The sequence below is a fragment of the Malania oleifera genome, chromosome 3 (genome assembly GCF_029873635.1).
Source record: "Malania oleifera isolate guangnan ecotype guangnan chromosome 3, ASM2987363v1, whole genome shotgun sequence".
NCBI lineage: Eukaryota > Viridiplantae > Streptophyta > Magnoliopsida > Santalales > Ximeniaceae > Malania > Malania oleifera.
Genome location: NC_080419.1, coordinates 114,129,195 through 114,201,283, shown reverse-complemented (window position 1 = coordinate 114,201,283; position 72,089 = coordinate 114,129,195). Strand labels below are relative to the sequence as shown.

General features: G+C 35.2%; 1 protein-coding gene and 1 long non-coding RNA gene across 2 annotated transcripts; one reads left to right on the top strand and one right to left on the bottom strand.

The window, feature by feature from the left end:
• Window positions 1-25,103: 25,103 nt before the first annotated feature.
• LOC131150435 (uncharacterized) lies at window positions 25,104-32,640 on the bottom strand. Its single transcript, XR_009135532.1, has 3 exons — window positions 31,780-32,640; window positions 30,790-30,837; window positions 25,104-25,842 (listed from the first exon to the last, which is right to left on the bottom strand). It is a non-coding gene; the product is annotated as an uncharacterized LOC131150435 (long non-coding RNA).
• Window positions 32,641-37,637: 4,997 nt separating this feature from the next.
• On the top strand, window positions 37,638-54,784 carry LOC131151504 (aspartyl protease family protein At5g10770-like). The gene is made up of 7 exons (XM_058102745.1): window positions 37,638-37,697; window positions 40,302-40,425; window positions 40,581-40,672; window positions 40,853-40,890; window positions 41,262-41,338; window positions 49,016-50,230; window positions 54,627-54,784. The coding sequence occupies exons 1-7, from the start codon at window positions 37,638-37,640 to the stop codon at window positions 54,782-54,784; spliced, it is 1,764 nt and encodes a 587-aa protein (XP_057958728.1).
• The last annotated feature ends 17,305 nt before the right edge of the window (window positions 54,785-72,089 follow it).

Below are 72,089 nucleotides of genomic sequence, written 5' to 3'. Positions count from 1 at the left end.
CAAAAAATCATAAATTTCAAAAAATATCTTTGCACCTAAAAAAAATCACAAAAATCCAGAAAAGTTTTTGAAAATCACAAAAAAAAAAAAAAAAAAATTTTGAGGTCCGTGTCGTCCCGAAAGAGTCTGAAAACCTCCCTAAATATTATTTTTATACTTAGAAAAATCCTACAGATTTCAAAACTCCAAGAGTGTATTTTCATATCCTATTTTCTCGATTTTCCTTCCTGATGATTGCAACAAATGGCAGGGACTCTTCAGAGTATTGGATTACCCTAATTTTGAGGGAATACCTATATAGTATCTGTTTTGTGTATTTCCTTTAATTTTTGGATGGGAATAATTTCGGAAGGCTTATTATATTTAGTTTGGGATAATTTTCGATTAATCTGGTACTATTCATAAGAACGGGCACGTATGGGGTGCTAATACCTTCTCCTTGCGTAATCGTACTCCCGAACCCGACTCTAGTGATGCAGACCGATTCTACCCCTAACGGGGTAGCAATCAAGTATTCTAACCGCACTTCAAAAAGTTAGTGGCGACTCCATCACACATTGTTTTTCCATAAAAAAGAAATATCTTTTTTTTTTTCAAAATTACATCTATTTTTCCTAGTTCACAGTTGTACCCACCTTTTTGCCAAAGAGTGGTTCTCTAGCCGGGTCAAGGACCTCCCATAGGTCGATCACGCTCACGATCTCTTGTTTCTTTCAATCGGCATCTCCCATCTCTCGGGCTTTTACATTCCTCATTGGCAACGCCATCAACCACAGCCACGAGACACTGCCCAGGAGACGTCCATGAGCAACTGGCCACTTCACAGCCACCCACAACTACAGCAACTCTCTGTTACCCTCATGGTTGCAGCTCTGGTTGTGAACACTCAACAGCCCCCACTCTCACGGCTGCAATCTCTCGCACACGGCCTCGTAGCCAAACCACGAACATAGTAAACACCCCAAACTTCAATCTCCTTCCCCATCATCGCCTCGATCCCTCTCTCGTCCTCATCCCTCCTAATCACTCCACGACCACCTCTACCCTAGCAACAGCAATCCGTCAACTCCGACAATCACCACACAACCTCTAGTCCTCCCTAGCAGAGTCGCCAAGCTGTCGCGACGTCCCTAATCGGGCTAGAGAACCACTCTCTGCGCACTTTTGAAATGTGATTAGAACACTTGATTGCTACCCTGTTAGGGATAGAATCGATCTACGTTACCAGAGTCGGGTTCGGGAGTACTGTTACGCGAGGGGAAGGTATTAGCACCCCCTACGCACCCATTCTTACGAACGATACCAGATTAATCAAAAATTATCTCAAAATAAATATAATAAGCCTTTCGAAATTACTCTTTTCCAAAATTCAAAGAAAATACACAAAATAGATACTATATAAGTATTCCCTCATAACCGGGGCAATCCAATACTCCGAAGAGTTCATGCCCTTTGTTGCAATCATCAGGAAGGAAAATCAAGAAAATAGGATATGAACATACACTCCTGGAGTTTTGAAATCTGTAGGACTTTTCTAAGTATGAAAATAATATTCCGAGAGGTTTTCGGATTCTTTTGGGACGACATGGACCTCAAAAATATTTTTTTGTGATGTTAAAAGACTTTTCTAGATTTTTGTGATTTTTTCAAGTGCAAAGACATTTTTTGGTGATTTTTCAATAGTTTTTTCGAAGTAATTAAATAACAAAAAAAAAAATTAAGGCAAAATCCGCAAAAATTGAAAAGAATATGAGAAATAAAATCAAAGACCAAACCAGTTTCATACCAGTTCAGAAGACCCAACTAATTCGGGAAAGAACCAATTCAAGAAGGGTCGACCCGTTTTAGACCCGATCAAGGCCAAGTCAACACGCGGTACCTATAGGACGCACAAGTTAACGCATGTTTTAGTGTGTGCGTGGAGTGTGTGAAAAACGCATGAAATGTGAAACATGTGTGAAAAATGTGTGCATGAAATATGAAAAATGTGTGCATGTGGGTGCATGGTACGTGTGAGTGGGAGTAAATTAGTGTTGTGTAGATGATTTTAAATCAGTGTTTTAGTGGTGTGTGTGTGTGTGTGTGTGTGTGTGTGTGTGTGTGTGTCAGTATGTGTGAGTGATTTTAAATTTGATGGGTGATTTTTAAATTAGTGTGTGAGTGGAGTTTGAGTGATTTTAAATTTGATGAGTGATTTTTAAATTAGTGCGTGAGTGGAGTATTGAGTGTTTTCTTTTTAGTGAGTTAGTGGTGTGTGTGTCAATGTGTGTGTAGCTAAGTGTAAGAGTGTGTGTGCAGGTAGGTGTAAGAGTAATGTGTATATTTTATTTGTGTATAATGTGTGTAAGAGAGTTAGTGGAGGAGTGAAAATATAAATAAAAGGTACACATGTATACAAATATATATACATGTGTGTGTGAGAGAGATAGTGTTAGTGGGGGATTGAAGACATAAATATAATATTATATATATATATATATATATATATATATATATATATATGCATGAAAATGTGAGTGTGTCAATGGGCTAGTGGGGTTTTGAAGACATAAATATAATATATATATATATATATATATATATATATATATATATATGCATGAAAATGTGAGCATGATTGACCTATGGAAGGTCGAAGTTGGCTATGCTGGCTGAAAGTAGTAGAGGATGTGAGGGTGAGTGTTGGGTTGTGGTGACGAGTTGCTAAAGTTGGAGTTGGCTGCAGCTAATGGGTGCGTGGATAGGGGAGACGCTGTGTTAACAGTGGAAAAATAAATGCGCCTCTCCCCCCCCCCCCCCCCCGCTTTAAAGCTGAGCGGAGACTCCCTATTTATTGGGAGTGTGGGTGGTGGAGTGGCGGGCATATGGCCATACCAGACTTTTATTCTCCCCTCTATCTGCTCCTTTATTCTCAGGAAGAATCATGACATTTCCGTTGGAGGTTCCGCGAGTATGCGAATGGATTTTTATTTCTTTGTGTTTTTTATTTACTTGGTATTTTTCTCTTTTTATATTTTTCCTATTTTCTTTTTTGCAATTGTTTCATAAGGACTTGATTTCCGAACACCGGGGGATGCGGACCCGAAAAGATGACTCGACAAAAATGTTCATAAAAGATTCATTTTAAAAATTAAACGACTTGACTCCGAAAACTTTGAAAATTTTGGAAAAACTTAATTTAAAAATTGAAAATGCTCATATTGAAAATTTTGTTTTTTTTTTTTTTTAAAAGACTTATTTTTGAAAATAACGAGACTCAATTAAACACACCGGGACTTAAATAAAAATACCGGGACTCTGTTAAAAACATCAAGACTCAACTAAAAATACTAGGACTCAAATAAAAATAACGAGACTCAATAGAAGATACCAAGACTCAATTTAAAATAACAGGCTTTTCAAAAAAAAGTCCTCCAATTTTCAAGATTCGGAGTCAAATTTTATTACACCGGGTCTTTCTAGGAAGGGCCAATAAAAATTTTAGTGTCAACAAGCTTAGTACCAGAGAATTAATTCTTTCTTCACCAATTATAAATTTTGTAGAAGTACCTCTTATGCAAATTTATATGTATTGAAGGAGAATGAGATGTATGTAATAATTGTACTATATATAGATGATCTTGTGCTTACAGGTGACCACGAGGAGAAGATCAACAACATCTGCAAAAGCTTGTGCTCAGAATTCGAGATGACAGACTTGGGGCTACTCCACTTCTTCTTAGGCATTGAAGTGTGGTAGCATCCAGGAGAAATTTTTAGTTTTCAGCAACGATATGCTCAAGACTTATTGAAAGAATTTGGGATGGCAGAATGCACTCCAGTGGTTATTCCAATGGAAGTAAACAGTAAGCTCTCCATTGAAGATCATTCTCCACTTGTTGATACTAAAAGGTACAAAAGCTTAATTGGGAGTTTGGTGTACCTGCGCAACACAAGATTTGATATCAATTTTGCAGTTGGTATTTTAAGTAGATTTGCAAATAAGTCACGAAAAATTCACTAGAAGGCTGGAATAAGGGTCTTCATGTGATACCCCATGGATAAAAGGCTTAAATGATTAGATGTTACTACCCATATCAACAAGATGCACCTTTCTTTTCAGGAACTTTCCCATAAAAACTCCATAGTTAAGCGTGCTTGACTTAGAGCAATCTTGGGATAAGTGACCACCTGAGAAGTTTTCTCAGGAAATGTGTGAATGAAGACAAAACACACTAAAAAAGACACGTATTAGTTTGTGGGGCCAGTCATTAGTCTGATAAGGCCCGCCCCCTGTTGTCTGGTCCAGGTGGAAGAGGAGAGATGCAGTGCTCCCTGACAAACTCAGATTGAGGCGTTACAGATAGTATCAGAGTCATTACCTAACCGGAAGTGTGATGAGATTCACATCGCCTAGGTTTGGAAAATGTGGGTTCACAACGAGGACGTTGCGTTCTATAAGTGGATAAGAATGTGATACCCTGTGGATAAAATACTTAAATGATTAGATGTTACTACTCATATCAACAAGGTGCACATTTCTTTTCAGTAACTTTCTTATAAGAACTTCATAGTTAAGCGTGCTTGGCTTGGAGCAATCTTGGGATGGATGACCACCTGGGAAGTTTTCTCAAAAAGTGTGTGAGTGAGGACAAAACACACTGAAAAGGACAGGTGTTGATTTGTGGGGCCAGTCATTAGTCTGATAAGGCCCGCCCCCTGTTGTCTGGTCCAGGTGGAGGAGGAGAGGTGCAGTGCTCCTTGGCAGACCCAGATTGGGGCGTTACACCTCAAGTATATAAAAAAGGACTCCTCATTTTGGCATCTCTTATAGATTAGGTAACTCCCTAATTAGATATTGTGACTCTGATTGAACAGGAGATATTGATTCCAGAAAGTCAGTTTCTGGGTATTGTTTTCTCTTTTGGAATGGAATTATCTTGTGGACAAGCAAAAAACAGCCAACAATATCGCTATCATCCATAGAAGTCAAGTACAAGTTAGCTTGTCTCATCTCAAGTGAAGCTGTCTGGATAAGAAGACTTTTTTCCTTATATTAAGATAACGATAAATGTCGCAACTCTTATTCACTATGACAATCAAAGTTGCATAGCTATTAGTAAGAACCCGATGTTCCATGCAAAAATCAAGTACATTGAGATTCAATAACACTACATACGATAACTCATTGAGGATGAGGTTGTTGGGATGGAGTATTGCCCAACAAAAGATAATCATGGAGATATCTTTACCAAAGCACTTGGTCGTTCCAACTTCCAAAAGCATCGAGATGCTATTAGTATTGGTCCAAGAGCGTACGGGTGGACATTGAAGAGAGGGGGCGTTGGTGTATGTGTGCAATGCCCACGTCCCATGAGTTAATTGACACACTTATCTGACGTATAGTTCAGATGAGGTCGATGCGATAGACCACAATGGTAACACGAAGACAGAAGACGTTACCCTCCGAGACACAGGGGTTTGGGGGCAGCGCTCGCGATGGGGAGAATGGGGGGCAATGCCCTTCGAGACGGTATGACCTATTCGGTGTGAACGATGAGCATGATATGTCAAAAACAACCACTAATATCAAAGACGGCCACTAATGTCAAAGTCGACCATGGTAGGTGAGGTACCACCACCTGCCATGGTAGGTGAGCCACCTATGTGCTTCTTCCACGAACCAAAGGTTATAAATAAGACCCCTCTACCGAAGCACCACACACATCTTGACTGCAAGATTGTGTCATCTTTTGTTTTTCTATTTGTTGTCATTTCGCCTTTGAAACTCATTTAGGGAGTGCATGGCTGTACAAATTGTTGTAATCCGATTATTGTAATAAAATTGTGTTATCTCCTCCATCGTTTCTTCAAAACAGATCTTGGTGTTGTTATTGTACATTATAGTCTTATGAGGGCTTGCAGAGATGATACCCACAAACATCATCCATATTTGTCAAAAGAAAACAAGGACTACAACAACAATCAAAAAAAACAAAAAACAAAAAACTACCATCTTAAAATAAAAATAAAACTCAAAACAATAGCTCCCTTATCCAACTTATGAATTTCAAACTAGTCTAACAACTAGAATGCTCAATTAATTAATTTACTCATGAGTAATATGAAGTTTTAGAGAAAAACTCAAATGCATCAATAGAGCTCTCAGTGTGTAAGTCAATTTAGTCATTCAAAACAATCCAAGTTATCCGAATGCAAATGAATTTAGATCATTCCATTTTTTAGCTTTGACTTCAAGACCTCACCATGGTGTCTCTCAGAAACAAAACCTCTCATTGAAAATAGGGCAAACATTCACCCAAGAAATCAATTGAACAAGAGTATTTAACTAGCAATTTCAAGTATAATTCACATGAACAGAAAAAATGACACAGATGGAAACAAATCTCGATAATTGAGTAATGGATTATAATATCAATAAGTAGCATGTTAGTGGCACATAATTAATTAAAATTATTCAAAATTGAAACACATGGCAATTTATAAGATCAAAAAAGACTTTCATTGGTTGTAATGTATTTGAGGTAAGAAGGAAAGGGAATCAAAATTGTCATGGCTTTTCAATGTGGCTTAGGACATTACCCATGACCATCACAAATTCTAACCTATCCAAACACAAAGTTAAAAACCCAAACATGAAATAGGATTAAAGAAAACACACCAAAACAAGGATTTAAACCACAATCTTCAAGAAGTTATTACTCAGGAGGGCCGTAAATGGGGCATTAAATAAGATATTAGTGTGCTTATAATAGAGGACATACCTAGAGCTTTTTTTTTTTTAGAAAGAAAAAAGAATTCTTACCCAATCCTATATTCCTCCAACATTTACAAGCCACTGCCAATGATATCCTTCAAACATTGTCAACCCTTGAACAATATTTGCCCACAAAAAATTTCCCTAAGCTAGCCAAGAATAAGGAAAACACTAATGGCTCAAAAAGGGTAAAAATGATATTGAAAGTTAAAAGAATTAAGGCTCGGATTTTCAAGAGGACCTAAGATCATGTTCTATAAATTGCCAAGATTCAATATTGAATAATAATGAAGCTTATATGTCACTAACAATGAAATATTTCTATATGAACAAATTGAATTAAGGTTACCCTCAAATGAAAGATAAGCTCAAATATAACAAGAAGGTTTAAGTTTCCACTTAATTTGTAAGGATTTCATTCAAAGCATTGTCAAACTCAAATATATTTCAAATGGCTCGTAGATGTGCTGGAGTGAGATGCCAATTTGATGATTAAGCATCTCTTAAAACAAAGTATTACACTAAGTCTATGAATCATATAAAAGCATATTAGAAATCAAACAAAGTTTAAATTCACTCATCAAACATAAAAATAAATAAATAAATAAATGTATTCTCTCTCTCTTTCATTTTTCAAAAAAAAAAAATCTTTTTTTTAATAACGGATGTCTCCACACACATCTCCCCCCCCCCCCCCCCCCAAAACTTAAATTATGCATTGCCTTCAATGTATACAAATGAAACACAGAGAAAAGATTAGGGAGAGTTAGAAGAAGGCATCACCTTAAATGAATCCAAGGCATATCTACAATAGGTTAGAAAACAAACAAAACACCAACATCAAAGTAAATGCCTAAGGATTAGAAATTACGACGACAGCAGAAATATTTGAAAACATGGCATTGCTTGGGCTGCGCATGCCTGCAATGTTATCCTGACAACAGACAAGGATATTTGGATATAATTTATAAGGCAGATAGGTGCCGCCAAGGATAAGGACCATTGGTAGAAGATTTGAGAAACTAGGAAAGAATGCCCCTATTTGATGGAGCTATTCTCTTTCCTGCCTAGACTTGAATGATGTACCTACAATGTAATCAAATATTAATCACCCAATATTTTTACAAAATATCAACATCATGGGTCAACAGTAATGATCACTAAATCAGTAAATTAGAAGAAGTGATGGCTTCAATTTTCAACTTTCAACAGATATAGACAGCGGGATAAGGAGACAGAATGTTTTTTAAGAAATTTCAAAAAACCTCTCAAAAGATCTGGAATATGAGAGATAATGGTACCTATAAATGGAAGCGAATTCACAAGGGTTAGGCATTCAAGACATCAGTTTGATCTTACACTCCAAAATTTTCTAACTTTTCTTAAAGACTCTCAATCATCCCCATGGCAGGATCTTCATCTTCCAACCAAGTTTCGGATTTGAATAAGGCACTAGATGTGCCAACCGGTCCTAATCCCTTATCGTCTCATAACCGTAATAAGGTACTAAGATATATCCTTGGTTTATCTTATTTTTCACCTCAGCTCCAAGGGGATGTGATGAGGAATGAAATGGCAATGACCACAATGTCCGATACACGTACAACTTCCTATGCAATTTCTCTTAATGCTCAGGTTGTCACTCCAATATCTCACCTAACCCAACGTCTGCAGAACTAGAACACTACTATGAACCGCCTCCAAAATGAGATTGTCTTCCTGCAGCATATATCCCAAAAAGACCAACAAAAAATGAAAGACTTGAGGCAAGAAAATAAAGTGCTGAAACAGGAGGTGAATGAGCTAAGGAAGCTGGTGGACAATTAACAATCTTGAGCCTAGGACACAAGGGCTGGAGAAAAGTCGAAAGCATATCCAGCAGGAATATAAGTGACTCAAAGCCATGTTGCGTGGAAAGGGCAAGACCTCTTGTTTCCAACTTAAGGGACGAGGTGAAGAGGCATGACAAAGGTTTAGCCTCTTTTTTTTTTTTTTTTTTTTTTTTTTTTACACAAATAGACCAAATACCAAATACCAAATACACCAATTGTAAACCTCTCCCCCACCCCCCCCCCCCAAACTTAAAATGTGTATTGTCCACAATGCATAAATAGATAAACATCAAAAACCCAGAAAGAGATGAGAGGGAACAAAAAAACACATGTATGAAACCGAACACAAAGTAATGGCATGACGCAAACCTGCAAAAGGGGTTAGAAAGAACAAGAACAATTAAAAGACAAAAAAATAAAATACAAGAACATAAAAAAGCAAGGAAAATGAAATATATACAAAACTACGAGACTAAAGGTGGTTTAAGTAGAGGGGAGGTCCTGGTAAACAGGATCCACCAATTCCTCCTCAGTGCTAACACGAGGAAAATTCTCCAAAAATGGTTTCAGACGTTCCCTATTTACCTTAAAAACATTACCATCTTTGGGATTTTCAATATCCACAATGTCATGAGGGTAAACTATCCTTACTATGTAAAGACTTGTCCAACAGGATCTCAACTTACATGGAAAAAGGTGAAGTCTAGAATTGTATAATAAGACTTTTTAGTTAAGTTCAAATTGTCTCCCCACAACGTGCTGATCATGAAAAACATTTACCTACTCTTTGTAAATTCTAGAATTATTATAAGCATCTCTTCTTAATTCCTTGAGTTTATTCAGTTCCAAAGAACGGTGGTCACCTGTCATTCCAAGATTTGAATTCAAAGTTTTAATGACCCAGAAGGCTTTATGCTTCATTTCCACAAGTAAATGTCAAGTTTTACCATATACTAGTCTATAAGGAGACATATCCAAAAAGGTTTTGAAAGCAGTGCAGTATGCCCAAAGCACATCAACTAATCTCAAGGATCAGTCTTTATAGTTTGGGTTTACCGTTTTTTCAAAGATAATTTTAATCTCCCTATTAGCCAATTCTGCTTGCCCATTAGTTAGCGGGTGATAGGCAATTAAAACTTTATGAATGATACCATATTTCTTCATTAAAGTTTCAAAAGATCTATTACAAAAATATAAGTCGTCATCACTAATGATTGTCTTAGACATCCCAAAACAAGATAAAACATTTTCTTTTAAAACATTGACCAGTACCTTGTGATCATTAGTTCTCGTTAGAATAGTTTCTACCCATTTGGATACATAGTCCACCACTAAAAGAATGTAAAGATAACCAAAGGAAGAGGGAAAAGCACCCATAAAATTGATAACCCAACAATCAAAAATTTCAATAATCAATATAGGATTTAAGGGCATCATATTTATATGTGTGATCCCTCCTAACATTTGGCATCTGTCACAACGTTTGTAGAATTCATGAACGTCTTTAAAAGGAGTGGGCCAGTAAAAATCATTTTGCAAAATTTTTGCAGTGATTTTTCTTGAAGAGAAATGTCCACCACAATCTCCACTATAACAGAATGAGATGACACTTTGAGTCTCTCCATTAGGCACACATCTTCTCAAAATATGATCTAGGCAATATTTAAACAAATATGTAACATCATAAAAGAACTGTTTGACCTCAGCTAGAAATTTATTCCTTTCTTGGGCATTCCAGTGTGATGGAAGTTGCTCAAACACAAAATAGTTGACAATGTCGGCGTACCAAGGTAGGTTCGCCACAAGGAACAGATGTTCATCTGAAAAACTATGTCTGATAGGGTGTGCTGTAGAGGGTTATCAAATACTCGGGACAAATGATCAGCTACAACGTTTTCAACTCCTTTCTTATCTTTAATAATTAAATCAAATTTATGAATGAGCAAGATCCACCGAATACGCCTTAGCTTAGCATCATGCTTAGAAAGCAGATACTTGAGCGCAACATGATTCATAAAAACAACAATAAATGAATCAATAAGATATGAAAATCATCCTAGGATTTTTTTTTTTTTTTTTTTTTAATTTTCTTGAATTTTGTTATTAGTGTATGTCGGGTTGGGTTCGTGACAAAACTAATAGACTTGTTAAAGATTAGTCTTCTAGATTAGTTCAACGTTACTTTGAATTCCCAGAAGAGTCCATCCAAGCACTCCATCCATAAATTCTCAAAGAAGACCTCCATCCTTTGGAGGACCAATGGCTTTGGAACTCCAAAATAACCAAGAACTTCCACATGAGAGGGATGAAAATGGAGACTCAATTCATCCTCCCGAGTATGCTCCACTTCAATATGAAGAAGCCAACCCTCTATTCACTCAAGTTAATCAAGAGGGTGACAACAACCAACCCTTTCACTAGGGTCAAGTGGGGCAAATGTCTTTCTTTGGAAATCATTACAATATGCAATACCAAGATGGACTGGGGGCACAACAATTTCAAAATTTTCAAAATGCCCCAAATTGTTAAAATGTCCCTAATGTTCCTATCATTCAACCGGCAAAAACATTAGGAGATTATTTCAATCCTCTAAGGTCTAGTGAGCCTTTTTGTATTCGTTTACCAATGTAAGCTCGCCACTTTGTGTTGAAACCTGAAATGATTACGATAATACCCACTTTTCATGGTATGGATTTAGAATCCCCTTATTTGCATATGAAAGAATTTGAAGTAATTTGTTCAACTCTTACTAACCCTGTTGTCCTTAAGATATGGTTAAACTTAAGTTTTTCCCTTTTTCTTTAAAGGATAAAACTAAGTCATGGTTATATTCCCTTAAACCCCGTTCTATTACATCTTAAGAAGAAATGCAAAGAGACTTTTTGAAGAAATTCTTTTCCACACAAAAAACCATTGATTTGACCAAACAAATTTGAAATTTTCCTAAAAAACCTAATGAAGATTTTCATCAAGTGTGGGAACACTTCAAGGAGCTTTTACAAACCATTCCATATCATGGTTTAGATACTTAGCAAATTGTAAACTTTTTCATGCAAGGGCTTTCACCCAAGAATCGCTAATATATAGACTTGATATGCAATGGCGAGTCTTTAAACAAATCACCCGAGGTTGCATTAGATTACTTTGAAGTTTTGGCGAAACGAGGCCAAACTTGGGGCACTTCTCAATCCGTTGGAACATCGAAGTAACCTGGTATTCAAAGTGGAGGAGGGATGTACCAACTCAAAGAAAAGGACGCTGTGTTAGTTAGGATTGCAAAACTCACAAGGCAAATGATGGCTTTGCAAATGAAAAGAGAAAATGAGGTTACAACTGGACCTAGATTGGAAGAGGTCTGTGCAATTTGTGAAACCCAGGGACACTCCACTACTGAGTGTTCCACCATTCCCTCTCTGAAGGAAATGATTAGTGGCTAGGCAAGTGTAAATTCTTTTAATCAATTCAAAAAGGCCCTTCAACAATTCATACTCTGAAACTTACAATAAATGGTAGTCAAATCACCCTAACTTTAATTGGAGGAATCAAGAGGTGGTTAATCCTTCATTTCCTACTCAAAGTTTTAATCACCATGCCCAACAGAATTTTCAAGGACAAGGAGCCCAATTCCATCAAAGTCGAGGTTCTCGGGGTATGTTCAAAATCATCCTCAAGCATATGCCCCTCTAGGGCAACAAAATGCTCCACCATACCAACCCCTTCATAAAAGAAGTCTAGAAGATCAAATGCAACAATTCATAGCCCAAACGAGTCAATCAATTTCTCAAATCACTCAAATCTATTAAGGACATGAACGCTCAAATTACTAAGTTGAACACCGCTATTGGGGTACTTCAATGAGAAAAAAGGTAAGTTTCCATCTCAACCCCAAGTTAATCCAGTGGGTCAACAAAGTATTGCGAGTACTAGTGGCTCCGAGGTGACTATGGAGCATGCTAAATCCATTACTCTTAGAAGTGGCAAAGAAGTTGAAAGAAAAATGCCACAAAAAGAGATTTTAAAAGGAAATGATGAAGGCTGTTCAAGCAATGTTTTCAAAGAGCCCATTGATGAATCTAAGAGTAATGAGGTGACACAAGAACCCCAAGAGATTGAGGGTGAGAAAATTGTTGTAAAAGATCTAATAGTCGTCCTTTGCCCATAAAGACTCAAGGCTCCTCAAAAGGGAAAGTGTAATGCTAAAATGCTTGAAATGTTCCAACAGGTGAAGGTAAACATACATTTGCTTGATGTCATAAAGCAAGTGTCCGCATATGCTAAATTTTTAAAAGATTTGTCCACTATGAAGCGTAAGCATAACGTGCATAGCAAAGTCCTTTTCGCTGAACAAGTGAGCTCAATACCGAATGCAACTACACCTCCCAAATACGAAGACTCGGGGAGCCCAACCATTTCATAGTAATAGGGAGTTCAAATTCAAGCATACCTCGCTTGATTTGGGGGCGAGTGTGAATCTGCTCCCCTACTTTGTATACGAACAACTTGGGTTGGGAGAGTTGAAGCCAACAAAGATGACTCTTGAACTGGATGATAGAAGTATTAAAATTCCTAAAAGAGGTATGGAGGATGTTTTACTTCAAGTGGACCAATGACAACTCTTGGGGATGATGGCGAAGTGTTTGAAGCTAATAGCATTGATGTTCTTTTGCAGGAACACTTGGATGTTTTCTCTTGTGAAGACCCTCTTGAAGCGTGCTTGGTGAACGTTGTAGAGGATGACTGTGTTGAAAACCCTGAAATGGAGCATTTCTTCTCTCTTCTTGATGTAGTTGAGGTCTTCGAAGTTCATAATTGGACTCCGAAATTTGAGGAGTTAACTCCTCTTGAGACTAAAATTTTACTATCTCATGTTCAACCACCCAAACTTGAGCTGAAACTATTGTCATCACATTTAAAATATTCCTTTCTGGATGATGGAGAGACTTAACCTATGGTGATCTCCTCTACTTTAGAGGAAGCCCAAGAGGCCAAATTGTTAGACTTATTGAGATCCCATACAAGTGCTATAGGGTGGAATATAGCTGATATTAAGGGTATTAGCCCCTTAGTCTGCACACATAGGATTTACCTTGAGGAGGATCCTAAACCTTCTTGCCAACCACAGTGTAGATTGAATCCCATAATGAAGGAGGTAGTTAGGAAGGAAATCCTGAAACTTTTGGATGTGGGTATCATTTACCCCATCACTGATAGCAAGTGGGTTAGTCCCACTCAAGTGGTACCTAAGAAGTGGGGAGTGAATGTGATTGTCGATGAGAATGATGAGTCAATTCCAACTCGTATTCAAACGGGTTAGCGTGTGTGCATTGATTACATAAAATTGAACTCTTACACTAGGAAGGATCATTTCCCACTTCCGTTTTTGAACCAAGTCCTAGAGAGAGTGGTTGGTCACTCTTTCTACTACTTTTTGGATGGATATTCTTGTTACAATCAGAACGAGATTGCTATAGAGGACCTGCTATAGAGGACCAAGATAAAACTACGTTCACTTGTCCTTTTGGCACATTTGCTAACAGAAGAATGTCCTTTGGGTTGTATAATACACAAGGAACTTTTAAACGATGCATGAATAGGTATCTTTAGTGACATGGTTGAGAAAATTGTGGAAGTCTTCATGGATGACTTCTCTGTTTTTGGTAACTCTTTTCAGGGATGCCTAAAAAATTTAGGTTGTGTCCTCACTAGATGTGAGAAGAAAAATTGTCTTAAATTGGGAGAAATGTCACTTTATAGTGACACAAGGTATTGTATTGGGCCACGTTGTTTCTGCTAAGGATATAAAGGTAGACAAGTCCAAAGTGAAAATTATTTCAAATTTATCTACACCAACTTGCATCAAGGATGTGTGGTCCTTCCTTGGACAAGCAGGCTTTTACAAAAGGTTTATAAAAGATTTTAGTACTATTACATGTTCTTTTGTACAGCCTTCTTGTTAAGAATGTTCCATTCAAGTGGACAAATTCATGTGAAGCGATTTTTTCAAAACTAAAAAAAAAAAAAAATGTTAATTTCTCCGCCTATAATACAACCACTCGATTGGAACATATCTTTTGAACTTATGTGCAATGCAAGTGATTATACCATTGGGGCAGTGTTAAGGCAAAGGAGAGATAATAAGTCTTGCGTTGTGTACTATGCTAGTAGAACTCTCAATGATGCACAAATGAATTACACCACCACGAAAAAAGAGTTACTAGCAACAGTTTTTGCACTCGACAAATGTCAATCATATCTCATTGGTTCATCTATTGTTGTTTTTACAGATCATGCTACACTCAAGTATCTACTCTCTAAGCAAGATGTTAAGTCAAGGCTCATCCAGTGGATCTTGCTCATTCGGGAATTTGATTTGATTATTAAAGATAAGAAAGGAATTGAATACATTATGGCTGATCACTTGTCCCAATTGGTATTTGATAACCCTTTACAACACATCCCTAACAGAGATAGTTTCCCAGATGAACATTTGTTCCTTGTGACGAACCTATCTTGGTACGCCGACATTGTCAACTATCTCGTGTCTGCCCAACTTTCATCACATTAGAATGTCAAATAGAGGAATAAATTTTTGTTTAGGTCAAACAGTTCTTTTATGATGACTCATGCTTGTTTAAATATTACCTAAACCAGATTTTGAGAAGATGTGTACCTAATAAAAAAAACTTAAGGTGTCATCTCATTCTGTCATAATGGAGCTTGTGATGAGCATTTCCTTTAAAGAAAAACCACCACAAAAATTTTGCAAAATGATTTTTTACTGGACCACTCTTTTTAAAGACGTTCACGAATTATGCAAACGGTGTGACAAATGTCAAAGGTTATAAGGTATCACGCATAGAAATATGATGTCCTTAAACTCTATATTGATTATTGAAATTTTTTATTGTTGGGGAATCGATTTTATGGATCTTTTCCCTTCCTCCTTTGGCTATCTTTACATTCTTTTAGCGGTGGACTATGTATCCAAATAGGCAGAGGCTATTCCAACAAGAACTAACGATCACAAGGTGTTGATCAAATTTTTAAAAGAAAATGTTTTATCTAGTTTTGAGATGTCTAAGGCAACATTAGTGATGGTAGTTTACATTTATGTAATAGATCTTTTGAAACTTTAATGAAGAAATATGGTATCACTCATAAAGTTTTACATGCTTATCATTCGCAAACTAATGGGCAAGCAGAATTAGTTAATAGGGAGATTAAAATTATCCTTAAAAAAATAGTAAACCCAAACCGTAAAGACTGGCCTTTGAGATTAGTTTATGCGCTTTGAGCATACCGCACTGCTTTCAAAATCATTTTGGGTATGTCTCTTTATAAGCTAGTTTATGATAAGGCTTATCATTTACCTATGAAAATGGAATATAAAGTCTTCTGGGTCATTAAAACTTTGAATTCCAATCTTGGAATGGTCGGTGACCAGTGTCGTTTAAAACTGAATGAACTTGAGAAATTAAGACGAAATGTTTATGAGAATTCTAGAATTTACAAAGAAAATGTAAAGGTTTTTCATAATCAATACATTATAAGGAGACAATTTGAACCCAACCAAAAAGTTTCATTGTACAATTCTAAACTTCACCTGTTTCCAAGTAACAGGTGAAGTTGAGATCTTGTTGGACAGGTCCTTACATAGTAAGTACGGTTTACCCTCATGGCACTGTGAATATTGAAAATCCCAAAAATGGTAATGTTTTCAAGGTAAATGGATAACGTCTGAAACCATTTTTGGAGGATTTCCCTCAATTAGCATTGAGAAGGAATTGGTAGATCCTGTTTACCAGGACTTCCCCTCTACTTAGATTACTTTCATTCTCGTGGTCTTGTATATATTTCATTTTCCTTACTTTTTTATGGTCTAATATTTTATTTTCTTGTCTTTTAATTATTTTTGTTCTCTTGTGTTCTTTCTAAACCCTTTTGCAGGTTTGTGTCATGTCATTACATTGGGTTAGGTTTCATGCAGGTGTTTTTTTTTTGTTCTCTATCGTCTCTTTCTGGGTTCTTGATATTTATCTATTCATGCAGTGAAGACGATGTACATTTTATGTTGTGGAGAGAGGTTTACACTTGATGTATTTGATACTTGGTCCATTTATGCAGTTAAAAAATATATAAATAAGGTTGAACCTCTGTCACGCCTCTTCACCTCCCTCCACAAGTTGAAAAGTAAGCGGTCTTGCCCTTTCCACGCAACATGGCTTTGAGCCATTTATGTTCCTATTGGATATGCTCCCAACTTTTCTCAAACCCTGCTATCCTAGGCCCAAGATCTTTGGAGTAATTATCCACCAGTTTCCTCAGCTCCTTCACCTACCGTTTCAGCACTTTATTTTCTTACCTTAAGTCTTTCATTTTTTTTTTTTTTTTTTGTTGGTCTTCTTGAGATATCTATTGCAAGAAGACAATCTCATTTTGGAGGCGATTCACAATAGTGCTACGACTTTGCAAACGTTAGGTCAAGTGAGATATCGAAGTAACCACTTAATCACTGAAAGAAATTGCATGAGAAGTTATACTTGTATCCAGCATTGTGGTCATTGTCATTTCATTCCTCATCACATCACCTTGGAGCTAAGGTGTAAAATAAGATGGATCAGAGATATATCTTAGTATCTCATTACGATTATAGGATCGCAAGTGATTAGGACCAGTTGGCACATCAGGTGTCGCATTCAGATTCGAAGCATAGGTGGAAAATGAAGATCCTACAATGGGGTTAATTGAAAGATTTTTAAGAGAAGTTAGAAAATTTTGGAGTGCAAGATCAAACTAATGTCTTGAATGTCTAACTCGTGTGCATTCGCTTCCATTTATAAGCATCATTATGAGAATATTCTAAATCTTTTGAGAGATTTTCTGAATCTCTTAAAAAATAAGTTGTCTCCTTATCCTGTTGTCTATGTCTGTTGAAGGTTAAAAATTGAAGTCAGCACTTCTTCCAATTTACTGATTCAGTGATCATTGTTGTTGACCTGTGATGTTGATATTTTGTAAAAAATACTGAGTGATTAACATTTGATTACATTGTAAGTACATCATTTAAGTCTGGGCAGGAAAGAGAAAAACTCCATCAAATAAAGGCATTATTTCTCAGTTTCTCAAATCTTCTACCGATGGTCATAATCCTTGGCGCCGCACTTATCTATCCTATAGATTATATCCAAATATCCTTGTCTGTCGCCAGGATAAGATTGCAGGCGTGCACAGCCCAAGCAATGTTATGTTTTCAAAAATTCATGGGTTTCAATTTTGAATAATTTTAATGAATTATATGTTCCTAATATGCTACTTATCGATATTATTATCCATTACTCAATTATTGATATTTGTTTCCATCTATGCCATTTTTTCAATTCATGTGATTTATACTTGTAATTGCTAGTCAAATACTCTTGTTCACATGAGTTCTTAGGTGTATGTTTACCCTATTTTCAATGAGGTTTTATTTCTGAGAGACACCGTGATGAGGTCTTAAGGTCAAAAGCTCAAAAAATTGAATGATTTAAATTCATCTGCATTCAGATAACTTGGATTGTTTTGAATGACTAAATTCACTTACACATCGAGAGTTGTATTGATGCATTTGAGTTTTTCTCTAAAATTTCGTATTACTAAATAAATTAATTAATTAAACATTCTAATTGTTAGACTAGATTAAAATTCATAAGTTATATAAAGGAGTTATTGTTTTAAGTTTTCTTTTTGTTTTAAGATAATAGTATTTTTTTTCTGTTCTTTCATTTTTATTTTTATTTTTATTTATTTTTTTTATAGTCCTTGCTGTTTTCTTTTAACAACATGTATGATATTTGTGGGTATCATCTCTACAAGCCCTCACGAGACTATAACTCGTCCATTAGAGGGAACCTAGGGTTTAAAGGCTTGTTGCATGCACTAAATGCAATCGTGTTTCCCTACTAAAGTGACTTATTTTCAAATTTTGTACTTTTTTTCTTTAAATTATTTTGATTATTAAAGACAAGCAATGTGCAAGTTGGGGTGGTGTGATTAATACATAATATTGCATATTTATGTACGTTTATACACCATCTTATCACACATAAATAAGTTAACTCATTTACATAACATGCGTCTAAAATTTATTGTATGATTTTTGTGTTTTGTAGGTCAATTGCAATAAATAATTGATTAGCCCTTGCATGAAGCATAGAATGGCGGCAAAGACTTTAGAGATTCAAATGACTAATTTGTGAAGTGATGACGGATGTTTAAAGAATTGAATAACATCTAAGAATGCTTTAATTCGGACCAATTGAAGTAATGTATAGTTTTGCGCAATTTTGGTCAATCAATCATAACTTTTGACTCCATCATCTAATTTATGCGAATTCAATCTCATTTTAAAGACGACCTCAAGCTCTACAAATTTGCATTTTACGAGGACGTTCCGATCACAATGCTTAGACCTCCAAATTTAAAATGGAAGAAACATGACAAGATTAAGAAATAAATTTCAACACAAGGGTGCAATTAGCATGTTGATTGGTGGAGTGTAATTAGTATTTGTGGTAGGTTTAGAGTGTAAATCACAATTGTGGTAGGTTTAGGATTGTCACTAATAATTTTGATTGGTCTAGAAGTGAAGGAAGTAATTTTTGAACCTATAAATAAAAGACTTGTGTTAGCCTTGGGGATATATAAAAAAAAAGTGGAAGAGTTCTCTCATTTTCTTGTATTCTCTCTCATTTATTTCCTTGTAAACATTCAACAGTGTTCAGTTTAAGTATTTCTTTTCATTCTAATGACCAACTAAGTTTCAAGCTAGGCTAAGGGTGGAGTCCGACGTTCCATTAATGGTAATTCTCATCTCATTCTTCAAGTACTTTATGTTTTAAGTAGATTAATGTTCAATGATCTTTTTCTAAAAACTTTCGGATTTTATAAACTTCTTAAAAACTTTTCATTCTAATGGCCAACTAAGTTTCGGATTTCTAAAAACTTTCGAATACCAAGATTTTTACATGAAAAAACCCTTCAATGTGAAGGGAAAAACTAATGGATTGAAGTCCACTTCCAATCTTCCACAATGTCAAAATAATAGGTTATAATAAGTCTTCCCTAATTGAAACTAGAGGTATCTATCAACTAAATTAATCAACAAAAAATTCATGGCATACAAGTCAACGAAGCATTACCAACAAAGGATGAATCAGACTTTAATTAGGAATGGAAATGTCTCACCTAAAAACAAAGATTGGTGTCCAAGCGACACAATCAAGGCAACTCCACTAAACAAAAAAAAATCACTCAAAAATAGAATGAAGACAAATGAGTCATTAGAAAACACCTTTAACTAATTTTCAATAAGCATGCTTCTCCCTCTCTTCTTGGCTGGCCCCAACAATACACAAAAATGCACTAACTTCCAGTAAAAACTTCCCTAATTTATTGCCTCTAAGTTCTCCAAAGACAATCATTCATCTTCCAAGAAAATTACAACTAACTAATAAATGAATCACTCCTTGCATGACACCTAAGTGGGATAATTCCAAACATAAGTCTTCTATTTCCACTTTTAGGTATGGATAACACTTGGGCATTGGCCAAGAAATCCAAATTGACCAATCTATACATACAGGCAATCTTTCACATAGGTGGAAAACCGAACAAATCACCCCCTCTTGACTATATGAAGGAATTCACCATACCACAATCATGCAACAAGTTTTATGTTTCCCTCTTGATTGGGATTTTGCCATCATGTTTAAACCACCATCATCAATATGAATCTTTTAAATTTCTAATAAATCAAAATCCAATGCATATCCAATCCAATTGTATTTCACATCAAAGTGTTTAGATTAAGAATGAAAAATATGGTTCTTTCTTACAAAGATGAATCACACAATGACTATCATAATGCAAGAAGAACCTCTCTTACTAAATCCAAGCTCTCCTATAGAAATTTTTCCATCCGAAGCACCTCTTGCAAGATTTAGCAGCTGCAATGAACTTCCCTTTAGAAATAGAAAGAGCAACACATCTTCACCACTTTGACTACCAAGTCATTGCTCCCCTTAGGAAAGTAATCAAGTACCCCTAATACGTTTTCCATTTCCAAAACCTGTGTAATTAACATCTCCAAGCATATCTACATATTTATTACAAACCAATATAGGTTTTCCATTTCCAAAACAAACACAACAAGTACATTGAATATATCTACGAAACCATTTCATAACATTCCAATGCTATTTACTATGATTGAAGAGAAATACGCTAACAAGTACAACATAAGCTATGTCTAGCCTTATACAAACCATTACATATATCAAACTTCTAACTACTGAAGCATATGAAACTTTTCTCATCTCTTCCTTCTCTTTCTCAGTGAAAAGGCCCTTTCTAAAACTCAATTTGATGTGATTACCAAGAGGAGAGTTAATTGCCTTAATTCTACCCATATTGATCCAAACACTTTCTCAATGTATTGTTCCTTCAATAACCATAACTTCTTGGTTTTTCTATCAAGTGTGGTTTCCATGACAAGGATTTCCTTTGCTAGCCCCAAGTCTTTCATAGAAAAACAACAATAAATCAAACTTCAAGGGACTCCTACCACAGATGAACCCAATTGGACCCCCCAGTGCAGTACCAAACCCCGCCTACGCCAACAGTGCCCTCCACTGGCTTAGGATATAAATCACGATTATGCACTCAATTGGCAGGGTTTGAACCCCAGACATACCTCTCTTTCAAGGCTATCTGGCTTCTGTCCTTACCACCTGAGCTTGTGACCGAGGGCCTTTCACAACCAATCTTGCCTTGTACTTAGGTCGTCAATTATTTTCTTCAGTCTTCAACTTATTTATTCTTCAAAAATCTCTTACCCTTAAGCAACTTTACCAACTCAAAATATGATTTTTATGTAAGGATTTCAACTCTTTCTACATAGCCTCAACCACCCTTCTTTGTGCCCATGTGCATAGGGTTCTTAGTAGCACTCCGGTTCTCCTTTATGAGCAAGTGATATGTATTCATTTGGTGAATACCTATTTAAGGGTTAGTATTCCCTTGGTAATCTCCTCAACGATATATTAGATGAAACCGGTGGCACTCTACTTTCTATAATTGGATGATTATCTAGCTCAATTACCTCAACACTGCTACAGGTGGATTTACATCATCTAGATCACCTCCAATCATCATCCGCATTATATCCAACCTAATTTGAACTTACAAAAAGAGGATAAGATCCAAATCGATCAAGTCATCACAATTTGTCTTTTCCTTTCCAACAAAATTTTCCATTTCTTTAATGGTCTAGGATTCAACAAAAACATCCCTACTTTGAATAATTTCTTATCATAGGGATCATATAACATGTACCCAAAATTCTCATGTCCATATCCTAGAAAGACACATGGCTTCGTTTTTGCATCAAGCTTTGATCTCTCATCCTTAGGAATGTATAACAAAAGCTTTGCAACTAAACACTTTCAAGTGGCAATAGGAAACATCTTTGCTCCAAACTCTTTCTAGTATGCCACACTACAAGGGAATGCATGAGAGATTTATCAAATGAACTTTTTAAGAGGAGAATTTTTTTTTTCTTTCTCCATATCCCTCTTTTGTGCTAAATGCTTCACCCCAGAAAGATCTTGGTAACTTAGCACGTGACAACATACATCTAACTCTCTTTACCAAAGTCCTATTCATCCTTTATACCAAACCATTCAAGTGACAAGTTTTTGAGAAATCATGTGATGTCTAATGTCCTAAGATTGAAAATACTCATCGAATGGCCCTAAATATTCACCAAAATTATTTGATCGGATGCACTTCAATTTTTTACATGTCTCTCTGTCAACACTAGCTTGGAATTGTTTAAATACATTCAACACTTGATCTTTGAATTTCAAAGTGTAGACCAGCACTACCTATAATAATCATCAATAAAAGTAACAAAATACAATGCACCACTAAGTGTTCTAGTTTTCATAGAACCACACACATCTAAATGCACCAAATCTAAAACATCAATCTTTCTAAATGTAAGAGCACTTTTAAAGGAAACACTATTTTTCTACCTAACTAAACAATGTTCGCAAGACTTCAAACACATACCTTTCATTTCTAGAAGAAGATTTTTCCTAACTAGAAATTCAAGCCCCTTCTAACTTAAGTGCCCAAGTCTCTTGTGGCACAACTATAAAACTAAATCATTCTCCATGTATTAACCATGCCCTTGGAGAGCTATGCCTACATCAAGTAAAATGTAGAACAATTTTTCCCTCTAAAAACTATAGAACCTTTAAGGAGCTTTCACTAACCATCACTAAAGGTGTTATAGTAGCACTCTTATCTAGCTTCCCTACAAAGATTAAATTTAACTTGATGTCTAGAATGACTCACATTTCTAAAAATTAATATGCTACCATTGTTAGTTTGCAAGCATACATCTCATATGCCAATAACTATAAAATAAACCATCATTTCTCATCTTTATTACACCAAAATTACCAGCTGCATATAATCCCTCCTAAAAGTTGCATGAATGGAGGCACCACGGTCTACTACTCAACTAGTCTTTTGGCTAACAAGATTAATTTTATCATTATCACTAATAATAAGAAAAGTCATCAAAAGTAGTAGCAATTGTGTCCTTTTTTTCATCTGTATGTCATTTTTTATTTTTCTTTTCGTTGCTTTTTCTTCCACATTTGACAATATTTCTATCCTTTCTTACAAGCAACGCGCTCAATGTCTTTCCTTAAACTAGACTTACTTTCTAGATTTATTACAATGTCTTTGTTTTCATTTGTATGTCATTTTTTATTTTTCTTTTCGTTGCTTTTTCTTCCACGTTCGACAATATTTCTATCCTTTCTTACCACAAGCAACGCGCTCAGTGTCTTTCCTTAAACTAGACTTGCTTTCTAGATTTATTACAATTTTTAGGACCTCTACTTTTACTTCTTCCCCAATTTTCTATGACAATGGCTTCTAACTAAGAGGCTAAAGAATCCGCAATTTTTTCACCTTGTATCTTCATTCAATATATTACTTTTTACTAAACACATAAACAAAACTCCTTCAGGAGTCGACTTTGTTATGGAAACTCTAAAAGTCTCCCAATCATCTGATGAAGAACCAGAAACCATAAAACTCACACTCACCATTGAAAAAAAAAAATCAGAGGCCAATGTATTCATAATTCCATCCTTGTATTTTAAATTCATAAGCTTCTTTATCATATACAATTTATTTCTCCTATTTTCAAGCATAAATCTTATATAATTTTTTCCAAAGTGAATGTGCATCAATTTTATCAGCCACGTGGTTATGGACATTATCATCAACCCATTGTCGAATATAACCATATTCTTATCTATTTAACAAGTTCCAATCATCATTAGTTTTGTCACTGGATTTGGCAGACTTATTAAGAATAGGAGCATGCTAATTTTTATAATAAAGGTCCTCCTTTTCCTTTTCAAATGCGATCATTACTCTCATTCAAATTAATCATTCTACTAGTGTTCATCTCCATGGTGACACACCAACCAAGTTGTGATACTATTACTAGGGGCGGGTAGGTATAAAGATAATGGTCTTAAGACGATATCTCAAGCTAAACCTTCCCTTAGTCCAATCAACACTAAGTAGAATAATTAATTACTACAAAAAATTAATAAACAACTACCAATACAAATCAGCCACACAATCAAAAGAGAATACCAAGGTTTACATGAAAAACCTTTCACTATGAAAGGAAAAACCATGGGACCGAAGTCTGTCCAATCTTCAACTATGTCAAAATACTATGTCAAAATAGTATGTTATAATAGGCCTCCCCTAATTGAAAATAAAGGCATACATTAACTAAATTCATCAAGTGAAATTTCTCAGCATACAAATTAAAATAAGTCATCAACAAATGTGTAATCAAACTTCAATGAGAAATGAAGAAATCTCACCCAAAAATAGAAATTTATATCCAAGCCACCAAAACAAGGCAATTAAGTTCCAAATGACAATCAAACCAATGTGAAAGAAGAAGGATAAGTGACGAACAAGTAGTCAAACTTTCAAATCAATTAAATGAAACACCACCATCCAATTACTGCAATAAAACTGATTGCGAGATACCCTTTAACCCTAATTTTCAGCAAGTTTTCTTCTCTCCCTCACTCTCTTCTTGCTACCCTCAAGGATACAGAAAAATACACTAACTTATAGCAATAACTTCCCTAATTTATTAAATTTAACTTAACTTCTCCAATGATTACCATTCATCTTCTAAGAAAATCACAACAAATTAATTATATGAACCACTCTTTACATGGCATCAAAGTGACTTACCCCCCAAACTAAAAGTTTTCTACTTCCACGAGCATAAATTTCATTTGGGCATTGGCCAAGACATCCAAATGGATCAATATACATATGCGGGCCATCCTCCACATAGGATGGAAGCCAATAAATCTCCCCTCCTGATTATGCAGAGGAATTTACCATACCGACAATTATGTAACAAGTTTTATATTTTTTTTCTTTATAGAAATTTTGTAATCAAGTCTAAACCATTGTCATCGATATGAATCTTCTCAATTTCTAAAAATCACAATCCAATGCATCTATAATTCAGTGGTATTTCAAATCAATGTATTTAAATCAAGAATAAAAAGTATGGTTCTCACAAAAATGAATCACACTAACTATACAATGCAACATGCAGCTCTTTCGCTTGAACTCAAGCTCTTGCAGAAAACTTTTCATCCACAACACCTTGCAAGCTTCAGTAGTTGCAATAAACTCTGCTTTAGTAGTAGAAAGGACAACACAATTTTACAATTTTAGCTGCCAAGCCACAACTTCCCTTATAAAAGTAATCGAGTATCTCAACATAGACCTAGTAGCCACATCTGCAGTCATATATACATCTGTATAACTAATATAAGTTTCCAATTCTCAAAACAAACACATAATGAAGAGAAATACCTAAGAACCCATTTAACAACATTCCAATGCTCACTATTAGGATTGAAGACAAAACTACTAACACCAACAACATAAGCTTATGCAAACCATTGCATACATCAATTTCTAATTTCTCAAACATATGGAATTCTTCTCATCTCTTCCTTCTCTTTCTCAGTGAAAAGACACTGCTTGGAATTCAATTTGATGTAATTAGCAAAAGCTAAGCTCTACCACCAATAAATCTCAAGCTAGTGAGAATTTTGTTCAATTTGGACATTTCACCTATAGACAAATCTTAAATTCATATCAAATGAATATAAAAGAAGTTTAAGAGGTGAAGGAAAACTAGAAAACAATCATTATCATAATAAAAAAGGACACAAAGTTGTGATTCGTGAATTATCAAAAGCTCAATTTCTTGTCAAATTACAGAAATTGCATTTGCAATAAAATTGATCCACAATTCTTTTGATAAAATCATTTGAAGACCAATAAACATTCATACAAGTTTAAAAAAACAAAAAAATCGCATGAATGCTCTTGGAGATATTAATAATTTAATGGAAATTTCTTCCTCTTTCAAGGTTTTTTTCCTTTCTAATATTTCTCTAGTTAACATATGAAATGCACGTGTATCCTAACTTTCTGCAAATCTTGTAGTTGATTTCATTTTAATGATTAAAAAAACAATAATGCATAAATTGGGATTATTATATCCAAGAACAACATAAATTGGGGTAATAAAAAATCTTGGAGGCAACTCACAAAGTAGATACTGGATTGAGACACTTGATGCTTGGATTAATCATACATTTCAAACTGTTGATCATTGCATTTAAAAAATCTAAGAGGCAAATCACAAAGTATATACTGGATTATGACACTTAATATTTGGATTAATCATGCATTTCAAATTGTTGATCATTGACCTCCTTTAAATGCACAATTATGTATTTTAAAGATGGTTTCCCTGCAACAAATACTACAATGGCATTGCCTTATATTTGGTCTACAAACCCCTATGTCAGCCCATAAATATATTCTTTTAAAAGGATATGGTTACCCAAACAGCATAATTGCTACCTTAGTCATTAGCTTATACTTCTCCCTTCTCAGCAAAATGTCACAAACTCCCCACATACTAACCAAGACATATATCAAGAAATTCATAAATTTAAAAAAAAAATTAAATTAAAAAAAAAAAAAAAAAAAACCCCTAAAGATGATTACCATGCTAGAATTATAAAAAAGCTCATTATCACCTTCCTACAAGGCTGATTATTTTCTCCCTATTGGCATACTGAACCTACAAAGAATCTAAAGCAACCAAGGGTGTGTGTCATTAGACTATAAAATGCACAAAGTTATTTTCTAAAGATATGTAATCTCTATTTACTAAGAAATTGTGTAAGTTTACATCTAACTTTATTCAAGAAGTCCATAAAGTACTAAAGAGGATATAAGAAAAGAGATAGCAATATAATTTGCCGACCAACAATGGATCACACAATGAAAGAATCTACTCAGGTCAACGGCCCCTCAAGATTATAAATATTTGTTTTAAGTTTTATCCAAATTTTAAAATTTAAATAAATAACAAGGTTCACATGCACGAAGGATACACTTCTTTCTGAAAACCAATACATTGTTCATAACATATTTGTAGGCATTAGCTAAAAAGAACAAAAACAATAGAAGCCAATTTACGTAGGACAGTAATACAGTATGAAGATAGGAGAGAGGAGAGAAAAAGAAGAGTGAGAAAGAGAAGGAAGAAGGAAGAAAAGGAAGAAGAAAGAAGTGTTGCAGGTAAAGGGAAGGAAAATTCTAATTGATTCAAAATTGAAATTTCAATAGTTTGTTCCACAACATAACTACCTAATATATCTACAACTTAAAGAAAACTAAAAACATAATTAACCTTTAACCCCCTAGGAAATTATAATAAAAAAAATTGGACAAAGGAGGAAGAGATGGGCTGACACATAGATATCTCATCACTATCATAATGATTTTATACTATCCTCCTGCAGACTATTTTAAATGCATTGGAGAACTAAGACAACATTATCTCTTGGCCTCCCCTTCTAATTCTTATATCGGTCCTTATTTTGAACAAGCTACTTCACAAGAGAGCTTTGGAGGTGAGCCTTTCAAAGGCAATATCATGGTTATAAACTTCAATTTGATGACTACAACTGAGTTCATCCAAGTTCACTTGAGAAAGTCAACCATGCAATCAAAATCTATTTTCACACACATGAACCAACACCTTCACCAATAACATTGAAACAAGTCTACCTAGTATATTTGAGTTGGCTCATCAAGACACTTGTCAACTGCCATATGTACCAACATCCATGGATTGGACATCTTTTAGGAATTATAAAGAGGTAAGATTTAACTACCCTAATCCTATACAATTTCGTATTGATTTTTAATCCAAACCCACTCAAATCAATATCCAAGGCCCGAAATCCATACTCACAAACGCAATGTAAAAGTCAGGGTTGGGGCATATGCCTAACACAACTATCATAAAATAGAAGTTGAACAAATAGTGCTATGATTGAAAAATCATGTCATACTTACAACACAAGGAAGAACTTTTTGGCTTTGAGTAATAAGATGTTTTCACATCACAAAAAAATGTAATACCCATGGGAGAATGCTGCTACACCATCAAGGGATTGGAGGGCACAATGTATAGTCTTATGTCTAGAAGGGAATAAAAATGACATTCTAAAATTACACAATTAATAAACTACGCTAATTAACCAATTAACAAAAGAATGCTAAAAATCTTTAAAGTTCTCCCTTGACAAAACAAATTAGAGAACAGAATAACAATCAAAGCATAATAATGAGAACAAAATCATGAAAACAACAATCAAAGCAAAATAATGAGAACAAAGTAATAAACGAACAATCTAAACAAAATAATGAAAGACATGCTTAAGTACCAAAGCAGAATAATGAAGAAAAGCCTCTACTAAGCAATATGAAGAAGAAGAAGAAGAAGAAGAAGAAGAAGAAGAAGAAGAAAAAGAAAAAGAAACAAAAGCCTCCACTTAGTCGCACATCACCCAACATCCTGTTCTTTAGAATAATAAAGCTCACATATTAATTTTCTAAAAACCTAGAGAACACCACAACACTAGAAAAACTTAAAATTGATGAACACCAGTAGTCACATTTCTTGTAGTGTTAGCATAATGTGAACCAAACATTTAAACATGTGTGCAATCAAGCATAAAAAAACTCATACATATCTACTACAAAAGGACAGCTAGTAGAACAATCTATTTAATCTTTCCATCAAAAGAAATATATATTATTGACATATAATGGTGAAGGTTTCTTTTAATGGTAATTCTTGGACTAGGTCAGGAAGCTCATGCAATGATGTTTGAGTATGAAATAGTTTAAGTAAAAAAGAAAACATAATTATCAAAAACTTGATCAATAACATAATGTAAACTACATTCGGAAGATGAGGATCATTTGTTTATTCATTGTCCTTATCTGTGGAATATTTGGTCTACAATTCTCGGTATCCTGAAGTTGCAGTGGGACATGGCATTCTCCTTCAATAACCTGATCAGAAGTTGGGGATTTTTAAGTCCAAAAGTCCACTGAAGAAAGTCAAAAGCTCTATCCCAACAGTGGTGACCTGGGGAATTCGGAAGAAGAGGAACAGAAAACTTTTTAAAGATCAATCCAAGCCATCTGTAGATGTAGCCTCAAAAAAATCTTTTTAACTGGAGTCGTGTGAGTGCACATCTAGCAGATTCGGAATGGGATGATTTCATTCAGCAGATGGCTTTTCAGGGGGAGTAGGGAGAAGCTCACTTCATTCATCTGGTCTTTGGGGCCTTGTCAGGAAAGCCGGTTAGCTTACCTTTGATACTTTATGTTAGTTTTCCTTCTACTTTGTATACTTATTGCAGCTACCTTCTTGATGTTACTTAAAGGGTTCAATTTTTTTGCTTAAACTTTATGCTCTTTGGTTCTAAAAATATTTCTTCTTTGCCTCTTTTTTGAAAAAAGAAAAAAAAGACATAATGATCAAGTATATCCTTCATTAGGATTTTCAAGAAATCATATGATACATAGCATAATGTATCTAAACCAGTATTGGCACTCTTTGTTCCAGCACTCAATATAATGGTTAGAAATTTATATGGGTTATTATCCACTAAAATTTTGAAATGAAAAATCTATTTTAGCGGCAAAATAAGTCTAAAAAAATTGACAGTCCAAATTGAAATTTTCAAATCTAGTCATACCTATCACTTACTTTTTTACCTTTTAAATGGTATTTAAGTACCATCTAGTCTACAAATCTTCTGCCAGATGAAGCTGCATTGGGTCATGCCAAAATCATTCAAAGAGTTGCTCCTTAGTTGGAAATCAACCAATTTGAAAGGTACAGTGGAAAAACTCAGACTATCTATACCAGCAGTGGTCGTTTAGGAAATTTGGAAGGAGAGAAACCTCAGAATTTTCAAAGATCAATTCAGCCCAACTTTAGTGGTGGCAACTAAAATCTAAAATAACCTATTCTATTGGAGCCACACTTGTAAGCAGTTTTCAGGAGTGGATTGGGGAGAATTTCAACAGATTATAGCTGCTATTGGCTGAGACTGGATCAACAAGGGCAACTAAGTTTTTAGATATTCTCAGAGTTCAGTGCTTGGACGATCACGGTCGTAGGACCACAAGTGTAGAAACTGTTGTAATAGAAGGTTCTGGAGTAGTGTTGCACCTACCGCTCCGCTTTTCTCTTGTCGTTTGTTGTACTGGATTTTATCTTAGCTACAATGGTTTCGACTCATCAAGCTCCTTGCTTGCATGACCAACAACTTATGAATAAATTTCCATTTATCTATTAAAGAAATGGTATTTAAGTACGAGAATTTCAACAATTGTAGAATATTGAATGAGTTCCCAAGTTTTAAACAATGCCAAGTTTAAAAAAAATAAAAATAGAAAGCACATTCAAACCACAAATCCATATGCCAACAACACTTCTACAAGTTGTACCTAAAATTCTCCCATATATATTTTCCTTTAGAAGCAAGTTCAAGGATTCTAAACAAACAACAGAAGCCAAATCAATGAAAGTAGTACAGAACCAGGCCGCAATACTCTCAATCACATCCTACCATAAACAGAGAAGAAGCATATACCATTAAAGGCAAAGAAAATCCAAAACTAATGACTCACAAAATCATGTATCCTGTCAAATAAGCATCGCAATAATCGCAGTTGTACCTGTAGATTATGGAGGCAAAATTAGAATTTGAGTATACACAAGGTCCTAGATAGTCAGTAACAACAAAAAATAATTGGCATACTGAGTGATTATGTCGATCCAATGTCTAATTCCTACAACAAAAGACTTTAATCTTGCATGATTTCACACATTTTCTTCTCGTAAGTGAAGAATTTTAACATGCAAAGATCAATTATGGCATTTAAACTCTAGTAAGACAAAGTGCAAATGAATTGTTAAAAACTTAACAAGTCAATTACAGCATTGAAACTTAGACAAACCATATCACTACAAATGTGGCACATTATAGAAAAAAAAAAAAGGTGACTTAGACTTAATATACAGAAAGAACAATAAGAATTCAAAATGTGTGAAGCATGCATGCTAAGGCTACAATTTTTTCTAGTATGGTGTTAATAGAATCTGTAGTTCTACGAAGGACCAGAAATTGTTCATAAACACTGTTCAATAATATGAAATTCACCAAAAGAAATGATTCTGTTCCAACAAATCAACAAGGACTTAACACCCTCCAGGCCGAAGCTGTCACCAAATCTCACTGCACATCAACCACTATTAAGATGGGAAAAGGCATTCACAAATATACTAAATCATCAATTTCCCTCCCAAATGTCAAATCCTAAGCTTTCCAGAGACAGCTTCTAACATGAACATTATCCAAAAAGAATATAAGCCCGAGTTTACTGGAGTTGCTATCAATCAATAGACACAGTGATGAAGGAGAGAAGACTAACTTTGAAATTTAATATTATTCAAAGAGTGAATGAAAAACAAACGAGATTCAACTTCCATATGAATATATAAAAATGTTAAAAGTAAAAGCCCCGGACCCTCAAATACGTTGTGACAATTTGATATTATTCAAAATTTCAAAGAATGAATGAATAAAGTTGGAAGAAATAAATAGATAACTAGCTTACATGGTTTCTAGAGGACTGCAAATTCGCGAGAGCAAGTCTCCACCTCCTTCGTATAGCTTTGTCTAAACAGCCAACAAGGAGGGAGTGTTCCAAATTCAATTTTTGAAACAAGTAACGGTACAAATTTTAAGGGGATAGGGTTTAAATTGACGACATAGAGCTAGTTTAACACAAGCTAATTTAACTAGCTTACATTGGCCAAGGACATGATGCACAAGGACGTTTGTCATTGTCTGGCGAAAGGGAAGAAAAATTTCTACTAAAAACTTGAGAGTTGAGGGATGCAAGGTTGCCAATAAAATTCCCAAATCAAACTCGTCTTTTTTTTGGGAGCAGGTTAAGGATTAGTAGGGTTTTTCTTCACTTAGATCAAACTTAAAAGTTAAAAGGGCATTGATCCTAAACCCTCTTTAGACCTCAGAGAGAGAGAGAGAGAGAGAGAGAGAGAGAGAGAGAGACCCCTAAGAGAATGCCCTTTAGGATTTCAACAAGTATGAAACAATCAAAAACAAGAATACCACAAATCTAGACCCCTAGGTCGCTCAAAGACGATCTATTCGGTGGAGACCGCGGTGAGTTGGCTTCTGACATCGCTAAACTTCCTAGGAGTAGTACTCAAGGGACAGGCGGTGACAACGAAGGTGCACGAAGCCAATGACGGTAGCATAAGAGAGTGCAGAAGACCAACTACGACAAACGCGAAGAGAGTACAAGGGTCCAGTAGTGCCAAAGAGAAGAGCCGTAGAGAGAGGAATCTGCACGAGGGAGAGGGTGAGAGCTCTTTGCAATGAAGGTAAAATCCCTATAATGCATTTCCGGCAGGAGAGGGGAGGAAGGAGGGATTTACGGAAGAGTAGTGACGGATCCGGCACTATCACTAATAAAATATTAATATTGATCGATTAAAAATTTCATTAACAAAAGTCATTATTAGTCACGAGGAAAAAGTGCGTCACTAATAATACTAATGATAAATTTGAAAATCATAAGTTTTGGTCACCTAATTCTTCCTATTTTCCTTTACTTCATATGTTAATTTAATTGAGTCTTGGACCCATAATTAGGGGGTCTAAATGGCTCGTTGGTGGCTGAAGTTTCTATGTAATTAAAAAAAAATAGTAAGTTTTAAATAAAAGACCGTGACCGCATCTTAGGGTACATGTCCATATGTCCTAAGAAACGAGTTGGTCAAAAGTCCAATTGGCTGAAAAAGATAACATGACCGCATCCAGCATTTACCTAAGTAAGCAAGACTTGGGGGAGGAGGACGCTGCTCCGTAGATTTAGTGCCGCATCGGGGGGGTCTGAAGGGCTCGTCAATGGCAGAAGTTTCGACAATATAAAAAAAAATAGTAAGTTTTGAATAGGATTTATTATAAAATTATATTAAAATTTATCCAAATTCATTTAAATTCAAATTTGAAATTTGAAATTCATACTCTCAAACACTATAGAGTTTTTTAGTTTATATTTTGTTATGTTTAAGTAAATTTATTATAAAGAATGAAAATGTCACCCCAAAAAGCCAGAACCCGTGTTACTTACATGTATTCCAATAACAAATACAAACATTATAAATATATCCCCCTTTAAAACATCTATCACTAAAACATAAACTCCTTATTGCAACAATTTAGTCCTTGTTCAATAATTCAAAAGTCATCACTAATTTCTATAGTGAAAATATAAATTGTTGTTTTTAGCTTAACACCTTATGTTTTTTTTTTTTTTAACGAAACTCCAATTTTATTAATAGTCTTCACTTATGGAGGAGGAATACCATGGTTACAACATGAGATTTACTAATAAACTATAAAAAATCATCTCAGACATTAAAACCAATAATTAAAAAAACCAGTACCATCATCCAACTAAAACAATCTAGACATATTTATATGGAATCAAAATCAAATAAAAACAAACATAAACAAAGTACTTGCAAAATAATATTAATTACCTACAAACATAAACCAAAGGAAAACCAAATGGTGTCAATTAAAGATGAAGGCTTGGAATATTCATTTTATCCATACAAATGAGACCTCTCATTTTACTCGACAACACAACCTACAAAATATCTCCTTATCTTGCCTCCCTCGCATTGACGAGTCAAAAAATGTGCAACCTGATTACCTTCTCTAAATTGGTGTTTTATAGAGAATTGAAGACCTTGTAACTCATTCTCTAATAATTCCCAAAAGTCTCATAAATATTAGGAGGAACAAATTCTAAATGTGACTCATCTCACCACCAATTCCAAGTCACATTCAATACAAATATTATGATATCCCAACTTTTTACAGAGTCTAATACCACCAGTAAGAGCCCGCAACTCCGTTTCATTGTTAGTACCTGACTCAAATTTTTCAGAGAAAGCAACATTAATATTACCATATGAGTCACGGATGATAACACTACCACCACAAGAACCCGAATTTCCTCTACAAAAGCCATCAACATTTAACTTCAACCAATATAAAACCTTTAGCAACAATGTAAAACAAAAAAATAAAAAAAAAAAAATCAATGCAATAGACAAAAATTAGTATTATCATTGTTGGTATTTTGAGTGATGATGTAGACTTGTTGCTAGATGTCAATTGAGGGTCATTGCAATATGTTTGTGTTGTCACTAAAACTCCTAGTCCTTTTATGACAATAGGAATATACTTTTAGCGACAACATATCATTGCCGCTAAAACCCAGTGCGTTTTAGTACTATCGACTCTATATCCACATTGTACTTGTTTCCTATTGTTCACAATATTATACTATTTCCTGGTGTCCACATTTTACTTGCTCCTATAGTTGTAATTTTTAATCATGTTTTCACATAAGTTAGGAAAAAAAATTTTATTTGTAACAAAAGTAAGTATGAACTATATGTTAAGCATATTGAGATATAAGTTTTATGACATTAAGTGTATGACAACTATGTTCAAGTGGAGATGTTAATATAATGACAACCTCCAAGTGTTGTTTAATATATTGTTTAAAAATTGAAAAAAAAATGCTAAAAAACCCTTAAAGTATCAAGAAAATAAAAAATCAAAGCCTAAATTACATCACTAGTCCATCGAGATGAAACCCCAAGCACAATCATGAGTTGCTTGTATGCCCATGCATCCATCCACTGCAACATAAAAAATATACTAACTTGTTTAGCTTATAAAAGTAAATTACATATCAGACTTATAAATATTTTAACAATAATATTTTAACACTTAAACATTTATCATTTTAACCTTTGACAAAGGTATCATAGATGGAGGCCATGACTTTGTGATTCAAACTTTTAAGTCCTTGATAACAACATGTTCAACTTTTGCCTTTAGTTTTTTGTCTTTTGTTTATGAATGTTGTTTCATTTTGATGTTCTTCTTTTCCAAAACAAAAATGGTAGAAAATTTCAAAAAAGATTATTGAATTTCAACGTCCATTCACTATCCAACCATCTAGCTAGTATAATATTGCTGTTTCAACTTTGAAAACATATTTCAATTACTCTGAAACATTCTCTTGCTCTTTAACTATTTCACGTGGACTCAAGTTGGTACATTTATCAGCTTATATTCAACCAAGACTTGCAGCTTCAAGGACCAAATAAATAAACAACCGAGAGCACTTTAATATAAATATGTATTTCAACAACATCAATTATGCATGACTCATTATGTTTTCTAAAAGTTGTAATAGAGTAGCTTGATGCTACTAGGAACCAAAAGGAGTCATCAGTTGTCATCCTGCACAATGGACGTATACAGGCATTCATGGATTGTCCTTCTGAACAGAAGTTGAATGAAGAGTGGATGGTTGAGGGTGTGCTTTATATATGGACCACATGCCAAATGGTTCCAATGATGATTGGCATGAACCATTGGATCTTCCTGGAGATGAATCAACATTTTTCGCATCCATTTTCAGAATTGGAAGGACATTTTAGCACGTGTATGCCTCTTTGATGGATTTTTAAATTTGAATACTATACTTGTTATTTTAGGTGGGGGTGGGAGGGGGGGGCTGGGGGAAGACACTAAGAGCAACACATAATATGTTATAACGTTCCGGAGAAAAGTCCGGAATGGTGAGGAAAAATAATGTTGATGGTTTGATAGAATCGCCATTGACTAGTTATTTTACTAGGTGCAGTTAGTTCATTTAATTACTACTCGTTGATTAGTCTCTAAACTAATCCTAAGGTTAAGAAACAAGTAGTCTCAGTCTACTTTTACCAAATTTGGGATCAAAAGTACAATTGTATGAGCAGAAGGTATTAACACCCTCTACATACTTGTCCTACAAACGGTACTCAATTAACTATGAATTATTCCTAAATTGAATTAAATGATTTTTAATTAACTCCTCAATAGATAAATAAGTATTAAAAATTTTAAAAGAAAATGTAAAATAAGGTACAATTTAGGAATAACTAATAAAACTTTCTGTTGATTGAGTGAACCATTTCTTGCACCAAAGTAATATTTTTAAAAATACTTCTACGAGAGAAAAAAGCTCCTTACTCTGGAGAGATAATTCTATTCAGGCATTGCGTCAATCGACCTACAATAATCTTTGAAATTATTTTGTAGCCTACAAAACACAGGCTAATTGGTCTAAATTTTTCAAAACTTCTTGGATCCTTCACCTTAGGGATACGAACCAAATAAGTAGAAGTGAAAAATCTAGGGAGAGGCGCTTCCCTGAAAATTCCTTGGCAACTTCCAACAGATCCTCTTTAATAATGTCTCAACAAGATTTGTAAAATCCTTATCCGAAACCATCAGATCTTAAACTACTATCTTTTGGGATAGAATTTATAGTTGTTTTCAGCTCCATTTCTGAAAGTTCGTTGATCAAATACTCATTTTCTTCATTCGATATCTCCCTAGAAATAATCTCGGTCAAATCAGGTAATGCTCTATTAGACTGTTCAGAGAGAAAATGTTGAAAATGTTTAACCACACCTTCATGAATCTCCTCAGGGGACGCCAGAACCGTACCATCCTCTAAGATCATAGAATTAATCAACGAAGAATTCCATTTTTGATTAATAACGACATAAAAAAACTTGGAATTTTGATCACCCTCCACTAACCATCGCTTCTTCGCAAGCTAAGCAACACGGGCTTCCTCCTTTTTTTCCCAATAATCTAATTCACATTTTATAACCAGGAACTCTATTTCCACCTCCTTATTATATCCCCTTTGTAAATGCTCTTCCAAGCCTATCATTCGATTCTCTAAATCCTTGATATTAAGGTCCACCCAGCAAAAGACCTCTACATTCCACCTTTAAAACAGCTTTACTTTTTTTTTTTTAGCTTAGCAACTAACTTACACATGCCCGAAACCTGAACTGGTTTCATCCAAATCTGATGCATGAAAGGATGGAAATTTTCATGGGCACTCCACATATTTTGATACTTAAAAGGAGGTGGCCCATATCTTGTCAAATAATTTGAGAAATGTATTAGCATAGGTTTGTGATCCGACGTCTTCCTCGCCAAAGATTCCAGTCCAGCAGTTTGAAAACGATTAATGAACGACACATTCATAAGAGCCCGGTCAAGCTTCGCCCATCTTCTAGTTAGGTCAAATTTCCCATTAAACCAAGACATACACCCACCATGGAACTTTAAATCAACAACACCATAATTGTTCAAATAATTATTAAACTCCTCCATAGAAGCCAAAGCACGGTGTTCAACTTCAGCAGAAGACCGAGAAATAGTAGTTTGTTTCTTAGATCGCCATGAGACAAGAGAGTTACCAAGAAAAAATACAAAATCCATTAGCCAAGCGACGAGAGTCAGGACAACTGGCCCAATCAAAATCAGTAAAACCAATGAGTTTGAGAGATGAATGAACAGGAAAGGATTTCAGATATCAAAGCACACGGTGAGCAGCATGAAGATGAGGTAATCGTGGCGTATCCATGAATTGAGTAAGCATTTGAACAGAGAAAGCAATATCAGGTCTAGTAATTGTGAGATATAATAATCTTCCAACAAGACGTCGATATTGCAAAGGATTTGTAAGTAAAGCACCTTCAGACTGAGATAACTTAAGATATTGAGTCATTGGAAAAGAGATAGGTTTAGATCCAAGAAAACTAGCATCCTGTTGAATATCCAAAGCATATTTACTCTGGCAAAGAAAAAAAATCCTTTGGAGGAACGAGCAACCTCGAGCCCTAAAAAATATCTTAAGCATCCAAGATCCTTAATTTTGAAAACTGAATGGAGAAATTGTTTGATGGCATTGATAGAAGTCATATTAGAATTGGCAAGGATAATATCATCAACGTAGACCAGAAGAGCAATAAAAACTGTAGCAGATTTCTCAATGAAGAGACAGGAATCAGACTTAGGCTGATAAAATCCATAAGCAATCAGAGTAGTAGCAAGCTTAGAAAACCATTGCCTTGAGGCTTGCTTTAAACCATAAAGACTTTTATGAAGACGACAAACCAAATCATGCCTGAATCCCATAACCAGGACGTAATTTCATATAAACTTCCTCTGATAAGTCACCATGTAGGAATGCATTGTTTAAATCGAGCTGATGAACAAACCAATTTTTGGTTGTAGCAACAACTAATAAACAATGTATGGAAACCATTTTAGCAACCGGAGAAAAAGTTCAAACTAATCAATGCCTTCTTTTTGAGTGTATCCTTGTGCTACTAACTGAGCCTTAAATCGTTCAATTGATACATTGGAATTATATTTTGTACAATACACCCACTTGCAACCAATAGGTTTGTGACCAAGGAGGTAATGAAGTAAGTGAATAGGTCTTCTTTTCCTCAAGTGCTTGTATCTTAGCATTCATGGCATCACGCCATTCAGGAATGTTAACAGCTTGGGGATAATATTGAGGCTCATATTGAACAGAAACATTTAATACAAATGAACGATAAGCTGAAGAAAGATGACAATATGATAAAACAAAAGATAAAGAATGTGGATTACTTGATGAATGCTGAGCTGAGCTGTGAGGAGGAGAAAGACTGAGGTAAAATTTCTAGCTAGAGAACAATGGTAGTCACGAAGATAAGAAGGTGGGTGTCGTGATCATGTTGAATGTTGAAGAGGAATAGAATTGAAGTTAGATATAGTGGAAGATGAAGGTAAACTATTTGATGAAGATGGAGTGTCTGATGAAAAAATGGAAACATCAAGAGCAACATCTTTTCGATGAGTGGGAAAAACAATATCAGAAAGCAATGGTTTGGTAAGAAAAACATATGGTAAAGAAGCAAAAGGAAAATCATGTTCATGAAAAATAACATCACGAGAAACGAAAATTTGATGGATTTGTAAATCAAATAATTTGTAACCTTTGATGGTGAAAGGATAACCAAGAAAAATACAACGACAAGAACGAGCATCAAATTTATGGCGATTGAAAGGAAGAGTAGAAGCGAAACAAAGCGCACCAATAACTCTCATGTGAGAATATGAAGGAGGTTTGCCAAATAAAATTTCATAAGGAGTTATATTTGATAAAAAATGGGTAGGTGTGTGATTTAAGATGTATGCAGCAGCTAAAACACAATCAGACCAAAAAACTAATGGTAAATGAGCTTGAAAACGAATTGCTCTTGCAACATTAAGCAGATGTTGATGTTTTCTTTCCACAATTGAGTTTTGTTGAGGAGTAGCAACACATGATTTTTTATGAATGATGTCATTTAAATGATAAAACTCAGACATATTAAATCTCGGAACATTATCAATTCTTATGATTTTAACATTGGTCTGAAATTGATTTTTAATTAAAGCGAAAAAAGAATGAAGTAACATGCAAGTTTCATATTTGGATTTCATAAGGTAAATCCATGTGCATAAGGAATAATCATCAACAATAGATAGAAAATAACGAAAACCTTGTAATGAAGGAGTTGCAAAAGGACCCCAAATATCTGCATGAATCAGCTGAAAAATAAAAATTGATATAAATTGACTATGTTGAAATGGTAGTCTGTGTTGTTTTTCAAGTGGACAAACATTACAAGATTCATGATTATTTGAAGTAGAAAATGAAATACAATCACACAGCATATGTAACCGATTAGAAGAGAGATGACCTAGTCATTGATGCCAAAGATCAAACGATTGGTGTACATTATTTGAAAAAGAAGAGTTGACAATAGATGTATCATAATGACTTCCATTTGAGAAAAGAAGCAGGTAATAGAGGCCAAACAGTCGGTCCAGTCCAATCATCCTCCACAATCGCAGGTCCTGAATGTAGCAGAAAGAAGAAGAAAAAAAATAAGACAACAAGCTGAAAATGATGATAATTTGTTAGCAGAAATAAGATTGAAATTGAAAGAAGGAATCTAAAGAACATCATGTAAAATTAAAGATGATGACAAAGAAACAGTTCCTATATAAGTCACAGAAACACGAGTGCCATTTGGTAGATTAACAAAAGACTGAATTAAAGAAGTGATGGAAGTTAAAAAATGAATGTCACTAACCATATGGTCAGTTGCACCCGTGTCTATGATCTAGGAAGTGGAAGAAGACAAAAAAGAAGAACAATTGGAAGATATACCTGTCATACACATTGAAGTTAAGGAAGGACTACCAATAGGAACAGTTGATGCAACCAAAGATGAAGATGATGGAGGTGAAGGTTGAAGAAGAGCCAACAATTGATTGCATTGTTCTTAAGTAAAAGGCAAAGCAGGAACCTCTGAGATGGCTTGATTTGCAGAAGAGATGCCCCTTTTCGATTTCTGTAGAACTTATTAACAGTATGACCTGAAATTCCACAATGAGAACATATAGACTTGTCTTTCTTGAAAGATGTTAAAGTAGTTGATGATGGTGAAGTAGTTGTAACCATAGCAACAGAATCAAAAATTGGAGCAGAAGCTGATGTAAGATGACATTGGCCTTCATCTTAAAGAAGAAGAGAAAATGCCTCGTTAATGGTGGGAAGAGGATCCATCATTAACAATTGTCTTCGTATGGCTGAAAATGAATCATTCAATCCCATGAGAAATTGGATAGTGTAGTTGAATTGCTCATGATTAAATACTTTCTAAAGTGCTCCACAGGAACAAGATGGTGAACAAGAGCAACACGGAGCTGGACGGTAAGTCTGAAGCTTATCCCGGAGAGTTTTCAATTGACTGTAATATTAAGTGATGGATAATTGCCCTTGAGAAAGATCTGATATCAATTTCTTCAATTGATAGACACGCGGTGCACTGCTTCTTAAAATACGTTGTCGTAGATCAAGCCATATATTTCTTGCATTATGAGAGAACAAGACACTAGACACAATGTCCTTAGATGGTGAATTTTTGATCCATGCAACAACCATTGAATAGTAGCGCCCCTAGGCAGATCAAAGAGGATCATTGACATTAGGTTGTGGTAGAGAGCCATCAATAAATGAAAGTTTTTTTTTAGCATGAAGAGAAGTGATCATGGATTGACTCCATGTATGGTAATTTGTTTTAGTGAGAGGTGTGGTAACAAGAGCAATGCCAAGATTATCCCCGTGATGCAGAAAATAGGGATTAGTGAAATCATCCACTGTAGGTGAATTTGTAGAAATAGAAGTGGAAAAATTCGAGCTAACTACACCTGTCAGCTCTCCAAACCCACACAGATGCCTCTAAGTGTACTGACAGTCGTCTGTCATGTTGTCAGCTTCAAACACCCTTCAGTATTATAATCATAACTTTTTCTGTATAACTCCAAATTTGACGTTATTGGTATCAAATGAAATCTAAGAGAAAATACTACAACTTTCATGTTGAATATGTTTTGAAATAAAGAGTTGTTAATAGAAAAAAAATGCATATCAATGCAGATGTAGAAAAATTGACAGCATTTGAGGAATCCTCTTTTTGATGTTTTTCATTCCAAAACTGATTCTAACCTTTTTAAAACAATTTTTGACCTTATAAAAATATTTTCCAAGTATGTTCAAAGGTATCTAGGTCCAATAAATTTACCTAAGAGTTTCATGCATCCATATTGAAATTCTTTGAAGTACTTACATAACATTTCCTATAGACTCTTTCAAATTTTCAATTTTTGAATTCTTTGAGGTTTTTATGTTTGTTTTATCTTTCTTTGAGCTTTTTATATTGATCACTTGACTTTCATTCTTGAAGCTTTTTTCTTTAATATCAATACTCTTATGATCTTCAAGTTTTAAACCATGCCTTAAATTTTGATATAATCATCCTTCTTTGAAGTACAAGCTTTCATGAATTCTTTAACCTTACATTTATCTTTGAGTCCTGAAAATAAATCACTTAACCAAAATATGTTAAGTTCTTCTTGTTTGTTAGCATTAAAAAAGCCAACAGTAATCATCCATAATGCTGATCGTTGGAATTTCTGTCAAGCCCCATATTTTCCCAATCGATAATCGAATTTTATCAATAGATGGTCGATTCCTCAAAAATTTCATCACTAATCCAAAGCAAAACTCTTCCTCAGCCTTAACCATCTTCGTTGTTGAGAAAATAAATCTCAATTCATCATTGATATTAACTGGCAATCTCATATGAATTTTGAACGTAAGTATCTCCACTTTTTTATTCACGGCTTGCGCTAACGACTGAACCCCGAAACTAGCCTGGACGGAATGGGGGACGACACCTTCCCAACCACCCTAGGAAGTATTAGGGTAACCTGCAGAGGGTAGGAGTTGGTTAAGTAGAAGAAGACAAGCTATGGGCATCGTACTTGTTCAGTTATGTCGGACAGAGTGGCTGTCCGATGATGGCGGCTTGCGGCAAAAACAGACACACATAGGCGGAATGGGCTTCACGGCGGTAGATTCTCGAGGAGCTTCAAAGCAATAAGGGAGCAAGGTCTCGTGTAGCAGGATTTTTGGGCAGATTCAGTTCACAAATAGAGGGTGTAAGGCTTCACAGCCCTAGGTTTCAGCGACGGCGTGCCCTAGGTTTCAGGGGTGAAACTTGCCGCGGATGGAGAAGATGATGAGCGACCTCAGTGTCGCATAGCATCCCCCATTCTTAGCAACGTCGTGCAATCCGAAGAGAACAGCTTCGGTGTCCGACAATGAGCAGCGACGACGTGCGGTAACGAGCTGGGACGGTGTGTGGCGACCTTCGCGTGCGGTCTCAGCGACAGCGTGCCCTCGACGGGTAGAACTGGGTCGTCTACGCGCGGCGGCGTTCTTCCCTTGCTCCAGTGCTAGGGCTTTTTTCCTTCTCTGTCTTGGTTAAACTTGTTAACGGCTCCGGCATACGACGATGAGCAGCGACGGCGTGCGGCAGCGTTCTGAGAAACCCTTGTGTAAAGTAAGTAAAATAAAATATGAAGAAACTTTTTCATATTTAATTATAAAGTTTGCTACTTAAATACAAAAAATTATAATAGTAATTAAATAAAAGCTATTTAAATCTAATTTTAAGTATATTGAGTTAATATTTTGGATATTTATACCTCTACCTTTCTTTAAGTATATTGAGTAAATATTTTGAATATTGTATACCTCTACCTTCCTATATTAATTGAATAAATTACAATAGACTGGAAGATTTCTAAAAACACTCAAATCATTCATCCAAAATTTGCTTGATCCATTGAAATATGTAAAATAATCCTAATATTACAAAATTTGAATGTAAAAGAATTGCCCACACTCAAATCATTCATCCAAAATTTTCTTTAAGCCTTTGAAATATGTAAAATAATCCTAATATTACAAATTTTGAATGTAAAAGAATTACCCTTGTTTTCTTATTGAATTTTTTTAATGCACTTTTCTCTTTCAACATTCTAAAATATTTTAAGCAAAGTGTTTTCATTCATTTTTTTTTTTCTTTCTAGCTTTTTTTTTTTTTTTTTCTTTGTTCTTCATTGGAATCTATATTTTTACCATGGAATTTTATTTTATTGACTAATAGGTGTAATGGCAAAGATGGGGAGACATTTTGTATAGCCCCCACCCTTTTTTTCATTGGGAAAAAAAAAAGAGGGTTATAATTTCTTGGAATCCTCATTAAGTGATGCAAATAGGAGACATAATAAATAAATAAAAAGTTTGATTTAAGAGAAAGAAAATATGTGAAATTAACTTAAAAGTCGGGATGATTCATCTTTAAACATTGTTGTTGTCAATTTATAGCGATAAAAAAATAGGAATATAAGTTAGCATAGCCACATCTTCAAAAATAAGCATGTGAAATTCACTTAAAAGTTGTGATGATTCATTTTAAACATTGTTGTTGATAATTTATAGTGACAAAAAATAGAAATATAAGTTAGCATAGCCACATCTTTCAGACATTAATCCTTTTTAAAAAGTTTCACTATCAATGTGGTGCTTCTCACCTACAATGGTAAAAATTAAGGATGCATGAACAATGAAAATAACAAAAGAAAGCAAAAGGATGCACATGTTCGATTGAATCCTATAACAAATTTTAAAATTTATATACTTAAATTATTATAAAATGTATATTTTAATTTTAGAGTTTGAATGTTATCTATTCCACATGACCCTTATATTTTTTTATTTTAGTGATATAAATTTTTTTTATTGATGTAGTGGTGTATATTGAAAGTCCATTATATAACTATTCACATGTACATTTAACAATATGTTATTGTGCATTTAGAGTTTTTCCACTATATATAGGTTGTAGTGGTATTCAAATGGAATTGCACCAGTACCAGGAGGTGATTAGTTAAACAATCCTAAAGTTGATGGCTAATCTCAGTAGCTCCAACCTCCTGACATTCATCTTCTTTTGTTTTCTTCTTTTTTCACACATTCGCTCCTTGAAGAAATGCTTTGCTTCTAAAAGAAATGAGGTTTTGGAGAGTTCTAATCAGACTTATGTTGTTGAAGTCAACTCTTTACTATTACCTGGAAGTTGTGGCCGTAATTCTTTTGCCAGAGGTTAATTAGCACTCTCTCTCTCTCTCTCTCTCTCTCTCTCTCTCTCTCTCTCTCTCTCACACACACACACACACACACACACACACACACATACACACAGACCACTTTGACAAAGGCGCAATTAAACTAATAAATTGCGCGTGTGCATGTAGAGACATAACAGATACGTCCAAATTTAATGCAAATATATATCTGTGAGTATTCCATGCATCTAGCTAACCACTCTAAATTACTCACATTTAACTTTTGTTTTTAATAGGAAAATAAAGCATTCAAATTATGTAATGATGGATACAATTATTGTTATAGAAATGACAGAGGAATCACATATTTTGGGTATTAATCAATCAAGCTTGCATACATTCATCCATAGAAAGTTCAAAAGGTCAAGATGAGTGAATTTCAAGTTATCGAAGAAGCTTCTTGCTTGGTCCCCAAATTAGTTAAGAAATTTGTAGAGTTGTTTTCCTTGTATATATAAATGTGATAGATGAAGGTGATAATCTCAGTTTTAGAAAATGAGTGATTGCTTAAGTGAGGCTGAAGAAGGATGATGAATGTTGTTTTCCTTTAATATAAGTTGAAGAGCTTCTTACGAGTATATTTCCAAAATAATTTTAATAAGCTAGCACTCCAAGTAAACTCAAATTCACGATGGATGCCCCATAGTATGACACATGTATTAGTTATACTTTGAAAATAGTTAGTGAAATGTAGGAGCCACAATTCCATATGATCATAAACAGTACCCCGAGTTTGAGTTTGTGAAGAAGCTAAGATCGATATTGACTTTAACAAAGTCTTTCTCTAGGTTGGCACCACTATCAAAAGAGGTAGTCCTCCCATGACATGCATCCATCCATGTCTAGGAATAAAGCATCCTACCAATCCTTCTAAAGATGTGGAAGGCAGTGAAGTTCATCCTTTCTTTGTTTCCCAAGCCTCTAGTAAGTTACAGATGGAGTTTGAAAAAGTCGAATCTATTGGTTATTGATGTTGAAGCAAATAACTTCAATGATTTCCTTGTTACATGATATCCATATTACCCAACATGTAAATACAAAATTTGATTACTAATTCAAGTTTCTTTGTAAGAATTTGTGATTACAATGTCCCATCTAATTAAATCTTTATTTGAGGACCTTGTCAACTTGTCATCTCTGATAACAAAACCCCCAACCCTTGGCTTTCAACAAATACCAAAATAACGTGGCTATTGTTTCAAAAGTAAAAATCATTATATTATGTTTAAATTATATTTCATTGCTGAGCAACTTTTATTCAAGTGTAAGATAGACAAAATTTTTAGTTTAAGTGCCAACACCTATAGCTTACTGACACTAGTCCAAGAACTATCGTAATTGCTTATGCTAGTTTGTTTAGCAGCAAAAGCATATCAATTCCAAGCTATATATACTCTAGAAGATGATGTTGCCGCATAAATTTTATCAAACTCTTTGCCAAAGCAGGAGATAGCTAGAAGTGACAATGATGGTCTTAATTTTCATGGGAATATTTGTAGAAAGCCTTTGAAGCTTTCTAAAAAATTATCACCTTAACATTAGGGAGATTTTGAAACCAATGTCTAATGGATAGATATGATCAATGAAGTCCATACATTCTCTTACTTCGAGCCATCTAGTTGTCCAAAAAGATAGTTGACTATCACTGCCTATGATCCATCTAAAGTCATCCCACTTTTAGCCTCTATGAGTCCCTTTCCAAACTATTGATGCAAATGAATGCACAATATGAGCGAATATATATTGATAGTATGAAGATATTTTGATCATAGGAGATTCATTTAAATATGGCAAAGGATACTCGCTTTTCCTGAGATTTGATAAAAAGATAGAAATTTCCCTTGAGGTTTAGTAAAATGATAGAAACTCACCTTAAGGTTTCAAAAATGCCATAGACCTCTCCTGAAATTTCAAAAATATCACAAACCTTTTTTGAAATTTGTCAAAAGGACATAAAACCTCTCTAAAAAAGATTATCTTTTTACAAAATGTTAGGGAAAATTTGTGTTTTTTTGGCAAACTTCAGAGGAGGTCTCTGAAATACTTGAAACCTAAGGGGAGGTCCCTAAAATTTTTAAAATCTCAAGGGAGATCATTGACCTTTTACCAATCTCAAGGGAGGTCAATGTCTTTTGCCCTTCAAAGATTAGTAGTGTTTGTCATAATATGCTAGCTTAATTTCCAAATCATGGAAACATTATGCTTCTACATTTCCTAATTTCCGGAGCTCTTTCTCTGTTGGGCCAAATCACTTAATCCCATTCTATTAAATAAATACCCTTTCCATTTGGATTAGATCTCCAAAAAGAGCCCCTAACAGGCTTGTTGATATGATCGCTAATAAAAGAGGAAGTCAAATTGTTTGCATTGAGTATAGAGGAATGGTTGTAATGTTAGATTGGACAAGATACAACAATTAGTTAGACAAAAGAGTTTTTCCTTCTTGCATGGAAGGGTATTCTTGATATTAAACATAATATAATTGCAATGTTTCTTTTAGCTTGCCTTCTAAGTATGTAGGTTATGTCCCAAATACTTTATAAGGTCTTTGGTCATGGGTATGTCCATGTCAAGACAAAATTAATCTAATCTCGATCTCTCCTCAAAATTTTTGGAGCAACATAATCTTTTGACTTAGTTGTGTTACGATAAAAATGATTTAAATTTTTCTATGGATAATGTATATAAATAGAACATTTAAGATATAGTTGATTTTGTTAATTAAATTTAATCATGCAAAATTTTATGAAAATAGTGCAAAATAATTAATTTTACACCTAGCATACTTGCATTTGTCATATCTTCAAAATTTGTGGAGCTAATATAATTTTTACCCCTTGCATTTTTTAGTAAAAGCTTTGCTTGAGATTCAATGCTGTTGAGAAATTCTTTCGAATCCTCATTATATTTTATTTTTTTTTTCTTTCAAGAATAATCCACGGTAATAATAAATTACTTTTGCAATAGTTTGATATATATATAGACACACACATACATTGTATTATGTATGTATGTATGTAGGTATGTATCAATCTATATATGTATGTGATATTATATTAGTCCTAAAAGCCAAAACATTTTTATAATTGTTTTCTTGTGAAACTTGTTGAAGTTATGCACTTGAATCTTTAAAGTTTTTGTTTTTCATTCATTTATGTTTCTTGAATAGTTTTGACTCTTAAAACTAATAATCTACATTTAATTTTTATTATTTTAATTAATATTAATTAGGATTACAAATTTTATAATTGAAAACTCTTGATTGACAATTTTCCCCTGCATATTATAATTATAATTTAAAAAAAAAAAAAAGGGATTCAGTATAACAATTGTAGAAAAATTAATTTGATTGGTTGCTTTTCAATTTCATTTTTGTTGACTTATAATAAGAAACTTATAATACATCATTTTGTCTAAAGTACGAGTCCTATTATAATATAGAGTCTCTAATATTGTATTTTAAAACGTCTAGGTTGTTAATTAATGATGGTATACTTATCCTATAATGGGAGAAATCTTTGATTTGGATTTATATTGACTTTAAATAAAATGTAATATAAAGTTGTATTAAAATTTGTCCAAATCTATCCAAATCCAAATTTAAAGTCCTAAATCCATACTTTGAAGTGCAATACTAGAGCTTGTTTGGATTAAAAAATTTTGCTTGAGAAAAGGGGGAAAAAAAGAGAGCATAAGGTGGAAACTCATTTTTTATTATGTTTTCCTTCTATATTAAACATTATTAGAAAATAAAAGTTTATTTTAATAGGATAAAAAATATAATTAGGAAAAATTAAACATGGATTTGATATATTTTTATTTTCTTTCTTACTTTCTTGATAATTAAGCATGAAAATATGAAATTCCTTTATATTTTTCTATCATTTCCCTAATATTTTTTGAATTCCAAATGAGTTCTTAGTAAAACATGTTCCTTTGAATCTACTAATATTCATACCAAATGGGTACGTTTGGGAGTATCATAAAACAACCCTGCAGAATTATATCACTGTCTTTATATACACATGGGTGAATACATTTTTAATCGAATATCTTAAACTATTTTTTTATTTACATCTAAATATTAGCATGCCCATATATATATATATATATATATATATATATATATATATATGTGTGTGTGTGTGTGTGTGTGTGATTTTTTTTTAAGTGCATTTTCTCTTTGATTGATCTCCCAAAAAAAAAAATAATGTGCATAGCTTTTTTATGATGAGCAAACAGTAGATTTGTTCCTTTGTGAATTTGCTTAAAGATAAAATAAAAAGGGGTATCCTTTGAAGGTGTTCGTGAGGATGGAGCATGCTTTCAAGCAAACAAAAGTAAAGTAGGCCCTCCCACTCGTACTCTCGCCCAAAGGCGTCTCAAACAAGATGGATATCGAGTCGTCGACGCAATTCACTCGAGCCATGAGTTGATCTCCTCAGACTGGCGAACATCAACAACCACCCTCCCTTTAAAGGTCCAAGCAATATCGATGGACGCAGTCGGCTATACTGTGAATGTGGGTTTGGGAACGCCACCCAAATCTCTTGCCCTCTACATAGACACAGCTAGCGATCTCACTTGGACACAATGCAAGCCCTGCGCTCGACATTGTTATGATCAGCCAGATCCCATCTTTGATCCTTCCAACTCCACCTCTTACACCAACATTAGTTGCACTTCACCATTGTGCTTTAACCTCTCCGCCGTTGCTCCTACCGGCTGTTACATGAATTCCACATGCAGCTATAAATTGTCGTACGGTGACGGAACCTATTCGTATGGATTATTCACAAAGGACACACTGACCTTGACACAATTTAATGTGATTAAAGGCTTTCAATTTGGGTGCGGCTATGATAATTGGTTACCATATCCTAATGAACGAATAGATGGAATTCTTGGACTCGGTCCGAGGCAAGTATCCATTGTTTCACAGACCGCCAATAACTATGGAAAGGTTTTCTCCTACTGCTTTCCATCTTCGCCTTGCTCCACCGGCTACCTAACCTTTGGAATCGCTGCTTCTCTTCGTTCTTGTTCTGTAAAATACACGCCGATGTTACAGAAACATTATGTCGTTGAGTTAGTAGCGATAAGCGTCTGCGGACAGAAATTACCCATTAAAGCATCGGTGTTTTCGAGCGTAGACACCATTGTAGATTCTGGAACTGATTTCAGTATGTTGCCTGCAACAGCATACGCTGCCCTTCGATCAGCTTTCCAACAACGAATGATAGAGTATCCGAGGACACAGAACTTTTCAGATTTCGATACGTGCTATAACCTCAGCAATTACGACCATGTAAGCATACCCAAGATTAGTCTATTCTTTGGTGGCAACGTTGAACTAAATATACATCCATCTGGAATCATCACGGCACAAAACAAGACCCAGGTGTGCTTGGCCTTTTATGATAATACTGATTACGCAAATTTGACTGTCATTGGAAATTTTCAACAAAAAGCACATACCGTAGTCTACGATATTGCCAATGAGAGGCTCGGGTTTGGTGCATGTGGCTGCCACTAATAACCATGTATTAGGCTTTACAAAAGGTCAATATGTTATCCATGCAATAATTTTATATAAGTAAAAATATTACTATTATCAAGTGCCATAAATGCACGTCATACTCTCTTTGGGGTGATGAAAATATTAGTAACCAACGAAAAATTGACCAAAACAAATTTAGTCACTAATACAAAAGTTATTAGTGATGAAAAATACAACCGTCACTAATAACCGATCATAAGTAAAGAATTACAATTTGTCACTAATAAGTTCGTCATTAAAAGTTCATTTTCCCTCTTTAACCATGACACCAATATATTAGTAATGGTTTTTCAGTTATTAGTGATGAAAATTATTAGTCAATATTAAGTATTAGTGACAAATTTTTAGTCCGCCACTATTACTATTTTTAGTGACGATTTGCCTCCGTCACTAGTAATTAACCTATTCAAGATTAACAAAAAGTCAGCTAATATTTAAGTGACAGTTGCAAATCGTCACTAAAATTCGGCCATAAGTTCTGTTGTTACAAAATCCGATTGGTCACAGTCTACTTCTAGTGATGGTTTCCTGACCGTCATTAATGGTTTTGAATATAGTTTAGTAGTGACGATTCTAAAGTCGTGACTACTGCCCCTCATATTAATGGATAAGTAAAATTAAAATAATTTGTTAAGATTTTAGTGACATTTAAGAAACATCACTAATGGTGTTTAGTAAAAACTTTTAGTCATGAAATTGGATACATATTATTTTCAAAAAAATTTTATTGATAGGAAATGTAGTAAACTTTTGTTTAGGTTTTGCTGTTAATTATTTTTATTTTAATTAACTATTATAATGTATAAAAAGTATCTTTGTAATTTATATATGGATATACATATACTTAGTGATTTGTATATAGATATAAAAACATACATGCATACAATACATACACATACACACAGATACTAAAATCTTATATTATCAATTTAAATATTAAATATATGACAAATAGCAAAACCAATTTTGAATATAAACATAAAAACATAGAAACAACAACTAGCTGCTTTGAATCAATTCTAAAACTTAACCTTTGTGTCAAGGAAAATCGATTCTCGATTAATTAGTAGTCTAATTGATTATGCAATATCTTCAAACACTCAAAAAGTGTTCCTAAAAGATTTGCTCCCCGCGCCCTGGGGGGGGGGGGAGAGAGAAAGGAAAATAGCCTATGAGTTTTCCATCTCGAATGTCAGTGGGACTGATGATCTTAAAAAAGTTGAATGTCTCCTCGACCGGTAAATTTGACCCGTCACCATCTCTTTGGCTGGGAGGAGGCATTGATCCTGCATGGGTAAATAGAGTTATTATGGCTTATTAATTTTGATTTAAATGGAGTTATAATACTTATTAAAATTTAATTGAATTTGTGAGAGTGGTCGGTTGAAAGTGGTTGAAGGTGAGTAATTGCAATTGAAACAGTCTCAAAGTACGAAGCAAAATCACAATAATAATGGCGTATTCCCCGATGAAGAAGGAAGGTAGCTTTGGCATTAACATTGAGATTCAATTTATTGAAGATGGTAGATAGCCCGAAACCCCTCATCGCATTCCAATCAGAAATCTTCTCTTCACTATTATCATTTTTTGTGACAATTTGCCTCCGTCACTAATAATTTAACATAATCTAGATTAATAAAAATTCAACTAATATTTATAGTGACAATTGCAAATCATCACTAAAACTCGGCTATTAGTGACGATTTGTATACTATTGGAATTGGTGTATTCTCAAGAGGGAGATGAATTGGGTATCAAAAATTTATTCTTAAGTTTATCCAAATCAGCAGCAGTAATACACAACCTAGGGTCTGTCTATATAATCATAAACCCAATCAACATATGTACAACATATAATGAATCCAATATACAACATACATGTGTTGAAAATGAAAGTGCAGAAAATAAATTGCGGAAATATAAAGTACACGCACGATATGTTATCAGGGTTCGGCCAATACTTCCTACGTCCCTGCCTTAGCTCGCAAGCCTAAGGATTCCACTAATGCTCACTTAACGGGTGGAGCGACACCGTTTACAATCAGGTCAAATTACCAGGGCTTACCTCAACCTTTACACATTCTCCTTACAGGTCGGAGAAGGCCCTACCGATCCTTATGACCTAGATCAATACCCCCTCAGGCCACGCCTAGAATACAATCAGTAAGCACAATTTTTGTGTACAATTCAAATGCTTCTAACACAAGCAGATATGTACCAATATGCACAAGCAATAATCAATGCGCCTCAAACAGATAAGAATTATAAGCTCAATGCAATGATGTGTAATAACACTCAATCTAATGTCAAAATACAATCAATTGCAAGAGTGTATTTTCAAACAATCTTTGAAACAATATATCAAAATGTCTCAATCACAAGTTGGGTTTTAAAGATATCCAAATAGTTTAATCAAAGTATCTCTAAAATAATTTTCTCAAAATTCTAGCACAAGAGATATTTGAGAATAAGCTTGTCAAATGATTTTTGCAATAACACAATGCAAGACAAGCTTAATGAGTCTTACAATAATGGTGCAAAGACTAACTAGCTAAAAGTTTTCCCCACTCAATGAGTTTATTAGTTAATTTGGTGGGAAAAACTTTGGCTAAAAACTCTCAATCAAAAATCAACAAGTAATTAAACTAATGAAAGTTTGTGCAAGTAAGAACAATGTGGAATCACTCAAGGACACTCTCACCAAGTTTGATTTAGCAAGGAAATATCAATGTGTGAGTGTATAGGATGTGTATTGGAAAAATAAATTCTCAAAATATTGAGAGGATTTTTGGCTAATCCAATCACTAGTCACCCCTTAATTGTGCAAATGAACCCATATTTATAGACATACAAAAAATTATGACCATTGGGAACATCAGGGGAATTATTAAAATTGTTTAAAACGAGTTCATAAAAAATAACCCTGTTTAACCCCAATTAACCTCAGCAAAAATTAGGCTAATCCAAGAGTTTCAGTCGATCGAGCCATAGGTTTAGTTGCCCGAACAAACACATGAGAAAAAATAATTTTTGAAGTTCGGGTGCATGAAAATTAGTTAGGGTGGCTGAGTCTATGGCGATTTCCAATCTGTCCAAGATTTGGTCACCTGAACCTAAGATTTTGGTCGCCCGAACTCAAAATGAACTTGAAGTTTGGGTGCCCGAGGACGCTGGGAAAAGTAAACTCTCGGGTTCGGTCGACCATGGACATTTAGTTCAAATAGGTTCGGTCGCCTGAGCTATAGTCAACATTTTGACTTTTCACCGTTCAGTCAACTGAGGGGTTTTCAATGCCAGGGTTCGGTCGCTCAAATCCTTAATATTTTAGGACCTAAGTAATATTGGTTCCCCTAATTGCATATTTGAAAGTGGGGACATATTCTAAGTGTCTGTGCAATGTCCTAGGGTCTTTCTAAGGTCTTTTTACGTAGACCCAAAAATTTGGCGTCGGTCAACCGCAGGGTGATCCCTAAGGTCATTCAACGGTCTTGAGCTTATAGGTTCCTACACGCATGATATGCATAAATTATTATAGACCATTGGAATTTAAATAATATTACATAACCGAATTAAAACTACAAAGAAATTGGACGCTTTGGTCTTCTTTTTCTTCAAGCCATTGTGTGCCGCCATATGATTTTGCCAATTTGATCCTGCACACAAATTCGGCAAACATTAAATACCTTGTAATTGTCATTATCAAGACGAGATAGGACTCAAAAAGTCAACATATACTGTCACTAATAGTTTGTATTCTTAGACTATTAGTGATGATTTTTGGTTTTTCACTACTAGCTAAAATATTTTTATATTTATTTATTTTGTAGGTAGTAATTTACTAGTGGCGGTTTTGGAAACTATCACTATTGAAGACTTTTAGTGACGGTTTGTATCTGTCACTATTAGTTAACTTTAATGTATTTTAAAGTTGTATGCTTCTTAGTGAATTCAAGTTGCCTCATACAAAACATTTACACAACACTGGCACACCCAAATAATTAAAAAATGTTAGGGTTTTAAGGAGAAAGAAAAAAAAATGTTAGACCAAATCCCGTGAATTAAATTAATCTCCACAATCCATTAATAAAAGAAATATCTAATCTAGTTTTAATGATCTCTAAGGGAAAAGCACACTATGCAGTTCATTTGGGGTATGACATCCTACTAGAAAGAGATTATTCATATTTTATGAATTTTATAGTGTTATTTATTCTAAAATTGTGTTTGGAAGCACAATTTCTAAACTTTGAATTTGGGTTTGCATTGATATAGATAAAACTCAATAAATAGTTATTGCATTTGGAAGTACGGAATTTGAATTTTGGTTTGGATTTGTATAGATTTGAACAAAGCTCAATACAACTTTACTTTATATGTCACAACGTCCATGAAGGTCAATTCCAGTCGAATCTCCAAATTACCTCAATTGGGTGGTGAACTCAAAGTCAAGAAATGGATTAATATATTTGGTGAGAAATGGGTCAATACATGGTCCAATAGTCACCACTAACTTTTTTTTTTTTACTCTAGATGAGGTTAGAACACTTATTTAAAATTGTAGTAGTTTATTGGTCCCCAAGGTACAATTAAATATAAAAAATGTAGTAGTCAAAAGTTTGCTTGTGACACACCGATTTTCATTTCATTTTTTTAAATCAACAATAATCAATAAATCAATCCTCCGCCATGTCACAAACTCTGATACCATATCAACATAACCCGACCAGAAATAGGGTACCAGGTAATCATACTATCTCATACAAACAAGCCTAATAGCGGAAGTCAATATTTACAAACCATCCAGAATACAAATAACCAGAGTCTTACCATCTATATATATACATGTCTAAACACATTCCCAAAAATCAACAAAATACTCTAGGGGAATCATACATCTCTAGCTCATAACACTCACACTGTCTATTAGGGTACCATCTCCCTTTTATCTTAGAACTCTATCTACTCGTTTGTCACCATTTCCTAAAATGTTTAGATATTTGGGTGAGACGCCTCTCAGTAAGACGGAATAAATTATTTACAGTGTGTGGCGGTATGAGTTTAGTTATGTAATAATATACTCACTCAAGTGATTATATCATCTGAAAAGATATACATATATGAACTCAGAATCATATAGATATATAACATAATCTTTTATAAGCTTTAATTCAATTTCTCAAACTCATACACATGCAACCAATATTTATCAGCAAAAGTTCCCGAGGATAGGGGAGATTACAAGTCCATACATGTAGTGCCCCTCTACTCTGATTTCGTTTGTATCCTTACCCGAATAGTTCGAGTGCAACTACAACTGATACTTATCAGGGCACTCACCTTACCCAGTAACCCCTCAGGTGGAGAGTCTTACTTCACCCTAATTATTTATGTAATTAAATTCACACTCTTTGATTCCACATACTCATTTCACATTCTAGCTTATGTGTGTCCTCGATAACAAATACGCATCCTGTCTGTAACTCATGGCTGCCCTAAGGATATTCACATCGTCATGCTTCCCCCCATGACTAGGTTGTGCGGCCCAAAGGCTGGATCTAAACCACGGTTGAACTACCCAATTAGATCAAAATAAGGAATATACCTGTCTGTAGTACGATTGGCTTGCCTCCTCCTAGTCCGGACACTAGGTGGAAAAACTACCATTCTCACTAGCTCAATTGACTACCACACCACACTCTCCACAAGCCCATGTGGTTGCACTAACACCTTGCTAGCAACGGTACCGTGCTCTCAATCAACAACAGTCCATCAGGGTTCTCATTTCCACATTTCTATATTCAAATTTTAATATTCACAATTTAGTATTCACAATTCAATATTCATATTTCAGTATATTCATTCATCTCATCACATCAGTAATATTCTCATCATTTTCAATTTCATTCTCGTCATTTCAGTACGCATTTCATCTCATATCAGTATAAAACTCAATTCAATATTTATGCATAAAACATTTCTATACCAACATATTTTTCTATCACACATCTCATTCTTTCAATGAAAACACATATGTATCTCAAATTTTTTATCATATCACTGTACAAATATGTTTGTATCACATATTTCATCATTTTCTAGTAAAAATATATTATGTTTCACATTTCATCAATTTTGTATATAAACCTCGTATCATCATACTTATATATATATATATATATATATGCAAATATTACTAGATTTTCATTTTTTCATATCTGTATAAAATACTTTGTCATAATCATATCATAATCTCTCAATACAATTCACATATTTCAATTTCAATCACATTCCCATTATTAAACAATCATTTCATATTTCCTCATGCCACACAGTTTTTCACATGATATTCATAATATAATAACCACCGTGAACATATCATATTTTTATTTTCACATATTTACTCAACCAGTAATTTGAAAAAAAAAAAAAAACTGTTATAATTTATTCCCCCTACCTAGCTTACTGAAAGGCTTGTTAACAATCCTAAATCCACGCCCCACGACGTTCGAAGCTCAAAACAATGAAATTCACATTTTTCCCAATTCAATCAACTTTAACCCCACAATTATAATCATTTAAATATCTCTAAACCTATATTCTTCATTTATTCAATCAAATACCAACATTTAACACCCTTACCTCAACTTTGGAGTGGTGTCTGGAAACCCCAAACCAAAAATCTGCTCTGATTAAGTTGTAGAGAATCACCTTTAAATCCTCGTGGTGGTTTCTGATCGTTGAAACGGACTTAAACGGAGCCAATGGAGAGAGAGAGAGAGAGAGATAGAGATTAGGTTTTGATTTTAACAAAATCCTTGCAAGAATTCCTAATATTCAACACTGCAGATGAAACCGTTGATGGTTTTTAGCACCCCTCACAAAATCGTTGACAGTTTGGGTCTTTAACCCGCCCTTTTTACCGTTTTACCTGTAACCGGCCTATAGTAAATACAAAACCGTCAACAATTTTTTGCGCCTCTCAACTAACTGTCGACGGTTTGGTCTTCACCAAACCAAATTTCCTCATTTTCTTTATTATTTAAATTTCCCGGGTCTCTACATTCTCCCCTCCTTATAAAATTTTGTCCTCAAAATTTTCCATCTAATACATTTTCCATCATTAAGGAGAAACATCACAATTTTATTAATTACCCTCACTTATGGTGGAGGAATGCTGTGGTTACAAGGGGGGTTTTGGGAGTTACAATCATACATAGAAAATTCTCCCAAAACCATTCATGTCCTAGAACCAAAAATTCTATCTATTCTACCCTACACTATACAAATCAAAATACATACTTTGTTATTTACTTTTACTTACTAGCGCAGCTCTGAACTCCGCTGAATAGATGTGGATATCTCTGGTGCATCCGTTCTTTTAATTCCCACAAAACTTCCTTAACTACATGATTGCGCCATATCACTTTTACTAGTGAAATTATTTTTGTGCGTAGCTCTTGCTCTTTCCGATCCAAAATCTAAACTAACACTTATTTTTTCAAGAATCTTGAATGGTCCAATATTGTGACGCTCCGAGCCCACCAGGTGGGACCCGAGTGCCACACTGTTCAATCCCCATCTTTGATACCATAATTAACATACATGCAACAAAATATAAATAAATAACCTCAAATAAATACCAGAGTTCTATATCACATCCCAAAATTTAACATTACAACATCCAGTTATCTGTATCTACAACCAACATTTAAAACATAACCCCGTACAAATATAGTTGTATATTTACTAGTATCTCACAATACCCCAAAAAGAAGACTACCAAAAACAGTCCCAACCCAGGCCTTCAAGCCCGATCTCCAAAAGAACCTGAAAAATTGATAATCCACTAGGGTGAGACACTTCTCAGTAAGGGTGGAATAAATTATAATAGTGTGTGGTAGATGAGTTTTAATATATATATATATATATATATGAGAATAAACTGTTCCTCTTATAATATCAATAATAGCTGAGAGAAACGCATCATTAGTAACATCATTGACATCAGATATCATACACACATCCAAAGTACATAATTTTTATATAGGCGAAAGTCCCTGAGGATAGGGAAGATTGCCTGTTCATACAAGTAACTTCCCTCTACTCTAGTACCTAAAAGATACGTACCAGAGCACTTACCTTACTCAGTAAGCCCTCAGGTGGAGAATTACCTCGCCGCCAGTATACACATTTTATATATTTTTTTTAAAGGCGAAGGTTTCCGAGGATCGGGATGTTTACCCGTCCATACAAGTAGCATCCCTTTACACTGATACCAAGAAACTACCTATTAGAGCACTCGCATTTCTCAGTAAGCCCCTGGCGGTATGTTTACCTCGCCACATGCACACACATGCATTTACAATACGTTATCCCATTATTATTGTGTTTTAATTAAATTCACATGCACAACACGTCCACACAAGAATCATGTAACTTATATTTCATCTTCCAATGTCCTTAGTACGTGGCCCACATAGAGCAATTGCGTACATATCAGTACGTGGACCACATAGGTACTTCTTTTCTACACGTGGCCCACATAGGCACCACTATCCACATAGGGTACATAACATTGCCCACACAGACGCCACCATCCACATAAGATACATAACATGACCCACACAGGCGCCATTATCCACACATAATATAACGTGGCCCACACAGGCACCACTCCGGCTTTCATGACACGTAGTCCACATAGGCACCACTATTCACCAGTACCCAATCCCTATAACCTACCTGTAGTACGTCAGTAAAATAGGCTCCTCGACCTGCTAATGTCGTACCCTATGTAAATGACAATATGACGAGCTCCTTGACCTGCGAATGTCATATCATGATTTATATTTAGGCAATATAATAACCTCCTCATGCCAACGTTATATTGAGATGCATACGAACAACCACACCAGTTAATTCACACAGACGCATCAATGCATTTCCACATAGGAATCCAATAGATCAATACATTCCCACACAGTAATCCAATAAATCAATACATTTCCACACAGGATTCAAACATAACAATTCATTCATCATGTCATAATCATTCCAAATATCCCCACATGCAAACCCAAATACCACAGAAATTCATATTCAATTTATTAGGAAAAATTGTTCTCATGCCACACGAATTTAATGTCATATGCAATTATACCAAATATAACCTTGAACAAAATCATCATTTTCCAGTACTCAGGCTGTTCTAAAAATCATATAGGTAAATATTAGGTTTCATATGCTCGTAAATAACTACTTTACCTTAATAGAATACTGATATAATTTTATTTCCCCTTACCTGATTTCCTGAACCACGCCTGCAGGGTTCCCAAAATTATACTCGCAACGCTCACCCGAACTCTGATTCAATCAAATCAATCCCAATAAAATACTATTTTAATATTTCCTAATCTACAATAATTAAATAACAATTAATTTCTCAATAACCCATTTATCCTAGTTTTGGGGCTATGCCTACAACGACCCCACGAGAAATCCGCTCCTTTAGATTTGTAGAGAATCATCCCTAGATTCTCGTGGTGGTATCCGATTGTCAATTTGGCTTAAAATTTAAGAAAAAATGAGGTAAGAGTGAGAATTTACCTTACCCTAGGAGATATGCCTACATCGCTCCTACGACAAATCCACTCCGGTAGAAATGTCGATGGCGGAGAATGGAGCCCAGTAGTATTCACTGTTTTGATCAGCCGAATATTTATCAAAAAATTTAAGAGAGAGAAAGTGGAGAGCTTGAGGAGGGAGAGAGTGAGCGTGAGAGATTGAGAATTTTTTTTTTCCTTTCTGTTATGTTATCCTCCTAGAACCTTAAACATTAAGCTTCCAAATTTTTTTTTCTTTCTCTTTTTTTTTTTCTTTACTTTATCCATTACTATATAATAATAATAATAATAATAATAATAATAATAATAATAATAATAATAATAATAATAATAATAATAATAATAACAACTTATCCTTATATATATATTTAAACATATATATACTCATAACTCTCAGATTTCCTAATTTAATTAATTTCCTTAATAATATTTATTTAATTAATTCATTAATAATTAATAATTATTTATTTATTTATTTTATTATTATTATTATTATTATTATTATTATTATTTTTAGGTCACTACAAATATACTTATGACTCAACTTACCCTTCCTCCTAAACCTCATAGTTCCTTTTATTAGTGATACTTTTAGAAACACATGATCCCGTGCATTAAACTCCAATTCTTGCTGGAGAGTATCTCCATAACTCTTCTGCAAACTCTGCGCTGTTCTGATCCTGTTTCCGATAAGTCTGACTTTATCATGGGTCTGCTGTATCAGCTCTAGCCCCAAAATCTGTCGTTCCCCAATGTCATCCCAGTATAAAGGGGATTGACACCTCCTGCCATGTAGCACCTCATATGGTGCCATCCCAATGCTGGCTTGATAGCTGTTATTATACACAAACTCGACCAATGTCATAAACTGCATCCAATTGCCCCCAAAGTCCAGCATACATGCTTGTAGCATATCCTCTAGAATCTATATCGTCCTCTCCATCTGCCCATCTGTCTGAGGATGAAACCCTGTGCTGAATGTCAACTGAGAACCGATGGCCCTTTGTAGACTCTTCCAAAATCGAGATGTAAATCGTGGGTCTCTGTTTGAAACTATGGACATTGGCATACCAAGGAGTCTACCTATCTCCTGTATATACAACTCTTCCAGTCTGCTCATGGAGTAGTTAACTTTGATAGGAAGGAAATGGGCAGTCTTCATCAAATGATCTATGACTACTCAGATGGCATCCTGTCCATGCAATGCCAACGGTAATCTTGTGACAAAATCCATTGTTATATGCTCTCACTTTCACTCAGGAATGTGAAGTGGCTGCAATTGTAACGCCTCAAACCCACCAAGTGGGGCCCAAAGGTTACGTGTTTCATTCATCTGTTTCTGATACCAAACACCACAATCATGCAGTGGAAATAAATATACAACCTCAATATAAATACCAGAGTCTATCTATAAATCCCAAAAAACAATTGCATCCATCTGTTTATATTACATCACAGTATTTAAAAACATAAACTATACAAAAACTGTTATTACATTCACCCCAAAATTTATCAAAATTACTACCCTGCCCAGAGCTCTAAGCTCGATCACCTGATGGACCTAAAAATATCATCATTTTCTAGGGTAAGACACATCTTAGTGAGGAAGAATAAATCATAGCAGTGTATGGCAGACTGTTTAAATATATACAAAATATATATTCATTTGTAATTCACTATCAATAGTAGCTGAGAAAATGCATCATTAATAACAACATTGACGTCTGATATTATGCACACATCCATAGTTATTGTTTTTAGTGATAATTCTCGAGAATAGGGAAGATTACCCACCCATACAAGTAACTTTCCTCTACTCTAATACTAGTATCAGGGCACTCACCTTACTTAGTAAACCCTCGTGCTATGTATATAGACAAAGTCTCCTAGAATAGGGAAGATTACTCGCCCATACAAGTAGCTTCCCTCTGCTCTTGTACCAAACTAAAAATTACTAGGGCACTCGCCTTTCTTAGCAAGCTCTTGGCAGAAAGTTTTTCTTTGCCTTAAATATACATATAATTAAATTCATATACCATTTATCTTATCAATTCACATTCCACATAAACTAACTATATAGGAGAACACCGTCTAGACAGGACTCACATCTACACAGAATACACGGTTGACACAGGACTCACATCCACACAGGATACTCGGTCCACACAGGATTATCCACAAAGGTCTCTTATCCACATAGGATACTTAGTCCACACAAGACTCACATCCACATAGGACATAACGCGGCCCACACAGGCACCACTAATCATTAGTACCAATCCCCATGACCTACTCGTAGTATATCAGTAGAACAACCTCCTCAGGCCTGCCAATGCTCTACCTCAATATATAATGACAATATACGAACTCCTCAAGCCTACCAACATATATCGTGATTACATCTAGGCAATATAACGAACTCCTCAAGCTTGCCAACGTTATATTGTGATTCACACGAATAACCACACAAAATGACCCATACACACACATCACATTGTTCATCACACAATAATCACAAGCAACTAGTATTCACCACCAATCTTTATTTACAAGTAAACTATACTCACAGCTAGCCAATGTTCACAATCCAATAGTATATTTCATCATTCAGTACTCACAACAACCAATTAAATTATGAAAGTTATATTTCCGCCAAAAAAATTTATCCCATATATATATATATATATAATATCAAAAGTCATCATTTTTCCAAATGCCTAACCGTTCAGATAAATCATACCTAAATATATATATATATATATATATATATATTTGTATACTCGAAATAACTGGTTTATAACTAATAAAAACCTATTATAATTAATTGCCTTTACCTGGTTTCCTAGATTACGCCCGCAAAGACCTCAAACGATGTCTGCGACACTCACCCGAACCCTAATTCAAAAACTTGAATTTATCAACTCAAATCTCAATAAAACGCTATTTATCATTCCCTAGGCCCTATGTACTCCATATTAATAATAAAACTTAAAAATACCCTACTTACCCTGATTTTGGGATGGTGCCCCAGAACCTCAAACTGAAATTCTACTTCGCATAGGTTGCAGAGAATTTTCCTAGAAACACCGTGGTTGTTCCCGATCGTCAATCTAAGCTTAATCGGAGTGAAAATTGAATAAGAATGGAGGAAGGGCCATAGGGTTTTTAGTGAGAGAGAGAGTGTGTGTGTTTATTTTTATTTTTTTATGTTTACAGTTAAACTCTCGATTTCTTTTATAACTTTCAGTACTGCTGAGAAAACCATCACCGATTTTCTCTATCTCTCAGAAAACCATCACCAATTTTCTATTTAATCAGTCTGCTTTCCACCATTTACCTATTACCATTCTGCGGTAAAACCCCAAAATCGTTGCTAATTTTTCTTCCTCTCCAGAAAATCATTGCCGATTTTCTCCTTCCCTAGTCAAAAATCTATTTTTTCCAATTATTTTTTTATTTCATTTTCTCAAGTCTCTACATTCTCCCCTCCTTATAAAATTTTATCCTCGAGGTTTGTTAATCCGTCATTTTTCACGTCTTAAAAAACTAATTAACCATGTTTACTAGTTCAAATTTAATATATCATATAAACCATAAAATCATTTAAAATCAATTAAGACAACCAATTATGTAATCTTAAATATATTACTTGCGCCTCTAGCATTGTCTCCCTCAGTCATTCCAAGCATAAAAACACGCATCGGGCTGCCGCTGCCATGAGGCACCGGGTTGGTGGAGCACGACAATCACGAGCTATGTGGCCATGTCTGCCACACCTATAGCATACAGTATTCCCACCCAGGCATTCCCCCAATGCCTTTGATTACATCTGGCACAATGGGGGCGTGATGGATTCTCGCGGTAGTCTCGATCAATCTTATCTGACCTCTGACCCCCAACATCTCGATCTCCCCTCTAGGATTCCTGTCGGACATCGGTATGTGAGCTGGAAGGTATAGATCTCTTCTTCTGTTTTGCTTTTGCCTCACTCTCCTGTATACTGGCCTCAACTGCCATGGCCCTATCCACCAGTTTAGAGAAACTCTGAGTCAACAATGCCACCACCTAAGTGCGTATCCCCTGCCTCAATCCTCTCTCAAACATCTAGGATTTCAGTGGCTTGTCCGGGACCATGTGTGGAGCAAAATGTAATAACTCCACAAACTTGGCCACATATTGTTGCACTGTTATGGACCCCTAGGTCAAATGTAGAAACTTCTTTGCTTTCGCCTCTTGGGTGGCAATCGGGAAGTATTTGTCGAAGAAAATCTCCTTGAAATGGCTCCAGGTAATAGATATATACCCTGGGCACTGCTCCTCCACTAGCTTTGCGGACCTCTACCACCTCTTGGCCTCTCCAACCAATTTAAAGGTGGCACATTGTACCTTATACTCCTTAGTACAGTAGAATAGTCAGGAGTTCCTGTATCTCTTGAATCCAGTCCTCAGCTACAATTGGGTTTGCACCTCCTTCAAAATCCGGTGGACTCGTCCGAGTAAATTTTTGAAAAGTGCAGCCCTTATCATCTGGTGGCTGATCTAGATCTCTCCAAGCTTCCTTCTTAGCATGACGTGCTATGCTACATAGCACTGCCGAGACATTAACGTCATCCTTATTGGAGGTATCCACGTGTATATCTCCCCCGGTATCAACGTCCTTCCCCCTAGGATCCATCCTGAAGATAGAACAGAAACAAATTTAGAATCTCCTCATTTATCATAACTGAAACAAGTTTAACACGAAAAACTACTATAGCATAAAAGTTATAATCTACGATTTATTCATACCATCTTACCACAAAACCATAACACTGACATGACAAACATACTCAACTGACCTAATTTTCTGACTTACGTGCCCAAATTTTAGTCTCTCAACCCAGAAATGAAACCATTAATGGATTTAGCGTAGTTTTCCAAAAATCGTCATCCCTGGAAAAATACAAAACACCATCAAAGGATCTCCGCCTCCAAGTTGCCAGATCACTATTCCACCTAACCTACTTGCTATTATCCTTATCTTAACTCAAACCTATACTCTGGTATTAATCATCCTTAAAGTCTGTAGAGCCGTTAGTGTCACGTCACGAACTCGGAAATGGGCCCCAGGGTGTGATGTAGTAACCTAACTTGTCCCTGTATCATATAAAACACACATGATACTATAATAAATGAGGGTTCGACCCCGTGGGGTTCCTGTACACCCTATACACTTTCACATACAATACATATACATAGTGGAGAAGTTCATTCCATACATACATTGTACCATACCAGAGTCTATACAAATAGGGTCTAAGCTCCATATTACAAAACATAACCCAGGGTGCCAGCAATACCCAAAATGAGAACCCTGTTACAGTCCAAGTACTTACACAAGTACTCTACGCAGTAAACCGACCACCATGCTCCCAAAACTAGGATGCTAGTTTCGGTTACTTGAAGGACCTAAAAACATATACGTACGATAGGGGTGAGACACATCTCAGTAAGGCAGAATTAGGTTATATCGGTGCGTGGCATATGAGTGTTATCATGACATAAAACATACACATTTTAGTTCCAGTATTTCCAAAAAACAGTTCCAGTATAGTTCTTAACACACACATGAGCAATCAACCCGGTGTCGTCACACCCTTCGACATGAAGCTGGCCCGTATTACACTGCGTCCCCGATATATGGCATAGCCCTAGGCTCCTATGGCATCGGTACATATAGTGGATCCACACCCTTCGGTGATCATCCGGTAAAAGGTGATATTTCATGCCCTTCGATATAGAGCCGGATACTCTTGCCACTAGCAAGTGGTATTTCACACCCTCGAATATAAAGTCGGACACTCTTTCACAACCTGGAACAATTCGGAACTCATGTTCCTATATCTCATTTCAGCATATCACAACTCAATGAATATTCATATAACAGTTCATTCCACACTTATATGGTAATCCCAAAATCATGATTTTCAAAATACAATTTAAAACAAGTTAAGGCACGACCATCTCCATAACACAATATACTCAATAATATATTCACGATTTTCCAACAAAACCAAAGATGCAACCCGATGCCCCTTTTTTACCAAAACTGTAACATGAAAACCCCGAAATTTTACTCATTAGATTTCCCCAAATAAGTAGCCAAAACATACACAGGATCGTGAACCACTGTTCTACCAAATCCGATTTAAAAAATAACCGATATAAATAGAATCCCCTTAACTTTTCCCAAAAATCCAAACACAAACTCTACGGCTCCTAAACAATGAACCGAGTTCCCAAAACCTATAAATCACAGTATGATAATTACTTACAATCTTACGCTCTACAAATCTACTGAAATGGAAAGGAAAACTGAGCTTTACCTCGATTTTTGGGTCAAAACCCGAAGACCTCAAAATAAAAATTCATTCCACAGAACACGTAGAGATTCCTTCCCTGATCCTCACAGTAACGTCGGATCATTGATTCTAATGACGAACGACGAAGAAATCTAGAGAAAAAGAGAGTGGAGCTTCAAGTTCTAAAGAGAGAGAAAGAGAGAATTTTGGCAACTTAGCTAAGAAGCAAAGAAAATAGATATTTATAGAGCCTTTGACCCGGCCAACCTCGTCGATAAGGTGGTGTCTTCGTCGATGAGCTAGCAAAGGAAATTTGTCGACGTCGCGGTGGCCTCATCGACGAGCCTAAGATTTTAGGATATCCCAAAATCTTTCAGCTTCTCCTTGTCGATGAACCTCTACATTTCATTGTCGAACAATCGAAGGGGCTTCGTTGACGAAAACACTAGCTTCGTTGACAAAGCTTGCTCAAATTACTATTTTACCCTTTTCTTATTTATTTATTCCAAATCTCACGGATCGGGTTCTTACAACCTCCACTCCTTACAAATATTTCATCCTCGAAATTTGTAATCTCTCATTTACGAACTCATCCACACAACCAAATACACATATTCGACTCTAAGAAGAGCCGGCGGCCACTTAAAACGCAACCCCATCACAACACATACATACCCTTGGTTATGGCGGAGGAATACAGTGGTTACATACATATACCGTCTTGAGAGTTCACAATAACACACACTCCCAGAGACTAACCACCTATCACAATATAATACAATAACAGCATTATTCACACGCACTTAACTAATTTTACTATCCAAACTACCTCTCAAAACAACTATGGATACTTCCGGTGTATCTCCGCTTCCAATTCCCAAGAAGCTTTCTTAACCTCGTGATTCCGCCACAATACCTTCACTAACAATATCTCCTTGGTACTTAGTTTCAGAACTTTACGGTCCAGAACCTGAACGGGTACTTCCTCATATGCTAAAGCATCCCCAATTTCTTTGTTTTCATAACTAAAAACATGCAACATATCCGATACGTACCTCCTTAACATGGATACGTGGAACAAATCGTAGATCCCCGAGAGTGTTGGGGGTAGTGCAATCCTGTAGGCTACCAGATCCACTAGATCAAGAACCTCGAATGGTCTAATATACCTCGGGTTCAGCTTGCCCTTCTTCTTGAATCTCATCACCCCTTTCATCAGAGCAATTCTCAGGAATATCTTACCCCCCACCTCGAATTCCAACTCATGGCGGCGAACATCCGCGTAACTCTTCTACCGAATCTGAGCCGATTTAATCATATCCTAGATATAACTGTAATGATCTGCTAAAATTCTATATATTTATATATTAAGTTAAACTGCGTTGATAACTCCTAATGGAATAAAACATCAACCTAAGCAACAAGAAGCTGAAGTCAAGTATCCACAACCATATACATATACAATACAATACTAGAGTGCTAAATACTCCCAAAATATAAATACATAACTGAACTAGGGCTACACAAAATACCCTCTTTCCCAAAATGCTCACCCATCCTAGCAGGGTAGCACTGTAGCCCCTCTACCTACGAGCTTGATCTGCTCGCCTAGTTGGATCACTTGAAAAATATCAATTAAATGGGATGAGGCGATGCTCAGTGAGAAGAAACATGCTATTACTAGGGTGTAGCAAGTGAGTCATATACTTGGAAAATCTGATCTAAAACAAGAAACTATATATAACAAAACTGAGAAAAAACCTGAATACCTATTATCATATAAAACATGCTTAAGTAGCTTAACATAAACTAATTATTCAGAATGTTCTATTCATCATATTAATAATACTTATAAGTATAACAGTCGTCTGTAAATATGATCATAATATATATAAATAATAACTATGAAAATTACCTGGATGGATAACTGAAGTCATGAATTAACCCCTCATGATAGGGTTGTGCGGCCCGAAGGCGGGACCTAACTTGGTTGGCCGACCAGGGTAAGTCAACTGTACTGCGACAGTCAGATCGGCCCCCTCAACCCATATGTGATAGGGAGCTTATCCACAACATAGGCACGATCGACTTCTGAATTCCACCTATTATCTGAATAGGGGTTGCACTCTGAACTGAATATAGTTATGGTACCGTGCTCTACTAGCTGAACATGGTCCATCAGAGTCTGATATTATATATAAATAACTGATATTTCTAAAATACTGCTTTTACCATGATTTTGTAACAACTAAAACAACCATAACATTATATAAACTGATCTGAATAAGCTGTAATAACTGAATATCTGAGATATCTACATAACTAAATAACTGAAATATCCGATTAACTGTAGTAACTGAATGTTATGGTTCTATGGCTTGTATAACATAGTATTCTGAAAATACTATAAAATACTAGTTTCTGAACGTTTACTATAAATCATGGTATTCCTAAAATTATATAAACTCTGTACTGATCTAATTTTAAACTTATGCACACAACTAAATATCAATATTATCAGGCTCTGAAAACTATATATATGGTCCGAATAATAATTTGCTAAAAACATAAGATTTTTAATGAATCATAATAAAGTTGCCTAGCATAGCATATTTCTCTTACCTGATTCCTGTTAAAAATCTCATATTGAGACAGGTCCTGCACCCACAGGGTTCTCCACTCAACACCCTGAAAATCAAATATCCAAGAACAAAATATCATTATTTTTTTGTCTACTACATTCCTTACAACTGCTGGAAAGACTAATTTTAACAAGAAGGCCTTACCCTAAATCTGGGATGAAATCCAACTTCGTCCCACTGACAATCCGCTCCGATAGACTTAGGAAGAACTTCCCCATGAGCGTTATGGTGGCTTCAGATCGTCGATCCGGTGAACGGCAGGGCCGAAATTGAAGAGAAAAGAAAGAGGAACTGTAGGGAGGAGAAAGAGAGAATTTTTACCATTTTCTGTGTAAAAATCCGAGATTGGTACAATTTATACACTGGTCTTCATCAACGATCCACGTCACCTTGTTGATGAGGTCAAGAAGGCAACTCGTCGACGAACTTCCTCCCTCATCGATGAAATTTAGAGTCGCCTAGATATATTCTTGGTATCTACTCGTCGACGAAGTCTGCTGCCTCCTTCTATTTTTGTTTCCATTTCCCTACCTCTTTGTTATTTAAATACCATTATTCTTTAGGTCATTACATTCTTCCCTCCTTATAAAATTTTCCTCGAAATTTACTATTCATATAACTCATCATCCCTTAAAGGCAAAACAGTCTACTTATTTTATTATCTGCCCTCACTTATGGCGGAGGAATACTGTGGTTACATGGGTAGTTCTGGGAGATTACAACTATAAAAGAAAATTCCCCCAAAACCAAAATATTACCTATCCTATGCTCTAGATTACAATTATATTATACAAAACAAAATTACCACTACTTTAATTTACACATTACTGCTATATCCCACTAAACATGTGGGGGTATTTTTGTTTAATCTCATCTTCAAGCTCCCAAGAAGCTTCTTCTATCGCATGATTCTTCCATAGGAATTTCACTAGTGGTATCTTTTTATTGTGCAATTCCTGCTCTTTTCTATCTAAGATCTGCACTGGAGCTTCCTCATATGCTAGAACATCACTGAGTTCCAATTTTGCGTAGCTGATGATATAGGAAGGAATTGGGACATATTTCCTTAACATGGAAACATGGAATATGTCATGAATCTTGAATAAAGATGGTGGTAAAGCTAGTCGATAGGCAACCCGCCCAATCTTCTCGAGTATCTCAAATGGGTCAATAAACTTAGGGCTCAACTTACCCTTCTTCCCAAACCTCATAACCCATTTTAACAAAGCTATTTTCAAAAAATACATGGTCTCGTACTTCAAAGTCCAGTTCTCGGCAGTGGGTCTCCGCGTAGCTTTTCTGCCGACTCTGTGCTGCACTGATTCTATCTTCAATGGGTCGGACTTTATCGTACGTTTGTTGTACTATTTCTAGCCCCAAAACTTGCCTCTCACCCAGCTTACTCTAGTATAAAGGGGAATGACACCTCCTACCATAGAGTGCTTCATAAGGAGCCATGCCAATGCTAGCTTGGTAGCTATTGTTGTAGGCAAATTCCACCAATGACATATACTGAGTCTAGCTATCCCCAAAATCTAATACACAGGCTCGCAATATATCCTCAAGTACCTGAATCGTTCTCTATGTCTGACCATCTGTCTGATGATGGAAAGCAGTGCTGAATGTTAGCTGAGTCCCCAATGTCTCCTGTAAGCTCCTCCAAAATCGCAATGTAAAACGTGGATCATGGTCCAAGACTATGGGTATCGGCAGTCCATGGGGTCGAACAATCTCTTGTATGTAAATCTTTGCTAACCTGTTCGTAGGGTAGCTAACTTTAATGGGCAGGAAATGAGCTGTCTTTGATAGCCTATCAAAAATTAACTAGATGACATTCTGACCATGTGGCGCCGATGGTAACTGAGTAACAAAATCCATGGATACGTGGTCCCACTTCCACTTAGGAATGAAGAGTGGCTGCAACTGACTAGCCAACTTCTGGTGCTCAACCTTAACCTGTTGGCACGTTCAAGCATTGCTGCAAAAATTTTGCTATTTCCCTCTTCATGCCACTCCACCAGAAATATTCCCACAGATCCCTATACATTTTCGTACTGCCAGGATGAACAGTGCACAAGGATCTGTGTGCTTCTTCTAGAATCATCCTCCTAATGCTGTCATCCGCAAGCACACACAATTTGGTGCGAAATCTCAAAGCCCCATCATTAGAAATGCTGAATTCCTTTCCTTGACCATCTTGTATTCTAGCTATTACTTCTGCTAATTCTGGATCATCCTCCTGAGCAGCTTTAATTCTTTCATATAGTGTAGATTGTACAACCAAATTGACAATAAGCGCTTGAGGATCATCCTCCACTATTTCCACACCTAGCCTTTCCAAGTCCATCTGAATTAGGTACTGAACTATTGTTGCTAGTTGTGCTGCATTTTCTAATTTACGACTTAAAGCATCAACCACCACATTTGCTGTACCTGGGTGGTAACTAATGGTACAATCGTAATCCTTGATAAGTTCTAACCACCTCCTTTGCTGTATATTCAATTCTTTCTGTGTAAAGAAATACTTTAGGCTTTTATGATCGGAAAATATTTCACATGTCTCACCATATAAGTAATGTCTCCACATCTTTAGTACGTGTACATTCGCAGCCAATTCTAGATCATGAGTAGGGTAGTTCTTTTCATATTCTTTCAACTGCTTGGAAGCATACGCTACCACCCTACCATGCTGTATCAGTATATAAACGAGCTCTCTCAAAGATGCGTCACTGTAAATCACATACCTATCACCTCCTAATGGAATCGTTAGTACTGGTGCAGTGACGAGCCGCTGCTTTAATTCCTGAAAACTCTGCTCACATTCTTCATCCAACACAAACCTGGCATTTTTCCTAGTCAAACATGTGAGAGGCCCTAACAAAGCTGAAAACCCCTAAAAAAATCAATAGTAATAACCTTCCAATCCTAAGAAACTTTTGACTTCTTGCACATTCTTCGGCCTGTCCCAATTCACCACCGCATCAATCTTACTGGGATCCACTGAAATACCGTCTCTTGAGATCACCTGGCCTAAAAATGCAACTTTATCAAGCCATAATTCGCACTTACTAAATTTGGCATAGAGTTTCTCTTCCCTAAGTGTCTGCAAAACTTGTCTCAAATGCACCTCATGATCCTCAAAACTCCTCAAGTACACAAGTATATCATCAATAAAAACTATCACAAATTGATCTAAATACTGATGAAAA

Excerpts from the sequence above, each read along its gene's own strand:
- LOC131151504 (XM_058102745.1), top strand. The coding sequence starts at position 37,638 with ATGAATGAACAGGAAAGGATTTCAGATATCAAAGCACACGGTGAGCAG. Across the intron at positions 37,698-40,301 it reads GTGAGCAGCATGAAGATGAG|GAAGTGGAAGAAGACAAAAA; the intron begins GTAATCGTGGCG and ends TCTATGATCTAG. Across the intron at positions 40,891-41,261 it reads GAGCAACACGGAGCTGGACG|TGAGAGGTGTGGTAACAAGA; the intron begins GTAAGTCTGAAG and ends AATTTGTTTTAG.